Source organism: Gossypium arboreum, chromosome 5 (genome assembly GCF_025698485.1).
Source record: "Gossypium arboreum isolate Shixiya-1 chromosome 5, ASM2569848v2, whole genome shotgun sequence".
In the NCBI taxonomy this organism is placed as follows: Eukaryota; Viridiplantae; Streptophyta; class Magnoliopsida; order Malvales; family Malvaceae; genus Gossypium; species Gossypium arboreum.
Window position 1 is genome coordinate 10,262,374 of NC_069074.1, and position 71,241 is coordinate 10,333,614.

Consider the following 71,241-nt stretch of genomic DNA (forward strand, 5'->3'; position numbering starts at 1 on the left):
AAAGTTCAACTGGTACCGACTAGACCAAACAGTAACCTACCTCTTTATAGATTTAATAAAATAAATAAATCGGTGATCTAATCAATTAGATTCAATAATTTTTGTTCGAACCGATTGAATGGTAAATTTAACATTAATTAAATAAAAATTAAAAATATCATAAAAACAAAAAAAAAAAACAGAAAAATTAATAGGCATAAATTCTAAAATTTGGTCAATAAATACGACTTAAAAAAACTACTCAAAATTATATTTTAAAATCAACTCATACCATTTTTAGCAATTTTTTTTTTTGTTCTTGATTTTTTATTGGTTCGAAACAAATCTCTATTTTTTGTTATATGTCATCGATTGAATCAATCAAACTCTTAATTCTCACTTTAATGGTTTAAACCGATTAGATTCTAACAACCTTTTATCATAAATCTAAAACAACAATACTTAATTATATTAATTCAAAAACACTCACAAATACCAAATAACACATATCAATTTGAAATTGATGATGATGAAGCAATTTATGCCCTATCAATTAGGGGTTCTAGTCCCAAATACACTATAGCATAATATGCCTTGAACATCGACAATAAGCTAAAAAAAGAAAAGAAAAAAAAAGTAGATTTCAAGTAGTATTGTCACATAAAGCAAGAAATATTGCCTCCTTAATTAATCAAAAGTAGCTAATAACCATCATTAACATTTTAACAAAGTATCAAAGAAACTTTAGTTAAGCAATTCTTCAACTAGGGCATTAATTCATGCATGGGGCTTTTCTAGTCACTCCTTCGAAGTTCCATTGAGAGCTACCCTCGATTGCAGTACTCCGAATCCCTTCGCATCCGCCTTTTTCATAATTCTCAACCTCTTGCACGATTCAATAAACATCCTGTAAATAATCAATTGATTATTAGTTATGGTATCAAAATATGCACTCCTCTGTTCATACCCTACCCATAGTCCTTTGGAAATTTTAAGTTAAACCTAGCATTAGATCTGAGGAATTCGTGGTAGGCAACTTTAATCTTTTCTCACTAATAATTACAGGGCTTGACCGGGTTTATTATTTGAGAATCGTGGTCAAACCGACATCATCATATGGATTTCGGTGTATTATCGATCCAAACTTGTGGAACCCCATTAGTAAGGTATAAAGTCGCAAATTGATGGAAATCAATAAAAAGAAAGTAAAAATTTAACTACAGGTAGATGAAACAAGGATGTGATGGTAGAGGAGCATATTCCACCCGGGGACAATTGAAAATAAAGTTTGGGAATTCTAATCCATCAAATTTCAAGGGAACATTAGCATTTAAATTCATGACTAATTGATTTTTTGAGATAATAAATGACTGGGAAAATATAATGGTAGTTGAAAGAATAGACTTACTCCCAAGGAACGTCCCCCGCTAACATCCAGTCTCCATCTTTGTCCTCGTATATGGGAACGAACTCACAGCTCTCTGCATCCCTTAACGCCTCTCCTGTTATATTATTTATATCCAAATAGTATTAGCCTTTCTTTTGTCCCTTTTGATAACACAAAGAAATGGTTTCATATTTGCATATAAAATAATAAAAAAGATGTGATAAATTCTGAGGCAGTAGGAAATGTATGGAAACACTCACCAAACAGCTTCTCCAAAGCCTTAACAAGATCAGAGTAACCTTTGTGCAGTGCAAGATCGATTTTGCGAAGAAAAGGAGCTCCATCCATGCTGACTTTGACGTAAAATTTTGATGTTTTAGACCCATCTTTATCGCCGAAACTGTTCTTTTTCCTATACGAACATACCGGCGGCCACCCCACCACTTGACTCTTGCTTTGCAACTCCGGCGGCCCATTGCTCTTCTCATTTTCCTCCTCCTCTGAAATCTCTGAGAACACTCTTTTCTTCTCATTTTTTTCAGTCCCGCCTCCAGGTAGACCCAACCTCAGCTCTGTGATTTCCAACCCCAGTCCTTCCTTAGCCATTTTTGTTTTTGTTTTCCTCCACCAATGCTTTGCACTTGTTCCTTTTCAGCTGTGGTTTTAAAGATGATATATAGGTTTTTATTAGCAAATTAGAAATGGGAAATGAAAGACTAGTTTTTATACAAAGGTAGGGGAGAAAGAGAGGAGAATAGTGGGAGCAATTACAGGTCAACTTAATTTGGCGTAGTGGTCGGTCACATGAGAGGCAAAAGTGGGGGACTTTACCGGCACCATAAGTTGGACATGGGGACATCATCCTCAATGCTGTCTAATTTCAGGGGTGTTATTCGATTTGGTGGGAATTGATCCTGGCCATCTGATTTAGTGAATTTGGAACAAGTCCATGTGATATCATATCATGCATGCCCCCATGATTTTTTTTTTCTTTTTTGCAATAAATTATGGAAAGACCGCCCAAAAACAGCAGCATGATATAGGGGGCAAATATGTTCTTAGCAAACATGTATGTATACTTTAGTTACCCATGTATTGTAATGCTGCGCATCATTCATAGCCGGCAATGCCATCCTTCATTTAGAAATCCGATCGGTATACTGTACACTTTTTTTTTAAAGCTTTAAAATTAAGTAAACAACTACATGTCCTTTGTAAAAAAGAAAACATGATCATTTAAAAAGGCATGCATTTGTCTAAGATAATAAACTTTTACGACTTAATTAGTTTTAGTTGATAAAATTTAATTAAATCTTAAAATTTTAATTATGTGTATATTATCTTTTTGACCATTTATGAAATAAAACGTGCTAGGCTACATTGAATTCACATCTTTAATACTTTCCTATAATATTAGAAGGATCCGATCGATATTGTACAATTAAGACATATTTTTAACCTATATGACTTGCAGACTTATCCAATACGGATTTTCATCTTATATTATGTGTAATACATTCATCATTTATACATAATAAAAAAATTATGATGCTACTTTTTAGAATAAAAATATCCATATTTGTTTGTAAAAAAGTAATGAGTTGGTATCATTTTATTCACTAGCATGGTGTGGACATAGACATTTTTGTGAATAAATCACTCTTCTGTTTCAAATTTAGAATTCATATATTAGGATTAAGTGCATATATACACACATATAAATTAGTAAATTTTAGATGATTATATATGTTAAAAAGTAAAACATGATTCTCAAATTTTAAAAAATTCATAGCTATTTCAAATTTAATACAAACCATGAATATAAATTAATGAAAGGTTGGTATTTGAAATATTAATAGTGGACCGTTTTAATTACATCAAGTAAAATTTAAAAATTATTATGTGTGTCACTATTTTTATATATTTAAATTTATTATTATTATATCCTATCATCACATATCATTTTTTGTTTGTAGAGTTTTTAAATTCTATTAATGATCTATAAAATAATTTTTATCTATAAATTATTTTTAAAATTAAAATCTAATTTGATAATGAGTTATTGGTTGAAATAATAAGGTTAAAACTAAGGATTTTGAGCACACAAGCTCAAGTTTCACTTGTGCAAATCATGCGTGGGTGATTTGAATTGAGTTATTTTACTTCAACACTAATTTTTTTTTATAACATGAAATTTAAATTATGGACAATTGAATTGAATAGAAATAAAAAAAATGTAGGAGTGAATAGAAAATTTTCAATTAAAGTTGGGATTAGGGATAAATTTTGGGTTAGTGATTGAAAATGGGATTTACAATTTCTTTTAGTAAAAATGATTATAAATGATATGTAAAAATAATAAGATAACATTAAATTAAATGATTAAAATTTGATATATAATAACATAGTGTAACAGTTTCATAGAATCCTTCTAGGATCACATACTAATTAATTTGTTTTCATTTTTTGCATACAAACACAAAACATTGTTCCAAGCTTTTGATCCTTGATATCAAATACAAGATTATGCAGCAGATTTGAAGTACTAACAACACAAACAATGGGCTATCATCAAGATTTGCTCTAATGAATTATGAGAAACATGTATGATTGCTTATCTTTGATGCTATTGGGGGGTGCATAAATGATTAGTCAAATATTGTTGATACTTAAGGACATGGTCGATATGTTTTGAAAAGAAAACAAAAGAAAGAGAGTTTAAATAATATTGCACACCATTGTATTTAACATGGACTAGGATACCGATGGAGCATGCATGCATGGCCATGATCATCATGAAGAAATATATAGCTTGTGTATATGCTGTCATCATTAACATCGGATATCGACAAATGACAACATAGTTGAATTTGATCGGTTGAAACTCTAGAATTACATGCATAAGAAAACGATGTAATTTTCATCAATTTATTTTAAAAATGAAAAATGAAAAATTATTTTGGTTCCCCCAAAAAAAACAATTTGTAATTTGAGCCCGAGTTAAGGAGAAGAGAAGAAATGGAGGAGGCAAGTAGGACCTGACGCGAAGTTTCTGGTAAGGGAACTTCCGGCAGAGTCAACTCCATTTTATGAATTTTAGGGTCCTATTGCCCATTACCGCGTCAAGATTGTTGTCTAGGTTACCAGTTATCTGCCAGCAAAGGTAATCTAGCTGGAAAGTGCTTCTACAATTTTCAAACTTGAACAATTTCTTTCTCTTGTGAAATTGATTTCAATAAAAAACACGTAATATATACCTTTTTCCCCTTTTTTTTTGTAATTAACTATTATTTCCTTTAGAAAGTGGAAATTAAGAAAAATTACAGAAATTTCCTGTAAGGACAAATAGCAAGGAACAAGATCACTACCAACTTACGAAACTAAAAATTTTAATCTAGTCCATAATTTTTTTGTTGAGCAAAATGTTTAGAGATTCCAGAGACAAAAAGAAGGAATCTGTAAGGGGAAGTGCAACTTGGTAAACACAGGATCCATTTGATTCCTTACTGATATATATGAAGGATTTACAATATAGAAATGGTCCCTAAAGAACCTTATTTAAATTCGGGGTGCCTTGTAGATAGTATCACTATTATTGATACGTTTAACTTACAAACATAATCATGGAGGAATCTATTCTTAGCATCGCGTAACTGATCCTCTGAGTTTAGGAGAATTCTAACGAGAAACAAAATACTTCACTTCCAAGTTTAGATAATAGAAATCTGGGTACATATATTTCTTAATGTTGTTGGGAGGATACAAAATTAAAATAAAATTGAGTTGGTGCATGCACATGACATTTGCCGCCATACATGTGCACCAAACCACGCATCTTTCCATATTTGATTCATATCATAGGCTTAATCACTTTAAATAGACTTGAAACAACCGAGTTGGTTATTAAAAAAAAAAAAAGTGTCTTATTGTTAGGGTTACTATAACTGACGAACAAGACAGGGTCCTTCCATTGGGATCAGTGCAACTGAAACATACTGTTTTTTTTTTTTTCTGCACATGCTTCTCTCTCATGGAAAGTGCTAATCCTACTCTCTTAAAATGCACGTTATTGACGTTGAATACATTGAAGTTAATAATTTATTGTTATTATTTTTAGAAACATCATAGTTTAATTAGAGTAGGAAAAACATATAGTAAACAATGGGGTTTGAATTTCAGATTTACTGAATATATAAATTGGATTAAGCGAGCGTTATCATTTTAAGCTTTAAATTGTGCTTATTTATGCATAACATGTGTGTTGATCAGAGAATATTAAAATTGTTGATGATGGGATAGAATATTGAGGAATTTCGGACAAGCTGGACTGAGGTAACATCTGGCAGGACCTCAAGGTCCTTTTCACAAGGTGAGTCTCCAAACAATTTGAACAACTACCAAGATATATGTATTGATTCAATAATATATCCAATTGCACTCTCATGTCTCAGTGGAGGGAACCACTTAAATGAAGTTAACAGATATTAGGGCCAATGCTACATTCCTTTATCTTTTAACTGTACTTCTTTTGATAATATGAAAAATGTGAGGTAAATTCTTAACAATCCCCTTAATCCATATGTAAGGTTTGAAGGTACTTTTACCGCAATCTATGGAGAATGAAGGAATTTGTGTACACCGGATTTCGGGTTTCAAACTTACTGAACTCGGAATGACTTTTGTATTTTGCATATAAAGTATGCATCCTTGGTTTTAATGCTTTCCTTTCTAATTACTAATTTATACAAGTGATTTCTTTACCTTTCAAAAGGAAAAAAAAATAAAGAAGCATTCAGGAGTCTTCTCCAAATTAGATCTAATTTTATTCAATGGAATTGAGTGGTTAATATTGCTGCCACATAATATTGAATCGAGTGATGAGGATGCACTTATGGTTCAATGAATTATGAACATTATTAGAACAGGTTCATTTGCTGAAAAAACAGAAAATTTGGAAGTAATTTAAAGTTTGTGTTGCTTTGTGCTATTCAGAGTTACATGCATTGCATTTGCATGGTTGTCTATATAATTAATGGTATTTAGTGCTTTCCCTTTACATGATTATCAAATCTGGTTTCAAATTTTTTCCCTTGAAGTGATCGCCAGCTTTTCACTTTTAATGTCAAACATTTGCCAATAGCTTTTCACTGAGACTAAAGTTAAATTATTAATTATACTATACATTTCGGTATTTAATTTTCGTGCCTTATTTTATCTGATTGATTTTTAAAAGTAAAATTACACTTTACAATTATAATTTATATCACTATAACACTGCAATATCAAGTTAAACTAATACAATGAATGAACTAATAATTAGTAAGTATTGAGTGTAATGATTCGACACATTTAACTTTCAAAAAAGAAAAATAAGTTCAAACCTTAGAAATAATATTGTTGGGAGAGACAATCATAAACTTCGAATATGAATAATAATACGAACATGAATAATACCTAATAAATGGACTAATAATTAGAATATATTTAAACAAAGCTCCCACATCATGAATCTTTATCAATATCATAAGGCCTTGCTCTTTACCAAGTTTATCAATGCATCATTGTCAATTTCACTGATTTTCCGCTTTGGAAAACACTTTCTTCGCCCATTCCTTCTAACATGTCTAAAATATTAGTACAAGCTCTATTAACTTGGGTATTTGATAAGGAAAATTTTCATTTTATTAAAAATAAAAATTTCAATATTAAATATTTTAAATTTGTGTTGATATTCACTTTAACTTTTTTACTTAATATAATTTTTTTTAAAAATGTGTTCAATAAGATAAGTAGGTAGGTATCTACTTATCACCTAATGTTAAAAATATTAACTTTTTAAAATAAATTATCCTTTAAGAATGAATATTCAAAATATGATTTTAACCAAAATTATTCAAAAATATAAAATATTATATTAATAAGTTTAAAAATAACCAAACTTTTAAAAAATCAACATTTACTTTTATCAAACAATATAATTATATTCAAATACTTATATTTTACTAATTTACCAAATATTTTCTAACATAAATTCAGGATTTATAACATTTAATAATAAAAATTTAAAACTGAAATTTTCAGTTATCAAACAACTTCACAATAATTGAAATATGTTTGGAAGTTAAATTTGTAGTTTTCACCAAGGTTTTCATCGAAAAGCCAAAAAAACAAATTTCTCTGGGGATCGCAACAACAAGCCTAGCCTTAATTTAATACTAACTTTGACCTACATCTACGTGAGAAACCCAAACAAATCAAATCCGAATTTCTGAATATCCCGGATTTGGGTGATCAAACCTTTGATATTTTCGAACTGCTACTTTAGTAATTAATCAAAATGAATCATCGAAAATACTAATTTTAATAAGGTATATATATAGATAGATATTAACTAAAGTGATGATGATCGTTAAAAAAGATAATGAATCTTCAAAGTAATAACATTAATTACACCAAACCAGAACGAAGCCGTGGATATTTAGTTCGTTTAACAAAGATATGAACTGAGATATAAATAAATAGTGTTATGAGTAGGTTGCAACAGCAACATACAATATTCAGTAGGATAGTTTACAATGTCATGTAATTATACACTTCAGACATGATCACCTTGCAAATTCATCAAATTTATATTTTATGTTATATATACTATTATAAGTGAAATGTTTCTTGGCAACCGAGCATATGTTTCCTTAGGGTTGGACAAAGACAATGAGATTCATTGAAGGGGTCCTACAGAAAAGGGCACATGTGATTAGAGATGTGACCCACAGAGCACTGTATCAGTCTCCTGTCTTTAAAGACTAATCATGGTTAGGGGTTTAGTTAGACAATGTAACCCACATCATATATTAAAGATTTTATGTCTTAGCCCTACTACTGCTAAATGGTAGGCTGCGATGGGATCACCAAACCAATCTCTTCCCGTCGTTCAAGAGGCCCATCCTTTACCACATTCCTCGTCGCGTGCTTCATTTCTAACCATTGATCACTATACGTGTGGACTTGAAACACAACTACTACTTTCACACGTTGTAAATATTTTTGGTAATTAATTTTGGAGACTGAATGGTTAATTTGTTTTAAATTAACATATTATATGTAGAATGATTATAGTATTTGAAAATAATATGAATATATGGATTATTAAGTAAGTGAATAATTTAATTTTTTGTAAAATGAAAATTGGAATTGTGAATGAGTCCATATTATTTCATTATATCGAATATTATCAAATTTTAATAAAAATCAAATTTAGTACATCCCCCCAAGAAAAAAAGTTTCCCCTTTGAGATGATTGAGAGGAGAGGTGAGCAAGTTGTAAGTTAGAAGAAGAAAGGAGATAGAGGAATTGTTAGGATGCCGTTCAGCTAAGTTCTAAGGGTCGCAAGTGAAAAGTGATGGTAATTAGACAATAGAAAAAGGAAGCTCTTTTCAAATAAGCTAAGAAAGAACTAAAGAATCTACGCAAAACTTCTATCTCATTTCTTTCGGTTTACAAGTTGAGTAAAATGTATGATGCATTGGATAACAACGGAGAGAATTAACTAAAATTTATTAGTTTTATTATGTTCGGCTTTTAGAATAAAAATGTCAACAAAGTCGGAGGAAAGAGAATACTTATTTGAACACCACAAAGAAGGTACAAGATATTTTGCCATTGAAAAAGATATATGGAAACCTCGGAATCTTTGGGTCTTTCCTACCCTTTATTTCTAATGATAAATCTTGATTTAATTATGGCGGATAGCATTTATGGAATGTCTAAGATAATTTTAGAGTAATGAAAAGGTATTATAGTTTAGCAAATTATGATTAAGAGTCCAAATTTGTAGGCTGGTGAGGCAGAAATATGTTTGGCCCACATCGCTAATATGATCCATTTGTAATAATATCGACTGTTTCCTTTCTCCACCAAATCAACATTCAAGATATTCTGGGGGTGAAATACTTCAAACCACTGGTTTAGATCCAATACGAGTGGCTCTTCGACCGACACGCTTTTGGTTTTGCTCATAGATTCTCGATATAGACCTGAATTTTTGTAATTTTCTTTACAGTTGTTTGAAAGCTGGGCGGATCAAGTGTTCATGAAATGACTGATTTTATCAGTCTCTAGTAATGGGTTCGGCCCATTTCTCCCTCTAGTTTTTATGTTTGTGCTGTACCTTCAATTTATTTTATTTTTGCTTTATCATAAACGACCCAACTTGAATTTGGGATTTGCAGGTATGTTTAGTAGAAAAATTCATCTTTTGCATGGGCTTTTTTTTTTTTTTTATTATGAATATCCAATCCATTTTTTATTCCCATGTATTCATTTTACTTCAAGTGTAATATTTTTCCATGGAGTTTACAGGTATAATGCTAACTAAAAGTATATCTAGATTAAGGCAAAAATATCTTATTATATGAAATTTGCTTTTAATAAGACATCAACTTGAGAGCTATAAGTCCTAAAGCTTCAACTTTTATCAATAATATCTTTTAGAGATGGTTCGTCAACTTAAACATAATATTAATATATTTTATATTTTTCAAATCCATCTTAATTTAAAATGGTTAACCTTAATTAATTTTAGACCCGCTCATATTTTTTTAAGTTTTTTTAAAATATTTATATTTTTTCATATACTAAAATTTTATGTATAACAACTTAATTAGTCACAAAATTTTTTCCATGATTCTGTTTTTGTTACCCAACTATGGAAATTTTTAATTTAATCATTAAACTAATTGGATTCTTTTTTTAGTCACTATGCTCTTTAAGTACGTATGAACCAACTAGATGACATGGTCGTTTATTTCTCAGATAAACTACTTCAATGGTCCCTTAATTATGAATGTATTTTTGTTTTGGTCACTCAAATATAAAAAAATTTTCGATTTAGTCACTAAAGTTTTTGAAATTAGATTTTTAATCACCATGCTGTTAAGTTGATAACGAAAGTTTGAAGCAGCATTTTCTTTTGTTGGCTTAATAATAAATTTCCATTCAATATTTTTATATTTTATCAATTTAGTCCTAAACATTCTTACTAATATTTAGGGCTAGAATTAGTTTTATAATTTTTTATTAGAGGCTAGTAAAATGAGTTTTTTTTTTCATCGGAGAGCATCGTTTTAACATGAAAAATTATATAAAAAAACTTTTCAACGAATTATGATCTTTCTTGCGCTGCAAACTAAGAACTTTTGAGACTTTCCATGTTGGAGTAGCACTATTTTAATGTAAAGTGTTAAAAAATTTTAGTAAGAATTTATGATGAAATTGGAAACCTTTGAGTTTTCTTACGCTAACCAATACTGGAAAAGAGCATAAAAGAATAGGAAGAGAGTAAAAAAGGATAATAATTAGGATTAAGTTTGACAATTTTTGTAAATGTTGAGGATTAAAATATTGATTTTTTAAGAATTAGAGCTAAATTGATAGAAGGTCCAAATATTAATGGCTAAATTTATTATTAGACAATAAAAAGGTCACATCAAACTTTTGTTATCAACTTAACGACATCGTGACTAATTTTTTTTCAAAAAATTTAGTGACTAAATTAAAAAAAACTTAATTGGGTGACAAAAAAAAAACTCTCATATCTAAGTGGCCATTCATGTAATTTATCTGAGAAATAAACATCCATGTCATCTAAGCTATTTTAGGCTTAATGACATAGTGAATAAAAAACAAATTCGAATAGTTTAGTGATAAAATTAAAAATTTTCATAATTAGGTTACCAAAATGGAATCATGGTAAAAATATAATGACTAATTAGGTTGTTTACATATTTTTTTATAATATGTGTACATTGTAATAATATATATTGTTATAAATTTAATTTTTATATGTTATATATTATATAATATAAAGAATATTAAAAAACCTGGACGAGTCGGACTTGAACTTTAAGTGCTTAAGCCTAAGCTCGAAACATATTTTGAATAAGATTAATTTTTGTAAATATTTTTATCCAAACTCTAAGTAAGTTGAGTATTGAACAAGCCTAACACTAACCACATGTTTAAAAGGCGTAAAGTGTAAAATTAAAATAAAAATGTACTTTCCATAAAAAATATATGTATACCATAGAATTGAAGCAAAATTCTTCAAAAACAAAAGGATAAACCACGTAATTTATTTATTGAAGAATTACACTCATATAACTTTTAATTATTTTAAAAGTTCTGACTCATTTTAATAAATTATTTAAGAAAACAAAGGATAAAAGGGTATGATAAAGCTAGAATATGGTTTTCATGCTGGTGATGCCCCTGCAGGAGTGGGAATTGTCCGCCAAACAGTCCTGGCCCTTAATATTTGATGTCCACTCTCCAGACGAAGGTCATGGTCTACTTCAATTCCTCTATTCTTTTCATTGTTCGGTATCACTCTCGATAATGATTGGATAACATCTTCTTTCAAGCACTCTTTCCGGTGCTCAAAATTTATTTTCCAAAGTTCATGCCTATCCCTAATTGAGTCTGGAGTGCTCTGACAATTATTACTTGTAATTCTTAATTAGTAAATCATGAAAACTGACATTATTTTATATCTATCAAAGCTACGTAGTAGTTGGTAATTAAAATAAAATAAAGTAAAATAAAACATCTGAGTTACCTCCAAAATCCAATCAAGGTACTTGGCATTGTTCACATGGTAATTGACATCTAAATCATTCCATCCAGGCTGCATGTAAAGAAAAAGACTTAAGCATATGAGTTGAGCCAACTGGTTCTGATTATATATGTACACATACCGTCAATCCAGTTTTGATGTGATCCATTGCCTCAATTTGGGGACAAGAATATCTGAACACTTCGACAATGGGTTCAACATCCACCCTAAGATAAGCTTTTATCTCGTCTTTCACTTCCTCCGGTAACTTGCATGTTTTTCTTGTGTTCTTATTCATCATCACAGCTAAGCTGCACATTCCCCGCAATGAACTAAATTATAATACCATATATATAAACACATCACAGGTGATTAAAGGGTAACATAACAAATTTTAACCATGAAGCTCGAACTTGAGTTTCGCCTGTGTTGATGTCATTGATAGTCCAATCAAAACGTACACCGGTCCTTCCGGATGCACAAGTCCAGTGGAGTATCTGAACAACCTCACCCCTTCAAAACCACAAACACTCTTTGATTCATTTTTCCACATGGTAACTCAATCATGTACAGTAATAAAAAACTGATTTGTAAATTAATAATGTTTTATTGACAAGTTTTAACTAACCAACAAGGATATCGATCCACCTCGATATGCATGCCGCGAAAGACCCATACCAAGTCCATTTTACGCATTCCCGGTGTTATACCGAAACATGTATCGATTGTCAGACCTAATTTCTTGGCATAGTTCAGCGATGCTTCCTATTATATATACCAACAAATAATCAGATACAATCAATTTGATTTTATAGATCCGCTGATGTAAACAAAATATGATGATTTGAACGTAAACCTGTAAATAATTCATTATAGCCTTTGTTGACATTTTATATTCAGAGTCGATCTCGAATGATCTTACACTAACATCCTGCTGGAAAACCAGTCCACCTTTTACCAACCTTCCTGCCACTGCCAAAGGTTGCAACAAACGTAAGACTCTTATCTTTCATCATGTTAAGAAGAAGAAGTTGTCGTACCGGATAGTGAAGTGATCTCCTCATTTTCCATTTCTTTTATCACTGAAGGTACTCGAATCTCACCATTAAGGGCTGGTTGAGCGTGCAAATTGATCTTCAAACTACAGTTAATAACACTAAACCTAACTGTCTTTTGGATCGCATTTGAAGTTATGTTGACTCGTTGCAAGGAAACCTTGGATTTATTCCATGTTGAAGCAGAGGGTGGCATGAAGAATCTAGAAGTTGCCATTATATATTTAGATGGAAAACAGTGGTCTTTGATGAATATTGGAGGAGGCAAATGTGACCAAACCTTTGAGTTTGAAGGACAACTATACATCACATATATATATATATATAATGGCAACTATACATCAAACCTTTGGATTATATATATATAATATATAAAAAAGGAAACAAGCAACTTGCAATATTAAAATGAAATAATGTAGAACAATAAAGTTAAATACTACTCTACTTCAGTGATTACAAGATCTATAGAATATCGTTATATTAATTTTCTAACTTTGATATTGATTTTTATAATTATTTAAACTTGAATTCAATAAATTAATATTATCAATTTAAATATTATTTATATTTTAAATTATTTTATGGAAAGCACGTACATACCTCTAAAAAATATTGCTTTTAATATTATAAATTTGAATTTAAATGTAATGATTAAAAAATTATTCAAAGTAATTCTATTCAAACAAATAAAATATATTACACTTATAGTCAATTTTAATTATAAAAATAGTTTTTATTTGTCATCTAATATACACACAAAAATATTTTGAATGTCACACAAATGAGTAGAAATATATTCACACATGTAAATACTTTAATATTTTCGTAATTTTTTTAATTTAACAAAAATCCAACTTCTTTTACCTTGATTTTTAAATAATTGCCATAATTTGACCTAAATTAAAACTTAAGTTTTCAATTTTGTATAAATATGAAATTATAACTAATTTTTATAGTGGAGGCATATTTTAAATACAAAACGAGATTAAAAAAATTAAGCATCAAAATATAAAAATAAATGTAGTTCACGACATAAATCAGTTTTATATATTAGCTTTAATATTGGAGCATTAACATTTGGTATTGTTTATATATATTTAAAGTAATTTCAGTAGCAACATGGAGGTTGTAGACTCTATTATGAAGCTATTTTAGTTGGATTGTAGCATTGGGAAGAATTTATGATAGTAATTAAAACATAAAATGGCCTTATAATTAAATGTAAAACGCTCTTAGTACTATATATTGGCTAGCCGAAGAGATAAGATGAGATAAATAACCTGCCTTCCCTACATTGATCTGCCCCTAAATCATTCTCACGCAAATTTTAAATTTCCGATTCATATAGGAAACCAGTGATACGGCTGCTGTATTAACTAAAACAGGTGTGGACCGTTTTAATTAATGTGTTACGTAATTTCTCCGCATGCTTATAGATTAGACTAAAATTAATTTTCTTTTATCTGTTATCTATGTATTAATTAAATTATATTTAGTTATTTTTAAATTTTATAATTTTGATTTTTGTTATGATTACGGAATTAAAATAAAGTAATATATAATTTTAATTTTAAACGTGAGTTTAGATAATATAAATATAAATAAATAATGTTCTTATGATTAAACGTGAGTTTTATTACACAGTCGTATTATTTTTGAATCTAAAATTTCAAATGCAAACTCTATTAAGGATTTTTTAAAAAATCCAAGGGAGCTCCATTCGTGAAGAAATAAACTTTGTGCCTAATTTTTCTTCCCCATCGTTACTAGCAAGATATATATATATATAGAACCAAAACCAAACCCTTTTCTCCTAGTTTTACCAAACTTAAACCAAACCCTTTTCTCCTAGTTTTACCAAACTTCTACGAGTACATATTAAATTTAGTGGTAAATAATACAAATATAGAAAATGCTACTCTATATTTTACATTTTAATTTAAACAAAAAAGTAAAATAGTTTGTGTAAAAAAATATGCTAGAAATTCAATCACATTGAGGCCACGTTTTTAAAGCACAAAGGTGCATTTGAACATTTGTAAGTTTGCATAAATATTGCTCTTTATTCACATGGTTTACTATTTATAAGTAAATACATACAGATAGACCCTTTGAGGTGGTTATGTGAGATTTGACTTTTGCCTGTACTAGGATTTTAGTAATACAGCATACAGAATTGAGGTCTTGACAGGTATGTTGTATTTGCTTGGCAAAATATGCAGACAATGATGAGCTGAGGGAGCTGCCAAGCGGAGTGTGTAAATAAGTGGGTGAAATTCAATGCCTCTTGTCCCTTATGTAAAAGTGATGTTGGTGGGAGCAGCACTGCATCACCATTAGCTTGGGAAAGCGATGGACGAGAAACCAGTTGAAGATGGCATAATGTCTGGACGTGTCTCATTTTTTGCTGCTTGTTTTTTATAGCATAGCTGGGTCTCTATTTTTTTTTTCTTGCCACGTAATTATTTAAATCGGTCATCCCTTTACCAGGAAAATTTCGACTAAATTTGAAACAGGCGTTAATAGTCAGATCAAATTCTAAGTTAATATGTATGCTATGTTTTTTAATCCTCAATCAATCCTGTTAATGTACACACTTCAACATTTTGATGTTTCAAAAAATACCAACCTCAACTTTGCATCTAGCTCCAACTTTTACTGTTTTGACATCAATACAAGTCCGTTAAATAAATAAAAAGATAAACAAGGGCGGGGGAAATATTACCATCTGAAAGCTAATTATACTTTTTACCGACTCTCCAGCATTTCGCATGATGAATCATAATAATTAAGAATGAACTTAATTTAATTGCAATTCAAAATTTAATGATAAAATCACGCAGCAACCACAAGGGCAACAAAACTAGTAATTTAATGATCAGCGCCACAAATTTCGACTCCATTGGCAAAATTTTCCACGTTTATGTATTAACAAATACTACATTTATGATGCGACTGACTGACTGACCAAGTTATGAAATGGGCAAAGTACAACATGCTTCAAACATTCGCCTCTCTTCTACGCTCACCTCAATATTCCTTTACCAAACAAAACTTTCTATAGCGCCTCAAAGTTTGTGGCAAACCATGGAGCCCAGCTCTAAGGATCGCTCAACCAAATGGTGAGCAATTTTAAAGCGATACTATTTTTTTATATATATTATACATATACTCAACCCTAGAATCATTAATGAAAAAAAAAATTATACACATTTGCAAAAGGAATGCATTTCATTATCAATAAAGGCAAAGAGAAATCTGATCTCACAGGATAGCCGTGGCTTTGCATAACTTTCTAAGATACTCTCCTCTTTCCACGCCTGCCAAGGGCAATCATCCTTTGGTCTGCCATTCCATGGACATTTGAGTTCGAGCTCTGATGTCAGTTGATGCAAACAAGCGAAGGATCACCTTCAACTTCAAATTTTAAGGTTTTTAAATGCTTCTAGCTTTCCATTTGATGTAAAGGCGTTTCCACTTTGAATGATATCAGGACCGTTTGCACCCCCATTCAAGGGAGTTTCAGTATCCAGATTGTTCAAGAAGTTGTTCACAGCAGAGCTACGACTACCTTCAAAGTAGATAGAGTACGGGAAGTACTCTGCACATCTCACTTTCCATCCTGCGGTATAAGACCATTATCAGACCAAAGGCGTTAATTCCTTCGGCTTGAGCAATCTTTACCATAGACAATTAGCCTTTCCAGAAGAGTAGAAAGCATTATCAATAGCAACAGACATGCATATTTCCACTATTTGCAGGATAAAATTTCCCGCATATACTCAAAAAAGGTTTTGGAACTCCAGCAATAGCTGAGTGCTATATACAGACCAAAACATAAGACAGCAAATGAGAACAAAATTTAAATAACGAAAGTCTTAAGCACAAATATATCCCTTCAAATTGTCTACAGGTTACAGAATTTTACTTCAATCATCTAAAAAGACACCTACCAACTAAAGCAGCCATTTCTCAAGTAATTTGGTCACCATAACAAGAATTGAATAATCAGTGATAAATAGGAGTAAAAACTGATCATGAAGTCCAACTTTCTTTAAGATGCAAACAATATCACAACATCCACATTTTGAAGATTAAAGACCGTGTACTAACAAAAACCATAAAGCCATCAGAGCTCATAAGATTTACAGAAAATCATCGATTGATGTTGAAACCATAATTTTCTCTATATTTTTTTAAAGAATCCTAATATAGTGTAGTTCTTTGGGTAGCTAATCTACAACATTTGATAACAGAATGATGATATTTAATATCATCGAAATTCTTACTAAAACATCTATAAAAGTAATTCATTTCCTAAGAAGGTAATGGAGTTAAATTCAAAATTTTTTAGTCAGCATAAATTTATGTGAACTGTAACTTACTCAAAGCAGCATCTGTATCAATAAGAACATTGTCTAAGAGTTTATGGACTGCAATACAGTCCTTGAGTTTCCACTCCATTACCGATCCAAGTGCTCCATTCCTGGATAATAGAAACAGAAAGGGGCAATTAACCTTGAGAGAAAGTTGAGATGCATGGAATACATATCACACAGTAGAAACTTATTACGTTGGCACAACTTTATTGGATGAATCTTCAATTATCTTAACAGCCTCAAGTTTCCTGGTGGGGTCCAAGGTATATAACATTTCTGCGACTGCTGCTCTATGCATCAAGGAATCTGAAGAACAGAAAAGTGAAACATTATATGACTATACCACCTACCTCAAGAAGCCCAAAATGCATTAAGTTAAATAAGCTCAGAAATACCTTCATGATTACCAAGGAAAATTTTGTTTGCCTCATTAAGAGTTTTCTCCTGCAATTGACTGGAGAAAGAGAAAAAAAAAAGGGAATTAACGCATCAGGGATCAAAAAAATAATAACAGTAATACAAAAAACTCCCACTTGGAGGAATAACTATCACAAAGCCATTTCTAGAAAAACCTGATGGAGGGACGCTCAGCTTCCAAGACACTCCACACAAGTTTTTCTGCATCAGACACCGGAGCGGACATTGAGCTCACTTTATGGAAAAATTTGATCTGCATTACATAAAATTCAAATGAACCATATAAAGATTAGATGACTTTGTATCTATGTACAAAAAAAGAAGGTACTTGTACTTCTGCAAGATGGTGCATAATATAGCATGACAGATTTTACATACCAAGCAGCAATGTGAATCCGGATTATCAGCATCCAACCTTAGCAGTTGCTTTACAGCCTTTCGGAAAAAGGAACAAAAACAATACAAACATATCATTATGAGATCATGAAATAATAGAAGTACAAGTGAGCAAAACCATTGTTCTTCAATTCAAAGATATGTCTACACATTCTTTGAGACTCTGTTTGGGAAGATGACTCTGAGAGAGTCTACTAGGACTATGAGAATGGAATGCCCCATACCATGTACAAATTAGTCAAAATTCAACATAAGAAGATGAATTTCAATTTCACACATTCTATGGGTACTTCAAATTCACCATTAAATAAGATTCAACAGATCCATGAATTTTAAAACAATCAAGAGTCAATTTTCAAGTGTTTTATCACATAATTTACACTAAATCCAAAATCCAAAATCCCTTCTTTTAAATTCAAGTTACAAACACAAGATAAGGCAAAGATGTTTGGTTTTAATGATGCAGTTTCATTACTCCAACCAAGTATCAAGGCAGCAAGTGAAAATGAGACGAGGGGGCTTCCTAACAGAGTAAACTGATCCAAATTCTTAATCCACTTGGTTACATTTAAAAATCAGTTCTAGTTGCTCACAGACAAAGAGAAGAAACACAATCATGTTCAATGCAAATATAAATACCTGAAAGGCAAGCAAAATCTTCTGCTTTCTCATATTTACTTCAAAAGAAAGCAAGTGTGTCTCCAAAGAATCAGGTGAGTTCTTCTGAAGCAACTTCAAGTACTTTGTTGCTTCCGACAAGGGATCATCAGTCTATAAAATATATAACATTAAACAGAGACCTAGCTTAATAGGCATTAGAGACACATTTTTACAGCAAAAGAGGACTTCAATCAGGAATCTAATGCATAATATAAAGAAGAGAGACAAAGCTAGATAACCTTCAATAATTTTTCTCCATAAGGATCTGGATCTACAGGTTTAATGTGTCGTCTCCCAGACTTAGACGTTCCGCTAGCACTTGATCCTTCATTTTTCTCCTCTGCCTCCTAAAATAAAGCACAGCCTTAGATTAAATCATCAAAGAAATGTTATCCAAGAATCATCAAATAAAGCTGATATACTTTCTTAGCTCGTTCTGCCTTCCTCTGCTTTTTCATTTTCTTTTTTTGAGTAGCCTTTGAAGTGTTGTCCTCTACTTCAGCTGGTGAGTTCAAAGGAGAATCGTACAACTTTAGGTAGCATCTGCACTTCAAAAATAAGTTAGGAGTTGAAGCACTCATCAATTTTGAGCAAAGGTTTTCTGAAAAAAGAGACACCGCATAGGAGCCAGACAATGATTCAATCACAATAACTATTAACCCAATTTATGGTCTATCACAGTATCATCCACTCCCATTCCACCATACAATCATTAACAATCAATGCAGAAGTGCTAAATTAACAAATAATTTTTGCTACAGTAAAGTACAACTCTCTATCCTTAACCCAACAGAAATCCCGGAACCATCTTCCTCTCATTAAACCAGCCACAATCTCAAATTGCAACTTGCCCACAAAAATAATTGCTTATAATAATATCATCATAAAGGAACAAAAATTACCTTCAAGAAAATTTTCATACAGCAAGGTTCAGACAATGCATTGCTGCAAATTTCAACTAACACATAATGAATGCACCTGAAATCTATGCAATCATCCCCCCATTCCCCAGAAGGCTAAAGCAAAAAGAGGCAAAGACTGACGGTGATGGAGTCTGAATTTTAGAAAAAGGAGATAAAAAATAAAATTGAAGAAGGTTTTAAGCTTGCAAGAGGAAAACCATAAAAAGCAGGAAAAAGTTCATAAAAGGATGAAGGTATACAAAGTTCAAACAACAAGATCAACAAGACGCAGGAACCGGCAACTGGAAGATCATTGAATCAACTTCTCATCAATAATGGTAGCTACATTCTTACCATTTGGTGTTGAAAAACTATTTTGGTCTTATATTTAGGAAAGATTATCACAAATGTAGAAGACAAGGCCACCAAAAATCAAACGCAGCTTTGCTACCACAGGTGCACTTCATTACAACCTCACTTACAATCTTTATGTGCAAGAAGAAAAAATGCAATCAAAATGATCAATAATTCAGGGCGGTTTTCAAATCAAAATTCAAACCCAATGTAGGAAAAAAGAAAAGATCAAGCCCGGATAAACCTTAATTGATTAAAAAAAGTAAGGAATCAATCACTCAAGATCGATCTTCATTCTTCTTTGATTCAAAGTGAGGAATCAGAGAAAACAAGATGCATAGAAGCGATAACATTGTCACAGATAGTCAAACAGAATAAGTCTACTATGAATCCCTGAAAAGCTAGCAGATCAAACAAAATGCTTCACCTGATGGCACCAGCTGCTGCTTTGTGAAAATAAGCATGGGAATGCAACCGATCTTGAAATCTTAGCATATCAACATATGCACGCAGTGTCATTTTCCGTAAACAATAAGAATGGAAATCAAATTGATCTTCAGTAATATCAGCATAGTGCTTCTCCACAGCTAAAAATTTCTTAAGGGCCCGTCCAAGATCACCTTGTCGAAAGTAGCTTTCACCAGAAGCAAGTTCATACCTTCAAAACATGAACAACACTCAGTAGATGTATTCAGATTATAATAAGAGACAGCAACACGCCCAAGGCAATAAACAAAAACAAACCACATGCACTGCATGTCATGAAGGTTGTTGTGCTGGTCTCCATCTTTTGTGAACAATACAGCAATTTTTTCTGCCAAAGCCACCTATAAGAGTACAAAAAGCTTGCTGAGTGTACAATAATAGCGATAGAGATAAATATCAAATACAAAAAAAAAAAAAAAGATGGGGGGCAGCTTCAGAACCTGATCAGCCTGCAACATACGCTTGACAGATTCACTGTTTATGTAGCGGTCTGCAAGATCCATACACCTAGCTTCATCTGCCAATGAAGCCGCAGCTACCAAATCACCAGCATGTTTCAATATCCGGCTCTGTGATCAAAGCAGAAGCAACTAATATACACCTACAGCCAGCTTCAAGAAAATTCCAAGAACTTTTCTAGAAGACAGTAAAAGAAAAAGGCTCATAAAGAAGTTATAGCCATGTGGCCAAAACCCTATAAGCAATAAAACCCCCAAAATCCGAAGAAAAGAGGTCATATACTTGGCTCATGCCCATTAAGATTTATTTTCCTCAAGAAAAACTTGTTTCCATTCTATAAAAATATGTACAGCAACTTCGCACAATTTAGTGCACAATAAATAGACAATCAAGGTCAGCATCATGGCAAGTGACAAGTCTAACAAGCAAGTAATAAGTCCAAGGAAATATCTTGAAGAGTTCTCAAGCAATGATATGCCTCATGAAATGTGAGCCACATCAGGCAAAACAAAGTCAAATACAGGAATACTAGAAATTTTTTTAAATGATTCACCTGAAAAAAAATTAAAAACAGGCAGAAGAAGAATACAAAAATTTTAAGGTTGATGACAAGAACAAACCTTGACAGAGTATAAATCAATTACGGTTGGAGTGTGCTGTATAGCCTCATCAATTTTTGAAAGAGCAATGTCATACTGTCCTCTTCTGTCATAATGCTGCATCAATAACTCTTAAGTTATTCAAAGGAAAACGCAAAAGAAAGCACCAGATATTTATTGCAAAGAAACTGACCATGGCCCATGGAGTGAGGAAAGCAGATGGTTACCTACCTGAGCCAAAAAGAACAAAATCCATAAAAGTGTTGAAGGGGGCTCCTTCTCAGTCCTGACATCAATATGAAACACGAGATCAAATGACTCAGCATAATACCAAATGTGTGCTTGTGTACAAGCAAACAAACAAAAAACATATAGGACTTCACACACAACCATGTAAAATAACCATTATGTACTCATTTAACAGATAACAAATAAGCAACTGAGAGAGGATTTGACTAAACAATAGGCTGTAATAGATAAATAGCACTGGACCAAACCCAATATCTAAACATTTTAAAACTCTTAAGACTTGCTACAATATCACACAACCACCTGAAAGTATATATTAACTCTAACGGTAGCAAATCCAAGTATTTATTTGCTTGAAAGACGTATTATACTATTACTCATGGGCTGAAAGCATATAATACCTATCAGGGTATCTCCCGTCCCCACTAATTGAATGCTCCAGCTCAAGAATAAGTTGCTCCAATATGTCTGCCTGTAGAAGTGTCAAAAAAGCAGGAAACATTAGTCTTAATATCATGTACCCTACTAGTTGGCAAGTAGTGTAGGCTAATATTTAAAATCTTAATTTTAATTTTTAAATGCAAGGAGACTTACCTTGCCGGGTTGATCATACAAAGGAGAAAGATCTGAGAATAAAGAAGGAACACCCTGAGAGAATAGAGAAAATATATCATTATTTCACCCAATAAGGTATAAACAGCAGTAAAACTCATCTGCATACATACCTTTGTTAGAAGGGGCTTAATATAATTAGTTGCAGCTGCACAGAACTTGTCTCCTTGCAAAAAATCAAGTGGTATCCTCTAAAAAACAGAGTTTGAATATATAAGTACTGTAAAATTCATCAAACATCATAAAGAAAATAGGCATTGCATAATGTCACAGCAACAAATAGAATTGTCATGCATTAATACATAACAAATTTGAGTTTACAGGAAGAAACCATTCAATTACATCCTCACTGAGAAAGCCAAATTCTAAAAGCTCTAAAATTTGACAATTTATTTTATCCATGCAGTAAGGAGGCCATGTCAACTCATGGTCGTGTACCCACCCTTAAAAGCGCAGCTTAACTAAAAGAAGAAAACAAAGATAGTCCTTACTAAAAAGAATTAAATCTTGAATTTGTGATGCTGCCATGTCACCTTCTAAGGGTTGACAGTGGCATTTTAACCATCTAGAGTTCATACTGTTGTCACATCAAGACATCAATTTACTCACACCGCAAAAAATAAAACCATCTTTTTTAATATTATTTCAGCATATCACAAGTCAATGAATGGACTCAATCTTTGGTAGAAGCACATCACTGGATTCTTCTCATCACATTATTTCTTAGGTTTAACCCATAAATTGGTACCTAAACTATAACATTTTTCCCATTTTGATACCTAAACTTTTTTTTTTGGACACAAGTGATATATAAACTACTACTTTTTTTTTTCTCATGTTGGTAACTCTATTAGTCCAACCATTAGTCAAACCGTTAAGTCTATTTTTAAAAAAGGCTTAATCCAAAAATTAGCACCTAAACTATACCATTTTTCCCAATTTGGTACTAAACTTTTTTTTTGGTTACAAATGATACCTAAGCTATTTTTCTATTACCCATTTTATAACCATTATATCCATTAAAAAAATTCTAACCAATATTAGACAGCCACTTCATATATACTTTAAAAAATATTTTTTTTAATTCTGCTATTTTATTTTTTTCTTTTACATTATTTTTTCTTTATTCTTCTTTTATAATGTCTAAATGCCAGTAATGCTCGAAATTTGCTCTCCCGAGATCGAGATGCTGGTGATTAATTCTGTTTTCGAACTTCACCGCCTGCTTACCCAACCTAACGGATCAAAAAAGTTCTTTCATCGATCAAAACCAGTGTTTTCAATACCGGCTAGGGTACCGGTTCACAAATAAAGGTTGAAAGGTTGAACCAATTAACCCATAAACCGATACAGACCAGTTGAACCAAGCTAAAACAAATTGGTTGAACTGGTTCTCTCTAATTTTTAATTGTATATTTTTATTTTTTATGAATTTTTTAATAATTTATTTAATCAAACCGAGAACGGATGGCCCAACCAGTTTAACCACCAGTCTGATTCTAAGACCTTGATCAAAACCATGAAGCCTAAAATGCTGACACTTGTAAAAGAAGCCCAAGATGGGAGGAAGAAGAAAGAAAAAAATTATAGAGTGAAAAGTAACAATATATATACATATATATAGAGAGAGAGAGAGAATAATATTTTTTGCCTTTTCTTAGCCACATGATCATTTTTAATTGGTTATCTTTTTTTTTAAATAGACTTAAAGGGTTTGAATAACAGGTAAACTAACAGAGGTGCCGACTTGAGAAAAAAATTGTTTAGGTACCAAAACGGGGAAAGGAGCATAGTTGAGGTACCAATTTGTAGGTTAAGCCATTTTTTAAATAGACTTAACGGTTTGACTAATGGAGGTGCCAACTTGAGAAAAAAAAATAGTTTAGGTACACAACTTGTGACCAAAAGAAAAGTTTAGGTACCAATACGGGAAAAAGAGTATAGTTTAAGTATCAATTTGTGAGTTAAGCCAATTCCTTATTATAAGTCATAAAAAAAAAAAAATCCATAAACAATAAAAGAAAAGACAGCCACCTTAACAGCAGATGACCAGGTGAACTGTTCTGCAAGCAATTTGTATAATGCATCCAACCGATCAATTTTATCAGAGGAATACTTGCCATTTTCAGAATATAGACCAAAACATTTCTGCAAGCCTTCATAATATCTGGAAAATGCACATGCACAAAATATAAAAATTGAAAGTTTGGCTCCCCAATAATCAGAACTAAAAGCAACAAATTACACCAGAATATAGGCAAATATAAATATTGTAGGACTGCAATGAGGAATCTTCAAGCATGAAGAAGCGCTGGACAAGTAAAAAATCTAGTTGATATTATTTATTTGCAATGAGTGATTCATTAATAAGTTTGATTAGGTCTTTTAAATAAGATACCAAAGGCATAAGATTCACCTGTAATTGTCGGGATTCATGGCAAGTAAAGCCTTGTAATGATTGGCACCTTCTTCTAGGCGTCCAAGCTTCACCAAGAGAGAAACCTCTTGTTCTTTGGAAGTCAATTTATCAACCTAGAAGAATAGAATCAGTTAAATTTCTTAAGTCCAACAATTAGGAACTTGATAAAAATTTAAAACTTGATAAAAATTTAAACATTTAAACACCCTGGTGTTATATATGTTCGCACTTACTATTTTTGACTCTTTCTTGTGCAATTCCTCAAGTGCTCTCTCAAGAAACCCGCATTCCTCTAGCAAAGAGATCTGGAGAAAAATACCATACCCATATAAACATCAAAGAATCTTCTGGGACACCACAACTAGTAATATATGGCATCTATTAGACAAAATATATGTAATTAGTATGTTACTATGCAAATATATATTGATTAAGCTATTTCTAGGATCTCGTTGCTGTAGTCAAAAAATAAATATTTCGTAATATTATGTAAAAGAGAGGTAGACTTGTTTATAATGTGTTTGCAACAAAAATCCAGAATGGTTCTGTAAAACATTTAATTAAGGATCAAGAAAGACAGGTTCAGAGGCAGTTCTTACAGGCACCACAGATTTGATTCCCTGTAAAAGGCACAACTCTTCTTTGAACAAGCCATGTTTCTCCCTAACGTGAATGATATGCCTAAACAGCAAAGAATTAAAAACCCTATGGATGCCAATACCACCATGGGCCACAGGTTGGTCCTCTATCTCAGACTAAAGTGAACTTGAAGATGATTTAATTTATTCTCTAAACGAGAAGAATCATGAAAAGCCACACATCAAATGTAAAAAGGCTAGGTTTGCTAATTAGCTACAACATTTACATAAGAATATTAGATTTTGGCAGAAATACAAGCGGAAGGCCTAATGGCATGCAAAAATTATCACGCTGTTTAGAAATAAGGTAAAAAGACATTAATATCTTGAATTTTTGAATATTTATCATTGTTTTATTTGGTTTATGAATAATTTCACTAATTGTGTTAGTGTTTGTCTGGTTAGCTAGAGACACCAAACTCAATCACTCACGCTTATATATTAGCATAAATTCTAAAAATAGGAATATATGTATAACGAAGTGAACTTGTGAGAAATGCCAGGCACACGCATATGCATGCAAGAACTAAAAAGTATTACATCAGCAATACCTTGTATAAAAGCATTTCACCATGCTCACATCTTTCATTATCAGGTGGATAATCATCTTCTAATGTCCCTTCATATGCTTCTAAAATTTCAACTGCTTTTGCAACACTGATATAAAAATGGCATTTAGCATAAATAACTAAAGGATAAAGATATGAATCCATAAATTTTCCTTCACATGGAATCACTAAGCCGATGCAAAGTAAAGAAAAACCACGCCAACTGATGTGCCAAAGCAATAACTTCAGTACATTCCATTAAAGCATGAAACACAGAATCATTTTACACCAACAAGTAAAAGCCAAAAGAAATTATAGCATCATCACTATTTCCATACAGAACCATAGCAAAAACAGCAGAACTCTGCAGTTAACTAGGCATGAAGGCATTGTTAAAATGCTAATTTGCAACAAAATTTCATAAATGTAGATGTCAACAGCTTCATTGTAGAGTAGTTGAGTATAAATTTATCCAGCCACCTACCTGTATATTAGTAACACCTTCAATACAATTTACACCCACCATATATTGTGCTAAGAGAACTTAGATATCTTCAACAGAAATTTGTATTTTTAACCTTTTATGAACTCTGATTGGATGCTTAGTTGCAATCATGCAAACTAAATGAACCACATTTCAAATGGTATATCCAGGCTAGCATATATCTGATCATGTAATTAGAAACAAAGAATTTGGATTTTTAAGCATTTAAATTAAAGAATGACTTTTAACTAATTAACAAATGTTTCAATCTTCAATCAAACAGGCCTTTCAATTCTGAACTTCAAATACAGCATAAAAATAACAGCATTCCAAAGCATGTTTCACAAAATAGAAGTCAACAAATTTGATGAAAAGTAAGCATAAGAATGGGTCAAAATATAGTTAAATAAAGAAGAACAAATACTTTGAGCATAAATGGTTGGCTACAGCAAAGCCAATCCAGTTCATGCGATGATTTGGTTTCAAAGTCAAAAGTTGTTGTCTTGTCTCAACAAATCCTGTCAAATCTCGCATTTGTGCCTGTGATAAAAAAGATGAAACAAAAGCATAAAGATTTCTGAAACAACTTGGAATGAGGAATATGAGGAACATCTTAGATCAAATACTGAGCCTAGAAGCACGAATCACAGAGAATGAAGATAAATCAGCTTACCTGCAAGAGTGACAAGTCCCGTAGTATTTCAATGTTGTCTGGATCTATTCTCAAAGCATTGCGATAGCATTTAATAGCCTCCCTGTATTCCCTATCTGACCGGTAAAGGAGACCATAAACATGCCAGCAAACATGACTTTTAACATCATTCTACATTAAGTCAAACATGAAAACAATGTTAAGAAAAGATGACCCAGCTTCGACATTACATGGATTAAAAGAAAAGAAACAAGACTACCTTTAAACCTAGTCGGACAAGTTCATATGCTTCAGATTTACGATCCATGCAATTTAAGGTCAACCCCTTCATCGACAAAGTTTCTGAAAACAAGTAAGAAGCCAATAAATTAGTACACAAATACAATAACATACAATTACTAGAAAGTATAAAATACTAAATTGAAACTTTTTATTTCTAAAAGACAGGAATGCAAGCGGGAAACTACTCATCTATACCAATACCACACATCAATGAATACTCACAAAAACCAACCAAGATGAAGAAACTATTAAAATATTGTACATTGTAAGACCTCATAGGTAAATAAAAAGCAGTTATACTCATGGTAATGCAATATTTCTAACCGGACATCATGGAATAGTCAGTTATACTGCTTTCCAAAATGTCATTGACAGCAGTCACAAAACGTAATTGGAATCCACAGAAACAATCACGTCAAGTTCATAGGCATTTTTATAAAGATTGTCCAAACCAAACATAGAAACCAACACAAACTGCCCTTTTTTTATATCATTCTGTTTGTTTTAGAGTTCTGGCATCTTTACAAAGGTACACTTAGAAAGACCATGAAATGAGCAATATGTGCCTCTCAGTCAAAGGAGTGCATCAAGTTAAACTACCTCCATGATCAGGAAACTTTTTCAGTATTGCATCTGCAGCCTTCAGTCCTTTCTTGTACTGTTTAGTTTCATATGATTTCTGCAATGGAAAAACAAACAAGAGCTTTAGCAATAGCACATGGATGCCCATATCAATAATACAAAAGTTCATCTATGAGAATTAGCTAGAGTACAGTAACAGATAAAAACTAATTACAGAAAAATCAGTCTAAAAGAAGAGAGAAAAAGAAAAAGGAGTAAAACACACCAGTCAAAATTCTACTTTTCACTAAATATTTTTTTTCTTAAAAATCGGGAAAGGGGAGAACTTCCAGCGATGTGCAGAAAATCTTCAGATGTTGCTACTGCCGACAAGTTCTTACAATATGTAAATACTAAAATTTAATCTATGAGAATTAGCTAGAGTACAGTAATAGATAAAAACTAATTACATAAAAATCAGTCTAAAAGAAGAGAAAAAGAAAAAGGAGTAAAACACACCAGTCAAAATTCTACTTTTCACTAAATATTTTTTTCTTAAATATGGGGGAAGGGGAGGACTTCCAGCGATGTGTAGAAAATCTTCAGATGTTGCTACTGCCGACAAGTTCTTCCAATATGTAAATACTAAAACTTAATCGTGAAGTATACAATTACATAAAACCAGGCTCGGTCAGTTTATCAAATCTAATGAAGTAGATTGCTTTGCAAATATCACTGTAAAAGTCTTAAAAGTAATGTGTGTCAAAGACAAAACAATCACATTCAGTTAGGAATCAACAAAGGTCAAGTCTAAAAAAATTTAACAACAGGCAAGAAAATTTACTCAAATAGCAAGTCATTAAATTGTCATTTATCTAACTTTCTCTATGATGATACAAATAAATTATTACCAAAGGAAAGCGCAAAGTGTACCCATCCTTTAAAAAAATCAAACCAAACCAAAATTCAACTTTCCTAACAGTTGCTAAACAGAAAAAAAAAATGAAATGAACTTAATATATACACAAAAATTCCCCGAACACAAAAAACTGATTGACGAGCAAGCATATCGACTCCAAATTCCCATGTCTCATTCGATATCCACCATTCTTCTGTGCAACTAAACAGAGCAGCATCCAGCTAGGGTTTTGCAAGCAATGAAGTAAAAGAGATAAAAGAAGAGCGATCGTAGAATTACAAAAAAAAAAATTACATATAAAAAGCAATTCGAGTATAAATACCAGGTAGAAATACCTGGATACCAATTGAAATATATACATATATGAGAGAGAGAGAAATCGAAGCCTTACGACGATAAGTTTGAAGAGGTTAGCTTCTTTCGGAGGCAACGAAGCTCCCATTGATTTCTCTGTGGAAGAAAATCACAAACTTCTAAAAGAGAAATTAGGGTTCAAAGAAAATTGAAAAGATTCAAAAAGAAAAAACAAGGTGAGAGTTCGTGTCTGCAAGAGAGACAGAGTGGTGGCGCTTATCGGCGTCTTCAACCCTACTGTAAACAACACGAAGGTATAGAAATTGTAGAATTTCCTCTTTCATGGGGCCTATTTTGTAATTTCCTGATATATTCTTTTAAGGATCAAAACATAGTTAAATGTTAACTAGAAACTCGGGTAAGCACGTGGAATTCTAACATATAATAAATAATTAAATATATCATTTGAAATTAATTAATAATAACAAATGAAATGTGTATGAAATTAAAATGAAAAAAATTAAAGGTTGAATAAATATTTGATTGAGTGATAAATTTGAGGTTTTAATTAATTTAATTGGTGTGTTTAAATTCTATTATATACATATTTTTAATAGTTTTTGTTAAAATAAAATATTAGTACTCTCAAATAATACAAGTTATTTTAATTACGGTAGGATACTTTTGTAATTTTTCTAATCAAGTTGATGCTCGTTGAATTGTGACATTAACTCAATCGAGACTTAAATAATAGTAAGTATGGATATACAATTGATGAAAATAATAAATTATGGATATTAAAATAATAATGTCTAAAAAGATCATTAAAATAATAATAGTAGTAATTTAATAAAATGGTATATTAGTTATTAATAGTATAGATACATAAATTTAGTGAGAGAAAGTTTAAAAGTTTTTTAAAATTTTACTTAAGATTTATTATTAATGTAGTGGTAAAAAATTATTTATAAATTTATTAAACACTAGTTTAATCTTAGATATGTTAATTTTAGTTATTTTATCTAAAAACTATATAAAAGTATAACAAAACAAAAGATCATCAAAATAATAATCGTAGTCGTTTATGATTTTATTAATAATATAGATATATCTAAAACAAATAAAAATAAGGGTTTGTTCTATTTGCTAATTTAAATTTTTTTCTCAATTTAGTCAATTTAATTAAGATAATTATTCGAATTAATTACCGTCATTAAAATTTTGTTAATTCATTAAAATGTTGCCGCACTAGCCAATTGAATAATGACACATGTCACTCTTTTTTTACTTTTGACCAATGCTTAAGGACCTATCTGTAATTATTCCATTTTTTTCTTTGTCATCTCTTTGAAACTTGTCCTTATCCACCATCGTGGAAACTAGTTGGTGGTAGTGATGGCGGCACTGGTGAGGATCCTCCACAAAGCGTCAATACCCACCCTTCAGGAAGGAAGCGTCGCCGTCGAGTGACAACGAGAGAACGTCGATGGCGCTTGCACCTGTTTCCCTCATAGACAATTAAAAAACCCATTCCATTGACACAATTCTTTTGTTTTTTTCTATTTTTCAAATGCAAAGCTTTGATTTTTCTGATGCTTACTGATAACTAATATTTTTAATTTGTTTGGGTATATCTTAATTTTATTGTCATTGCAATTGTTTTGCGGCAATTATTGACTTGAAATTTGTTGATGTTGGAAGGGAAAGAAGTATTTTATTCTTCTCAGAACAATAGCTCCTAGTCTGGTAATCTTCTCTACATTAGAAACTTTACAATATGCTTTTCTTTATCATCTTACCTAGAGCATTAATGATACCAAATTATGATTCCACAAGTAACAACTCCCATATTGGTCAAATGATACCTTATATGATAAACTTGGGTATTATTTTGCACTGGTTTCCCCTAGAGAGCAACTCAAAAAATGAGGTCTCTCGCTTCTCTATATGTTTCAAATTGTATACATAATTACAGAGGTTGCAACACATGGATGGACCATCATCATTAACACATGGATAAATCATTCTCAGTTGTTGAAATTGATCATTCACAATAGTTTTTTTTATGGAAGCATATAGCTATTTAAACCTCACTCAAATTTTTGCAAGAGAAAGTTTCCATCAATGAAGCGCTCAACGAGTATTGGGAGACGATATTTTGGCCGTTTAAAACGCGCCAGCAAAAACGGGGGCGACGTCCTCTCATTGTCACTTGGTGGTGACACTTCCTTGCTCACGAATAAGTATTGGCGCTTTTTGGAGGGTCTTCGCCGATGTCGCCATCATTGCCACCAACTAGTTTCCTGGTGAGTAAGAAGGACCAAGTTTCAGAGAAAAAAAAAAAGACTTCGGAATAATTTAAAATAAGTGTTTAAGCTTTAGTCAAAAGTAAATAAAAAATTGTCACGTGTCACCGTTAAATTGGCTAATGTGTCATGTTAACAATTCGTTAGTGAATTAATAGATTTCTTAATAACGGTGACTATTTCAAATAAACATCTTAATTTAACTAAATTGTAAAAATAAAATTGAGTGATCAAAACATGAAAAACCCTATTTTAAAGTGACATTGGATGTAATTTACCCCAAAAATAAATACTTCAATGTTTTTTTCTAAATATATTTCATTTTTTTACTTTAACTTTAATGTCTCAACTAACAAACAAATTTTGATCAAAATCCCATGGAAGACTTTATATTAGAAGTTAGATTATATTTTATCTTCTCTACTAAAAAAATGGATAAAATAGCGCAAGTTACAATGTAACGGTCAGATTATTCTATCAAACACGTCAGTTTTTAACAGTTGAAATAGATGAAATATTTAATTAAAAATGGTTATTTTGCTCTTTGATCTAACACATAGGAATTAATTTGTCCATTTTTTAATAAATGGGATAAAATACAATATGACTCTTAATACAACGGTCTCCATAGTACTTTTACCAATAGTTTTTCCTATTCAATTATTAACTATGCAAAAAAGAAAAAAAATCTTACAAATATAGAAGGCCCTTAACGAAAAAAAATCAATTAAGTTATTCTGTTAATAATTTCCCTCTTCAACCATATCGACCAGATGGACCAATCAAATGACGATTAACCTTTCACTTTTCTAATAAAAAATTACCATAAAATATAATAAAAATATTAAATTTTATATAAACTTACAAAAATATGTATAAAATCATAACAACTTATAAATATTATAAACCCTATAAAAATTTTAATAAATTACAAAAATAATAAAAAATTCATCAAAATTTATAAATATTATAAAACTTATAAATATAAAAAAATCATACTTCTTCATTTTAAAATTAAATCCTTGAAATGAAAATAAACATGTGACATCAAGCCGACCATTATATAACATGAATAGTTGTCATATCGTTAGGGTCATCTTCATATTAAATCAAATATTTTGACCTTCTACATGTAAAAACATCAATTCTACGACACTTTCATTTTTATTGATAATTTATTAATTTTGTTTTTTTATGTCTAATATTTAACTACAATATAAAAGTTCGAACCTTAGAAATTATTTACTAAATATTATATGTTGTAAAATGATTTTGCTACAACTAAATATTATAAAACAAAACTTCATTAATTCAGCTACTAATTTTTAAAGATGCTTGATTCAAAGGATTTTTAAATTGAGGAATATAAGGTGCATATTGTTTTGTATCTTCTTTATTATTTTACAAATAATTTTGTATTTAGTATTTAAATTAATATTTGTAATTTAAGTTTTCTTATATAATCATGTTTTTCATCTATTTACTACAAGACTAAATTCATTTGGACTGATAGTAATATAAATTCTAAACCCTAAGTTCTACCTCATTATTCATAAACTTTAAATCATAAAATTTAAATACTAAATCATAGAATACGAAACATCAAATACTTAATTAAAATTTAAATATTAACTTTACAGCTTAAAAAATATAATGATTAAATAATATTAACGTTTAATTCTTGTACTTAATAATTTTTTTATCTTGGTTCTGAACTTTTTAACCTACACTGATTTTGAAATTTGACAATTTTTACAAAATGATCGTTAATCTTGAATTTTATTATTTTATGATCACTTGATACTTTGAGATTTTTCACATCATCACTTGAATTTTCTTTTATTTAAAAATGCTATAATTTATTTAGATTTTAAATTTTTTGTACTTTTAATTTTTGTATAAATTATTTTTAAATTTTTACATGATGACAAGGTATAATCTTAAAATATTGCACCATCACTCTTCATCAAAATCCTGATTTAAGAACCAATTTGAAAAAAATGTAAAATTTACAAACCAAATGTTGCTTTATCCCTATTAAATATTATAGGTTAAAGCTTCCATTTGGCACCTAAATTATACAAGTTTAAACCGTATCATCCCTTTCTCCTCCCACAATATTGTAATAAATAAAAATATTAAATACTAAATACTAAATTACAACAAATATCAAGATGAATTTTCCTAAAAGTACGTAGGACTTGAGGAAAACAAATTAAAAAATTAAAATTTTACTTTCATTTGTATTTATGTTATAATTAAGTTATTTTGAATCATTTCATTTGCTAAAAATAATGTAATTTTGTATAAATATATCAAATCCATAAAGTTAAATTTAAATTGAATTGGTTGGATTAAAAATATTATTGTTTAAATTTAAATGGAACCGCACTATTATGATTTAAAAAGTAAAATAATAATTAAAATAATGTAAATTTTTGAATAATGTAAATTAAAAATAGATTATTATTAGATCAATTTTTGAGAATATTATTAGACTAATTTAATGTAGCATATTACAACTCATAGAAATTGATCTATCATATTTTCTCTAGGGCTTAAATCTCAAAATTATATATGAATTTTAATTTAATGTGCAACTATATATATGAATTTTAATTTGATGCAATTATACATGTGAAACTCTAATTGTGGTTCAAATATATACTTGAAACTATAATTTTGATTTAATTATGCACATTTAAAGAATAAATACATTAGTTTATTTTTATATTAGATAAATATAATTAATTATCTATGAAATATATAAATATAAAATAATGTTATATCAATAATTGTGTTAATAATTTACAAGAAATGGATCAAAACAAAATTTTATGTATAAAATTGTACAAAAACAAAATTTTATGTATAAAATTGTACAAAATCAAAGTTCATGTATACAATTACACACAATCATACTTTCATCTATGAATTTGAGATTTATCCCTTAATTTTAGTCCAAACTTTGGCAAAAAAACAAGTTAGTCTAAATCAAATGCTCATAATTTTGATAAAAGTATGATGCGGTAGTTGCTCACCTTATTCATTACCTATAAGGTTGGAGGTTCGATCATTGCTTAAGGAAATTGAGCAAACTTTATGGTCAATTATTTACCTCCTTTCTTTTCAAAGAGTACCCGCAATGAAAAAATTAATTACTGCTACTGGCAATGGATATCCTAGTTCCAACAAAAAATAAATTTAATGACATAACCATCACTCTTCCTACGAGGATGTGACTTGTTTTTAAGAGAGTTCTCTTACTAGTATGTATGTAAAAATCGATAATCAAAATATAATTATACATTAAAAATAACATACAATAAATTAAAATGAATGATTTAACATTAATAATAACACATGCAATATATGTGAGTGAAAACTTATGTGTAAAAATATTAAAATGTAGAAAAAATAAATAAAGTACTAATTCAACTGAACTAATGTTCGATTGACTCGTAACACCTAAATAAAAATTTAAACAATAATATAAGAAAAGAATGGTAGAACTAAATAAACTATTAACATCAAAATTACTCATTTATGTATAATTTAAACAAGTAAAATTCTATGGGATAAATGACAAATAATATTCGATTAATCAACTATAATTTTTTTCGATCAAACCATGTCGTGATTTTGATCTTCCGAAGAGAATTTGATAAATTTTCAATTTATTATAGTACCACAACACATGTTAAGTAGATCTCCAACAAGCTATGTATATGATATGCATACAAGTATGTATATTCCGACCAAAATATAAATATATTTTTAAAGGAGTTTACTATTGGAGAGATTACAAAGTTGAAAATTGTTTCTATGTGCTTTTAAAGTCTTTAAACTGAATTAAAAGGCAATAATATCACATCTCCTGACAGAAAAAAGAAATAGCTAAAGAAATTGTACGACAAATGACAGGGGGTTGCTGATGACTGATAGAAAAGTTCCTAAGAAATGAAAATAAATAAAAGAATGAGAGTGGTGGACCTAAAATAGACACAATAGGATGCTATCGGCTTCTCATACACCTGGTCAGAACCTCTACAAATCTCTTGTACATGTGCTTCTTTAGATAATTTCTCTCTACCTTCTTTCTTCCTTCCATCCCCATTTGTTTCCTTGCAGATGGATTTTTGAGCAAAAACCGGAGATTTTCAGCAAGAACTTGGGTCCCCGGGTGACCCATAGGGTGCAAAAGCCCTGTCACATTGTGATCAACTATCTCTTTTGTGCCTCCAGCATCAGTCCCTAACACCTGTGCCCAGTTCATATATACACGTATATAGAAGTAAAGAAAATCAATTGTCAATATAACAAGAAAACCGAGCATCTATCTTTTTATGCAATAAACCCAAATTTTGAATCACCTTGAACTTTAAGTGATAATTATCTAGCTTCCATGACCAAAAAAGTTTCTAAATATACATTATTTACCTTTGCCAATTATTTATTCAAGTCAATGTTACTTACAAGTAAAAAAGTTTATTTAATCTCGATATGGAAAATATCATTTATGAGATACCTTCGTATAATTGTCTAGAGTTAGCTTAGTTCATATTCATGTGGTCAAACTGATATAACACATTCTAAATACTCCATACGCATTCCATTAAGCTTGGAAATACATGCACAGATAAAATTTGCATGATGTATGGACACATGAAACTCAACAAATATCATACGTTGGACTTTCCAAAGCGCAGTTATAAGGAAGAATAGGATGAAAGCAATTAGAATGGAACTTCACGTACTAGGACATGCAACCACTAGAATCATTGAATCTGTGATTAATACGTAGCAGGGAAGTAATAGGGAAGAAGTTATCACTCACTAGTACAACCTTAATATAATATCCAACAAAAGCTGTCACATGCAGGCATAAACAAATGATTTCTTACCGGAAGACCAAATGCCATTGCTTCAACAGTCACTCTCCCAAATGTTTCTCCTAGTCCCTGTAAACAGAATGTAGACATCATTACATGTTTCCCTTTAATCGAAAAGAAACCTAAAATTTGATAAATAAGTGTTAACTAGGTTGAATGTAATTAGAATGTGAATTGAGATTCATAATTAACCAGAGTTATAGGTTTTAATCTTGCCAATATCCTATATGTTGTTTCCATAAAGAAAATCAATCTGTTGAAATCACATAGATTTCTCATCTCCGTAACAAAAACATGAAACAATGACAACCAGAAATAATATAAGAAACTTAAGTGCTACATGGAATCCAAGACCAGTAATGTTTTGATAAGGCATGACCCACCAAACAACCATAATATGTGCTTCTAGCACCAGATGATGAAATTCCCTCGTTAAGTTTATTTCAACTCCTCATGCAAAAATGTTTAAACCAGGTCAACATATGCTTGGTAAGGTGTTCCTTATCGAAGTTCTAGTAAGTTGACTATCAGTCATTGAAACCATTAGCATCAGATAGAGACCTTTTTTGCTTGAAAATACTTGGAAAGAAGTCCACATTAAGCACTGCCCAAATGGTTCAAGAGTTTTTTTTGTCGGTCCAAATGGTTCAAGAGTTTAAAAAGAGAACACCAAAAGGAAGTTTGAAAATAATATCATAAAGTTTTAACACAAAGAAAAATATCACACTTCCATTTAGATGTGAGAGAGATTTTGGGTCTAGTTTCTAGTTTTAAATCATTCAGGACTGTAATCAAGTAACTAATCACCACCATAAAAAATGAGTCAAAGTACTGCCATAGGCCTATCATAATGTTGAAGTCTACACCAAAGGCTATGAGAAGATCGAAAAGTTCCTGAAAAATCCAAATCATAATGTTGGTGACAACTCACTGCTCAAAAGCAGAAGAGATTTCACACCAGTAGTTCTGTGTACACTTTCAAGGCTTTTGAAATTTTTGAATGTACAAGAAATTGGACCTTGTAATTTTATCTGTGAACTTTGGTACGAGGGAAAGAGAGGATTGAGTCTAAACTTATAACCTGCTAACAATAAGACAAAATACTGCTACTTTTATGGCCATATCTCTTTTCTGCAATTTCGTGTGTTGTATTAATCAACAGCATAGCAGTAGCAATACAACTTTCTTTTTTCCTTCATTCAAAAAGTTTGCCATACAGTTGCACATGGAAACAACACGATATCAAAACAATTTATATGCACTATGAGCACAAACTCTACCACTAACTGTAAAATGGGATAATTTCAGCAATGTATTGATCAGATGAGGCAAAAAATGAATCTATGGAAGAGTAAATAAGTGCTAATTTTCTGCTTCAATCATATGGAAGAATACTAGAAAAGACATTAATTATATGGAAGATATAGTTAATCAGATGAAAGGATTGATTATATGCAAAATATTCCATCTGAAATGTAAGAAAACTAAAAAGGATCAGCAATAAAATGTAGAAGAAATAAGAGCACATCTATGCTACTTTAATCAAAAACCATAGATGATCTGTCACCTGGGAGTTCATGACGTAAACATCTGCTGCTGAATATAGAGAAGCAACATGTGTAGTTGTAGGAGTCCAGAGTACAGACTCTGACAACTTTGCATGCTGAGACAAAAATCTAAGAATTTCTTTAACATAAGATATCTTATTGCTCTTAGACCCAACAGAACCAATAAGAACTTTAAGAGCTTGTTCTTCTGTTCCTTGGCTATCAAACAGCATCTTCCTTCTGTGACTGTTTCTGGTCCGCAAATCTCTAGAAGATAAATCACCATTGCTCGACTTCAAAACCAAACCTCTTAAATGATGCTTTACACCCAAGGTGGAATGATCTTGCCTGATATCTAATGATTTTTTAACTTCAGAACCAGTTTGCAAAGGATACTGATCAATGAAGAGGTGTGCTGCCTCAAGAAGGAAGAGCTGGCCCTTTCCAGCATTTATGCTACTTAGGGACATCACAAGCATATCATTATCTTTCAAACCCATCTCTTTTCTTACTGCATCACGCAACAACTGCCTTTTTTCTAGCATCTTTTCTGGGCTGGAAGATGGAGTATTTAAAGAACAAGGAATGCCAGCTACAAAAGCCAGCTCATCACTAACAGCAAGTGGAACAAGAGCAGGCTGAGATCTCAGCTTAATATTTTCTTCTTGACACCAGGTAAGCCACTGTTTACTCTGCAATTCAGATAAGAAAATAAGCATTTTCACCCGGTGTAGAACAAGCTTTGACCGATCAAAGTATTCTCTCCTATTTTCCATGATCCACCAAGCAATTTGACTTCCTCCAGCAGGAAAATGTGCAATATATTGATCTGAAACCAACACATCACATTTAAGCAAAGCACGATGACTCAAAACTCGAGATGCTGCAACCTTACATCAGATCACGGTTGCTCTTCATATCTGCATAAGCAATAACTTAAGAAAAAAAATCTCCTATAAATTTCTCACCTATCCATGATGCACAGACTGCTGACCCTGCAATCACAAGGTCTGCCTTCATGGCAGTTTTGAAGCTAAGGTCTGCTCTGTCTTCAAGCACTTTGATCCTTCTCCTTGCAAGCTCGGACGTAAGTCCTCCTTTCTTACTCAGAACAACAGCAGATACAGTGGCTCCACAGCTCAAGAGCTCTGTTGCCAACTCCATCATTGAAATCGGAGCCCCAGTCATTGAGAGTTCATGAAATACCAACACTAATCTTCTGGACCAAACAAGGCGTGCAAAATGCCCCTTCCTATCACATGTTCCAGACCGCTTTTCAGGACTCCACTCCAGAACTCTGTCCTCCACTGATCCAAATGGACCAACAAGCAATCTGTAAGTAGAATTTGTATGTAGAATTTCCTGTTCTTGATCCTCGGAGTCACTAATTTCATTGTTCATTTTTGCCTTCGGTTTACCACGCATCTTGTGCAAACTACGCCTTGCTCTTTTACTCCTTTTCTTCCTTGATGAGACTTCATTCCCTTTCTTGGCCAAAATCACATCAAGCTTTCTATCACTAGACACCTGAGTTTTATTAGTTCCATTATTCACTGCTACGAAACTGTCATCAGCAAGCAAATCTCGTCGTGCATTCTTTTCAGCATCCAAAAGTTTATTTCTTGGATCACCAGTGAAGCCCAAAAATTCCTCCTTTTTATGACCATGAGCCCACCTGGATTGTACATAAAATCCAAGGTAAGCCCAAAGAGTAATCAAAAGCAACCAATAAACTAATCGATTGCTCCTAAACCATTGAATGCCACCAGCTCCACTTCTTGCTTCTCTTCTTGGAGTTCGGCTTGAATGCAGTCGCCGAAATGTAGGAGAACTCTTTGGAGTAGATCTTCCAGAAAGACTGGACTTAAAGCTCCCTAGCCTTAGTGACGGTGGTACCTTGCTGACACTTTCCTCCATTAGCTGAGGGATATAGCTACTTCTGACAACCTAAATCAACATTCTTCTTATCTTAGTGAATACCAAAAACAAAGAGCAATTAACGATCTGTGTCTGTTCTTCTAGCTCCACAATGCTTACAATTACCGTATTCTACAGGTTTCTGAACTCCAAACCTACATTAACGAAGAAAATAAAAATTTGATGTTCTTTGAGTAACAGATTCATATCTAATGCAAAAATTAAAGAAATAGAAGTAGAAAATATATGCAGAGACACACACACACAAAGTTGGCATAGGTGAAGAAAAGATAAAGATTAAATTTATAAAAGGTCTCTGTCCGTTCCTGTAGCTCCAAAATGCTCACAAGTATCTTATACAGGTTTCTAAACTCCAAACCTACATCAATGAACAAAATTCAGGTCTGATGTTCTTCGAACAACAGCTTCAACATCTAAAGCAAGAAAAGTAAAAGATAAAAGAATATAAATTCGTGGAAGTTACCAATGTTAAAAATAAAAAGTATATGAAACGATCATCGGATAAAGAACCAAGTTAAATATTTTAAAAAATATCGTAATGTTCTAAAAAAGCCTGAACTTTACTTACACTTTCCTAGAAATCAATCAAAATTTGCACTAAGAACTAAATCAAAGGATAAAAATCAAATACCTCTGTTTGTAACTCAGTATCTAAAACATCAAGGCAATAAATATCAAGAAACTGATCAAGAAGCAATTCACATTCTTCAAAGTTCATGGAACAATAAAACATCCTAAAAGAAAAATCGATTAATCTATTTCCTACCAAACAATGTGTAGAGAGAAATTATTTCCAACTTTCTATTTGCACTCATTGAGTAACAGTTTCTTAGGACCAATCAGAATATTGCAAATGAAAAGCTAGATTCAATAACTCTTAATAAGCGCAGATCCTTTTCCCCTCATTCCATTTACTTTCTCAGCAGCCAAACATATTTTAAGAAAAAAAAGTAAAAGAAAAGGTCTTCAATTTCATTACATACCACATTCTCTTTTCTTATATTTTCTCGACAACCAATGCATCTTTGCGTTTCTAACTTAGCAGTCGACAACCAAAGCTAGAATCAAACTTTTAACAGTTACAGGAACTTAGAGCAGTAAAAGCAGAGCACTGAAACTTGAGATCACATATATTAAAGAAATATATCTATCTAAAAAGTAAACGTAAAAAAGCAAATAGAGTTTAACTTACACTAAAAGAGTAGAATGAAAATGAAGTTATCACTACATTATGTCATATCTGATCTCCATTATTGATTGATCTAACTTCGAAGCTTACATTAAGCAATAAAGTTGCAAAGAACGGGAGAAACAGAGTTCAAAAAAGTAAAAAAAAATTTAAATAAATATTGCGTACCGAGAAATATGGGAGGTTTAAGAGAGAGAGAGAACCGTCTGGAGGTTTTTTCTTAAAACGGATCGCACGTGCTATAGAACACGAGCGAAAGGGGATCTTAGAACAAAATATTTGAAGGATGGGAAGGGAGTTTGTATAAATAACAGTACGATAAATTTGTAAAGCTCAGTTGTTTTGCGGATCGTTCGATCTCTCCACGAGATGACGTATATATAAATCGGATGGTGGTAAAAGTTATGATGGGCAACTGTTGGAAGAAGCCGTAGAATAGTTGTAGTTTGTGTGAATAATTGCACAATGAGCTGTCGGTGGATTAAATTAATAATTAAGGCCGTTAGGTTTATTTAAGAAGATTTGCAAATGCTTTGATTGATGAAGGCTCACCAAACTCTGGGTCCCACTAGCATCATTTATCCATTTAAAAAATAAAATAATAAAGAAAGAGAAAGATGACATTAAGTATAATGTAAAATCATTTTTCAATTCAATGGATAAAAATATCAAAAAAAGCAAAACTAGCTGTTCAACTATATTACCTCAGGCACAACTTCTTTTACTAATTTCTGCCTACCACGTACCAAAACATTCTTAAACTCCAGTTCTTAAGGATTTGATTTCAACAATCTCTTCCACTATCTCCAAATATAACCTCCGTTGTATTAAGGTAAAAAAGAAATAAAGAAAAAAAGATCTTCCAACTTCAAAATGATTTGCACTGATAAAATTAAAGGAATCCACTGAACAAGAGCAGAATCAAACTGTGCAATGTATCAGCCTTCAAAATCTCAAACATTGATCACGTACTCTCAAAACCAGGCAAGCGTGCTCACCAAAGAGAAATAATAACACCATCTGTGCAAATAAAAAAGAAGGAAATAATAACAATAAAACTAAGGTTCATCAAGCAAACAGCAGCTGCACAATCATTCTTGTTCATACTTCTTATAAAGAAGCCCGCCTAAAACCTCTCAGAAGCTTCATTAGAAAACCGAGCCACAAGAAAAACCTGCCAGAAATTATAATATAGCAGTTTTAGGAAATTTTACAGTGGAAGTCAGACTGAGAGAAAAAGAAGATTATTTTTCTCTAATATCTATATCCATACCGCACATTTAAACAAAGCGAATGCCACCTGTCAAGCCACACTACCATACTTGAACTGACTGCAGCATGAGCAGGCGTTTGTCATATATAACTGCCAGAACAAAATTGGAAGCACGAGAAAGAGACTTAAGTTACAGAATGAAAGAAAAATGATACCTCCAATTAGTGGGAGGGAATAAGTACTGCGCATAATGAACGGATCGGAACTCATTTAAGCACAAATGCCAGAAAAAAAAAATTCAACACAGATGAAATACCAACAGGGCCATGTAAAATCAATGCCACAGTCTCTGAAATGTTACCAACATTAAAACTGCACAGATGATGCCTAATCCTTATGTGCCACAGTGACAAAAGAAATCTTCATCTCTTACTGGAAGGGGGGGGAGGGGGAAGTGCAGACATGTTAATTACGTAGTTACTTATTTTTGTTTCTATTTTTATCTTTTGAACATCAAATATTAAGGGCTAATGAGTAATAACTTACTTCTAAAGAACATAAGATTTTAGATCCCAATCAGAATAAGCAAAACATTTAACTAGGGATGAAACAATGATTTACCTACACTATCCTGGAACAAGTTGCAGCCCAAAGTGGTCCAGGTCAAAAGCTGGGGAACACAAAGGGCCTGAAAGGAAGGCCTGCACCACCAAGTAATTCACAATAAGAAATTCCAACCATCCACAAAGGCAATGAAAACTTTTGAAAAATTTTAACCTTCATCAATTTTATTTGGACGGGCTCCATCTTCAATAAGCGAATCACTTGCTAAAGCTCATTTCTGAATATCTGCATGGATATTAATAACAAAACAATTCGAGAGGCTTAACAGAAGCAGAGTGAAGAAAAAAAATTCCAACCCTCCAGAGAAAAGAAGTTAAGATTTTCAACTTGCCTGCGAGGCTGTTTATTTGGGTTATTTTGTCGTTGCCCAAATTCATCACTAAGCTCTGCACAGGAAAAACTTTATTTAACTACCAAAGTTCAGAAGTCCACCAATAACAGCAAGATCATTGCTTACCAGTTCTCTGGGAAGGCTTCCATTCGTTATTTGGCTTGTTAGAAGTATTTTCTTTACTGCAAAGGGTAATTAAATGTTAATAAACAATCAGCAAGCAGTGATAATGAGCAACTGTTTAACTAGTAAATAGCATAGAACAAAACCAGTAACAATGTATGTAATCTCATATTTCATGTAGTTTTTGCCACCCTCCTCTCTCTCTCTCTCTCACACACACACACCTGCAGGTGTAATGTAAATTGCAGAACATCTATCTTTAAGAGTGCACAAAGAGTGCACAGCTTTGACCATCAAACAATCTACAGATGAAAACATTGCAAAACAAAGAGAGGCAGCAACGCACTATCAAAAATAAATTAACAAGAACTTCAAAACTAATAAGTACAGTTTTAAAACATCCTTCAATAATTATTTTCTGTTTTAAAGTAATCTATGTGAAAAGCAAATAGTTCTATCTTCTATATAAACCAATTATACAATCATCTTCCAAAAGGTCTCACATGTCGCAGCAAATATAGTGATTGGGATTCTACAAAAATGAAGACACAGCCATGTTTGTTTGCATAAACAGAAGAATGCATATAGCTAAAACACACAGCTGAACTTAATCATGTTTTAATGCTGATTAAAGGGTTTCTTGCAAAAACATTCCAACCAGATCTTAACGTTCAAATCTGACAACAAAGAGGCAAAATATTGCATGCTTCCAGTTTCCAAGATAATTGGAAGTTAATATTTCCCTCCCCCGTTTGGGAAGAAGGAAATCAATGGGAACCAATGCTATTAAAAACAAGCAGGTTGAGTCATGCCACAAACCTTGAGGATCCAGTTGAAGATATCTGTCCCGATGGACGAGCATGATAAGACCCATCAACTGCAATATAAGGTGGACAATATGTTGCCCCTAGAGCCCCAGCAGCACCTGTCAATACTGGCAGCCTAAACAAGAACATGAAACTCATTAATCTTTTTGGCTTCAACATATAAATTAATCAGAATAAAATAATAAGGATAAGCGATCAATTGAGGCATTTAGCATTGCAATGATAGCCAATTAAATGCCCAAGCTCTAAGCAATCCTAAACCTTTCACTACTGTCAAAATCTATAGCAAATGAGATTAGCCACAAAAGGATTATCTGGAAACGAATGGGGAGCCTTAAAAGATGGCTCATAACCGAGCTTATTTTGCATTATTAAAAGGTGACTTCTCTCAAAGGAAAATAAATTTGGCAGTTAATGAACTAACCAAGATGACCCTCATTTCTCACCGGAAAGCAGACGTAGTTCTTTTTTCATTTTTGGTGTGTGGGGGGTGTTCTACAGGGAAAAGAATTACTGTACCATGTCATTTCAGAATTTCCCCTTCCAAGTTGCGGCTGGGCAACATATCCAGGGAATGCCATGCCAACAGCAGGAACACCAAGGCTACCAGGGTGCTGACCCCCAAATTGCATAACTGCATGTCGATCATTCAGGGGATAAAAGCATCAAAAAATTGAGCTTAGAAAAAGCTAAATACCAGGAATTAGGAAAGAACAGAAATATTGAAGAGAAGATATAAAATAATAGAACTGAATATAAGCAACCCAGTAAACAAAAGCTATTCCTTAATAGTATTTCAAAGACAAATAAACTCAAACAAGCTCCAATCTCTAGCCAACTCTGGAAAGAAAAGAGCATATCCCAATTAAAACCAACTCCTTGCCAGGAATCAAAACTCCATCTGATGTCTTATCCATACTCAGATGAAAACTAGATCCATACAAAATTGGGCCCAGTATTTACAATGCACGGTTCCAGGCAAGCTGATTTCCCCTTCTACATTTTACTTTTTCTGGTACATGCTGCTATCTAGATAAACTATTAAAGAACTAAACACATAAAAAGCTTTACCAGGCAAAAAGGCAGGAAAGTTTTGATCACCATGGTTAACAGCAATACTCCCAGTAGCTCCCATAATCTGAGCTCCACCATATAGAAAAGAACCCTTTCCAGCTCCTTGAGCACTGCTTTTTCCCTTGCTCACCAATGCACCCTTGGATTTACTTGTTTCTGACGATTCAACCTCTCCAGATTCATAGGAACTGACTGACATAGCTGTTTTTGGAGGAGAGGAAGCTTGAGACCCAATACCAGGATGCTGGCCCAACTGCTGAGCAGCTGCTTGTACGGAAGAGATAGCCCTGCCATGAACAGGATTTCCCTGAACAGAATTCACCTGCGTTGGTGGAGAAACTCTGTTTAATTGGTTATGATGTGGAGCAGGATGATAGGCCTTCGGTCCTGGAATAGCTACACCTCTACCCTGTACCCTGGACTGAGAGGGTTGACCAGTATTACCCAATGAAGGTCCTGAAGGTAGCATCTGCATGTTGGTTAAAGGCTTCACAGAAGTTGACGTGCTGGAATCATCTATATAAAGCTTTGCCATGCTGAGAGAATCGAGTACATTCTTCCCTTGTAATGAATCGGATTGTGACACAGAAAAATTCTCATCCGTAACAGAAAGGTGAAACTTCCTGCTTAGGTTTCCAGCTAGCACGTCCTTCTTCTGAGCTAAAGTAATGTCTTTGCTGGAAGACCCTGAAGGATAAAAGGGTGGAGAAGCAGAACTCAAGCTTGATTCAACAATATGTTTCCTAGCAGAAGCTGATGCAGTGTCTGCATTTGTTTGTGGAGCTCTACTTGAATTGGTTTGTGAAGTTCTCTCAAGAGGCTTCCCGGAACTAAAAGATTTAAACTAATTCAATGTCATGCAGGCTTAATCATGGTAGGAAGAGATAGAAAATTCAACAAAACAAATGTGCATATGAATACTCACGATTTGTTTAGTGTTGGAGTTGCCTGACTGCTCTTTCTCATACTAGGTTCATACCTCCTAGGTCCTCTCCCTCTTAATGCCTTAGAAGCATGGGTCTGATTATTACTTTTCCCCAATGCTTTGGTCCTACTTCCCCTAGGATAACCACTATCTGGATCCGTATTTTTACTCCGAGCTCGATATCTACCTCTAGAAGATCTTCCCTGAATGTGAAAGAAAAAAATAATCTCAGTGGGAAAAAGGAAAGGATCAAATGATATTAGGAAAGGAAATGAACACTTATCCTGCAAGTTGAATATGTACAAAACCCTTACGTCTTCATAATGCTTTTCTTGCAATGTCATCTCCTCAAATTTGTCATGTCCCCATTTCCTATCATCTTTAGATTCCCACAATTTTCTTCCACCATGTGTTCGCCTAAAATGGACATATCAAGTTGATACACGACTTAGAAACATTTGTAAAAGCTTTAACGGAAAAGGCAGAGCAAGGACATGGCAATGCAAGCCTAAGAGTATAAAGAAAAAAACCTAAGTACAATAGTGACTATCGAACCGCAAAAAGATCAAATTAAGACCAGAAATCAAGCAATGGAAACAAAGAAGTAATTCGGTTCAACAGTTGGATTATACTGCTAATCTTCACAAAATATGCACAAGCTATAAATAACGTACGTCTTTGCATACATATCAATGAAAAATGTGGATATAAATAAAGATTTGGACCATAGTTATTAAAATTGCATGTAGTTGTAATGGCATTGCCAGTATAAGAAAGAGTATGTTGACAATTGAAAGTTACTTTTTATAAGTTAGTCATGTTATTAGTTAAGATGGCAATTTAGACCCAGAAAAGCTAAAGAAAAAGAATGGAGACCTATGACGACCGCCAACATTGTCTCGGAATCTATCATCGTGCATATAAAACGCCCCAGCAGTCGGCACAGCAAATGGCTCATTTTCCTTCTTTTCTTCTTCATTTTCCTCTCCTACATGATTATTATTAATGTCCACTCCGTCATCCACATTCCTACTCTCATCAACCACCGGTGCGTCTTTTACATCTTCTCCAGTTTTCTCCACATTCACTTGCAACTCTCCTTTCCTTGCTTCCTCCATCTCCTCTTCATCAATTTCTTCCTCCTCTTCATCATATACTTCTTCTTCTACTACTTCGTCTCCTTCCAAGTCTGATTCTTCTTCTTCGTCATCATCATAATCTGCAGCACCGCCCTGACCATCGGATTCATCGGACCGAATCGCAGCCTTCCGATCCATCCTCCCCTCAGTGTTATTAACCTCTTCCCTTTCACCTTCCTCATCGTCACTCGCCGCCTCTCTCCTCCGCATCCCCAGCGAACGCTTCACCTCCTCTGGATCACTCTCGTACTCCACCTCTTCCTCCCCCGTCGTAGCCATCACGTTATTGCGGACCGAAACCAACTCGACTAAACTTCAAAAAGGAAAAGAGAAGATGAAGCAAACTTTGTAATGAAGCAAAGACCAAATTCAAAACTGATCGCCTAAAAGCCGAAGAGAAATCAATAACCCAAAGAGCCTTGAATTACAAGGGAAAAAAATAGATTTCTTATTTATTTTCAAAGAGTAGGATCTAGGAGGAAGCGTTATTTAGGAAAACCCTAGACTTTTACAGGATTTTCTTTTTTTTTTTTTTTGGAGGGGGCGTAAAACTAAAATTGAACGGTGAAAAGAGAGGACTTTCTACCTTGTTTTGTTATGAAGCTCTTTTTTTTTCTTTTTTTTTTGGTTAAAGAGGATTACTTGCGTGGGATAGGGTTATTTTAGGAAATTAAAGTAAGTAACTCGCAAGTAAGATTGGGATTTGGGAGAGACAAGAAGACTTTCGGAAACTTTATCCTATTTTCTATAAAAGTAAATGTTAGTAGTTTTATTTTCTTTCTTATAAGGAAAGGGATCGAGTATTCCAACATTAATAAGTTACCAAAATAAAACTGCTGAAGTATAAAAATATTAATATAATAATAAATAAAATATTAATTAATTTTTAATCTCAACGTTTATGTAGCAAACATTAAATTACGAAATGTAAACAGTTTAATAAAAAATATTAAAATAAACGACAATAGAAAATTTTATTAAATAAAAGGTTGAATAACACCTTATTAATTTTATCATATATCAAAGGTACACACGAAATGTAAAACAAAATTTCGAGTTAAGGTTATTGCACTTTGTGATAGCAGAAGAATGCAAGTAGTTTTCAAGAAATAATATGAAAACTTGGAAAAGGAAAACAGTTGATGGATATAAAAAGAAATTTGATTAAACGAGGAAGTTTTTACTAACCGAAATTAAGGTTCTAATTCTTAATCTCAACGTTTATGTAGTAAACATTAAATTGCGAAATGTAAACAACTTAATAAAAATATTGAAATAAACGACAATAAAAATTTTATTAAATAAAAGGTTGAATAACATCTTATTAATTCTATCATATATCAAAGGGACACACGAAATATAGAATAAAATTTCGAGTTAAGGTTATTGTACTTTGTGATAGCAGGGGAATTCAAGTAGTTTTCAAGAAATAATATGAAAAATTAGAAAAGAAAAACAGTTAATAGATATAAGAAAAAATTTGATTAAATGAGGAAGTTTTTACTTACCGGAATTAAGGTTGGCGCGGCATAGATTGAGCACAATTATCACTACAACTAACTGTAGACCTCAAACTACGAATGCTAAAAAAGATAGGAACATTGCTAATGGAGGCAAGGGGAATTTCAGGAGGTAATAAAGGGGTTGTCCGAGCCCTAGGACTATGAGTTGCCGCTGGCAATGAGGTCGGTGGGCCCGAAAGAATGGCGATGGAAAACAATGTCGAGGCTCTGCTAGCAGCTCGAGGAATTAGTTTTGGTAATTCATCTTTCGTCTCCGCATGTTAGCTTTCAAAATTCATCCAATGAAGCTGTCTTCCACTGTACTAGTGGATGTTGCAAACTTCGTGCTGAATTCTTATTGTCCAACAGCTATAAACATACACATACACACGGACACATGTATATGTGTGTATTCTCTACATTTAGTTAATGTTAAGAATTATACCATTATTTTCTCTATATAGTAGTCTTTTTCTTTTTCTGACACACTCGAAAAACAATAAGAACTACTGGTCCTTATTCCACTAGAAGTAAAATTAGTTACTAAAAATTACATGATAATATTATTCGGTCACTAAAGTTTTTGAGCCTAAATTAATTCTAAATTGAAGCGGAGATGTATTATTGTTTCTTTCTTATACCAAGCAAGAAAATAAATATAAGAGAATTATATATACATTTTATTTCATTCTCTTAATACATTTTCCATTTATTATAGTTGATATTTCTGAGTTAGCTTACTATTATATATTATAATAATCTCAAATATTTAATTGCAAAGCCGAAGAATTGGTAACATATATTTCATGAGATGAGAAATTGAAAATATTGAAAGTTCAGGTTATCCTATGAGAAATGGAAAATTTTTACGATATTAACAGCTTAGAGGTTGAGACATAAAAATTCCACATATTCATCCTAGGCCAAGGGCACGGGTTTACTAACAGTCAGCTTGGTAGATCATGGAATTGCTTAGTTCCAGGATTGGCACCAAAAAGAAAACCTGAGGAATAAGCATAACCAAGTATAATATTTCCTCCAACAAAGGTAAGGACTGCTTGCAAATGGCAAGTTCAGGACAAACCAGATAGATCTAATGGGGATACCTTTTTCAGCATTCTGAAGCTTTAGGAGAATTTTCTGGTGTCTTCGCAACAACAGCTGCATGAAGCTCTTAGACCATGGAAGCATCCTTCAACTTCAATGCAAATGCAGACAGCTCCTCATCCTCTTCTACATATTTAGGTAAACACTTGCATTTAGAATCAATCTGTAATATCCTCTAGCTCCCTCTGTGACAGCACTGGCTCTTTCTGTCCCAATTACGAGGACATTCACCTCAACTTTCTCCCTTCCTATCCCCATATATCAATTCACAGCTAAGAATACGACTCTCATTCTCTTTTCCCATCTCAACCGGGACGTCTTGTCGTAGATACAATTGAAGTCCCCAATGTGTTTTAGACGGAACAGCTTCAGTTCACTTTTTTTATTTAAATTATCATTCTCTGGACGTCCTGTCGTAGATATAATTGAAGTCCCCAATGTGTTTTAGACGGAACAGCTTCAGTTCACTTTTTTATTTAAATTATCATTCTTTTAAGAGAAATTCCAGAAATCGTATTTGAAAATTTAATATTCAAAACATCTGAAACCCGAATGTGGTAACGTTCATTTATCAACTTCTGACATCTTGTATAAAATAGGAAATTTCAGGTTTAATTTGAAACCATTAAAATGACATACAAGACAGCTGTGCTATAAGACCAGCACAGGAGGACGAAGAGCAAGAATAATAGTGATTGTGATTGAACAGTATGCGTTTTATGTAGAAATACGTTTACAGTACAAGTTCCATATGAAGACTAAAAAAAGAGAATCCCCAAAAAAACCAACCAGAAGAGTCGAGGCCTCAAGAGGGGACCAAAAAATAGTGCCTAAAAACAACATAAAATGCACTGAATTGGGGAATCGTCAATAAATTCTCAAATTATTTCTACACTCACTATGGCACAAGAATTTTCTTATTTTAGGACCAAATGCCTCAGAAAGAATATGCTAAAACTTAAGCAACTAAAGTCATAATTTGAAAGCTAACCAAATAACTTGTATATGTTCCATCCCAAAATTCAATGTGCTTGAGGGATCCAAATCATCGGGAATGCAAAGACAATCAGCCCTTATACTTCACATCTTTCCAACTTCTAGTTTGAAATCTGCTGATCAAATAAGAAGTTAATACCGTAATAATGATAAAGGGGAACCCCACTTTGAAAATAATTACTTATGGTCTAATTCTATTCCGGAATAATTAGAAATAAATTGTAACTGGTAAATCTTGACCGATAACTCCTACCCTATTGAAGCACTCCATTTACTTTTATTTGGAAGGGAACAAATGCTATAATAGAGATACAAGAAGCTGGAGAGGTTCACCGTAAAGGTGAAGATGTTTATTGCCCTAACCAAAATAAGTCATGGGTCAAATGAATTCTGTGTTTCTAATTGGTACGGTTAAAAATGCATTTTCGAGAAATAATAGTAGTGATGGTGGTAGTAGTAGTATTAGTAGTAAAGTTTCTCACATTAAGTACATGATGAATGGAGCTCAAACTGAATGTCTTCATGAAACCTAGTGATCTGGTGTAAGCACTGCCAACATGAAGGAAAATGGTAAAAAGTAAGAATTTAAGGGATGACAGAACAAAAGAACTGCCAAAAACACCACGTCAAAAAGAATATAACAAAATTTAAGGCTCTCATTAATGATCTACAGTTATTCAGAATACCAAAATAATAATACTTTGATATTAGAATGCAAAAAATTGATTGGACAAACACAAAATAGATAAGAATAGTTACAGGGAAGGATGGATCAGGGCCAATAGATGAGCCTCATATTAGTCAATATCAATAGGTACCATATTAACTTGATCTTGCCCAGTTTGGCGCACAAAGTTGTCAATACAAAAAAGAAAGGAGATACTTGCAACCAGCAGAGAACATCTATCAAATTCCAAATAACGAGAAAGATGAAAACAATTCGGGAGAACTGTTTAGAAGTCAGTTAGTGGTAGAGTGTTAGTTACTGGTCCAATAAACGAATCACAAAAAATGAGTCAGAGAAGTCCAAAAAAGAAAGGGGGTAGAGATGGCATGTTAGAAACAATTAATCACCAGAGACAAAATTTCGATTTTCACACTGCCCCAACCAATTGCTTTTAGGCTGACGGGGTTCCTTCAGTATTCGTACCCCACTCTTCTTCTGGCTCGTTACCATTAACGAGTACTGCACCATCGTTAGAATCAGCATCTACAACAACAGGCTCCTCTTGGCTACCATCTTCTCCATTCTGCTCCTCTGAATTCAGACCATGCCCATGTGGTTCTCCAGCCTGTGATGCCCACCAAATAAAGGACAGACAATAAAATCAAACCAGACCCCTGAACCACTCAAGCAGTTCCTATTTTTTAAAATGTCGCCGACTTAAAAGAAAAAACAGATACAAATGGATTCTATACCTCATAATCAAGTACACCATTCACAAGAGGCTCCTCATCATTCATAAGAGGCTCCTCATCATCAATTTGCATGTTTCTGAAAGCCTCCACAAGTGTCATCTTCGATCTATCAGCATGGTTCAAATAATCCACTGCAAGGGGGTAAACACCCCTAAAAACCAATTGAAAGTAAATAGCATATCTATGTGAGATAAAAACCGGATGTGTCAACCATGAGGCTTTGCAACCAACACAAAATGATTAAAAGATTACAGCGCAACCAAAAATGACCACACAGCTGGATTCTGAAATGATTTATCCATAAAAGCGGTAATATTATCGAACAAAAAGGAATAATACAAAATTTCCTAGAAAACAGTAACAAATAACAATAAAAGAAAAAGGAATAATTTTTTATACCTTGTTTCTGCCACTTTAGATTCAACAGAAAGAGCAAGTTCCCAATCCTCAAACAAGTTTGGATACTCTCTAGGATCAGCCAAAGATTCAGCAGCTTTTGGATTAACCTGCAGATAATGTAAAAATAACTTTCATTTTACAGTTTATACTGTTAAACAAAACAAGTAATAAAATGTCAGGGCAGGTAGTTTTGAGTATGACTACAAGAAACATGGAAGCCCAATAGATTCATGTTGCAAGGATACAAAGAAATTACATGTTATTGCCCTTAGGGTGCAAATAAAAAGACTCCAAATGCTCCACCCCCCATTGGTTTAGTAGAAAAAACAGATTCCCACTTACGATTGCAGCAGTACATTACTTGTACATTATTTAAAAAAAAAAAAGAAAAAGAAAGGATAAGAGTAATTTTCTTAGCCTTCAGATGCAAAAGCTCTATAAGCAGAATTTCATACCAATCTTTTCCAGAAAAGTACCAAGATGCTATGTAATAGAATTAACCATTATCTTGAACATAAAGGAAAGAAGCCAAGCTATACTAGTTTACTTTGGGACAACAAGGGGTAAATAGATATTTCGCCAATGGTATTCAGGGCAATGTTGAGACATGCTTGACTCATGGATGATAAGTATAGAAAGGAAAAGCAGAGGAAGAGGAATGCTTCATAATTTTTATTATAGACATGCAACTTCTTGAATCTTGTAAAAACTATACAGAAAATCAAAAAGAGGAATTAAAACAAACAGAAGGTTATGTACGATATAGCTAAGCCTGTAATCAAGAATAAAGCATTGAAAAAAAACAGAGAAACATATAAGGGCAACTAACCTTGTTGAGGTCTCTTCTCCAGATTGCTACTATCTCTGAAACCTTGCTTGGAAGATAAGATCGCGCCATCAGAGCAGCCTCAGGTATCCGATTACTGTAAACGGAATACTTCAATATCCATAAATATAATGACATGAATGGCAGTCTACGATTTCTGGTACTTGATATACGGAATTACCTTTCCACCAAAAGCTGAAGGCAATCCTCTAATTTACCCAACATGAATAAACAAAGAAAAGCAACATTGTTTTTCCCTTGCTCTTTGGAAAGAGATGCAAGTCTTGATATTCCTTCAGCATCTCCTAATGAGGAATAAAGCAGCAATAAACCACTCAGGTCCATTGCATGCTTCATGCATTGTTCAGCCATTTCTAGCTGAAATGACAAGTTTAGTATAATTAACAAGAATAAAAGATTTAAAAACAGGCAGGGAAGCAATTATCTGAGACTAACAATTCATATGACATGCACATAGCTTAATTAAAACAAACAACTACCGCACATGATAAAATTCAAAATCCGCATTGAAAAATTTCAGTGTACAGCATCCAGCATTAAAAAGACACTAAGAAAACATGACAAGGTTTTTCTCGTACATTTCAATTACAGTTAATAAACTACAGAGACAAATTGATAAATTATTTACAGAAAGGTAAAGCTGTCTATTCCTACATCCTTAAGAGAGATTTCATTCAAGAGGAAGATAAAACATTGGATATTTTCACATTGTGACTTGCTAGAACATCATGAGACAAATATAAAAAGCAAGAAAAAACCTACTAAGATAGGTGATGGGAAAATCAAGATTTAAAAATCAAAACAGAGAGAAATGACACTGAAACAAATTAGAGAATATACAACACCTTTCCAGTGGACATAGCCAATTCTCCTAATTGCTTCCATTTGGACTCACTCTGAACTTCCGTGGCTATTTCCTTTAAAAAAAATGAGTACAAGAGTGAGGATAAAAAAAATTATATTACTCAAAAATTCAAGAAAAGAACAGATCTATGAAGTTGTAATACAAACACAAAATTAATTTAACAAATTCCTTACCCTGGCAATCTCTAATTTACCAAGCTGAATGGCAAGCTCAAATCTGTAATCAGGGTCTGTAGCAACTTCTAGAGCATCATCTATCATACCTCGTGATTCTAGGAAACGAGCCACACTACCATTGAGAACAAACCGTTAACTAAATCCAAGAAATATTTCAACACAACTTAGAAACAAAGAAACTGAACATGATAAAATTTTAAAATATAACGCTTTCAGGAAGATAAAAGGACCAGCCTTCTAGTCGGCTACTTATGGATACAGATTAGATCTGGAATTCTAAGTTTCTCAACACACAGATATGGCCGAGGTATTACCATAAATGGAAACGAATCCAATCACAAGGGGCATGAATGACTAACACAAACCAAAAATTCAAATTATGTGGGAATGAAGGAAAAGAAAAGGAAAGGAGAAGAAATAAATTCTAAACCCCCAACCAAATTTTGGGCAGTGGCTACTAAGGAAATCTTTTGAGAACAGACAACAACAAACCTATTAAGGTGCTCTTTAGGAATTGAAGGCAAAATCTCATTGGCCCTTTCCAAGTCTCCACGCATCACAAGTGTCTTGTACTCAATAAGGCTGAGAAGTAACGTGTATCCCATTACACTGTAACATATGACACGGATGAGGGCAAACAGATGTTAATAATGTATTTTCAAAACAAAATTTAACGCGCAATTTAGATGTAAAAATTAGCCATGACTTGCTGACTTACTTAAACTCTTTGTCTATCAGATACACCCGACTTTGACTAGCAAGATATCCCAACAAGTACATAGGACGGTCCAAATGAAACATTGTGGTGACCTAAAACCATTTATTGTCAAAATGAAATCATCCGAAATTGAAAAAACCAAAGCATTTAAACCTATGGAACACTTCCAAGGCAAGGATAAGCAGAACACAAATACCTCTCCACCAACACAGTAATTAAGTCTCCATGAAGAGTTGTTGTAAATGAAACAGTCCCCAACCCATATCCCAGTCCTAACACGTTCATTGGTTTCATGAAGAAGCTCAAATGCATCCTCAACTCCTTGTTCATCAACTGGTGTTCCACTATCTAAGTATGATTGAACTACATCCCGCTGCAACATTAAAATATTAAATTCAGTTCTGTATGTCCGCATGAAAGCATGCATGTATTTAACAGACAAAAGAAGAGTCCACAGTGCAAAATATTTTGCAGATCTAATAAGCAGATTATACAAGGTGACTTACATTGTACTTTAGGATATAGAACGATGTATCACTGGCAATTGCCACCAAGTCACCACTATCAGCCCAGTAAAGATTCTAACAATTTCAGTAACATAAACAAAAGTACATTTAGGATCCAGTGTAGCCAAGAAGAAGCAAATGCGATGCACAGAGCTATTTTAGCTTACTTTAACGGTAACATCAATCCGACGAATCAATCTGCATTCAGCCCAACTATAAAAACAAATAAAATCATTGGAGCACATTGCCAGTAAAGTGCCCCCAAAAATACGCTCAGCAGAGAAGGTTGGCCGGACACTCTTCTTTTCCTGAAAATGTTAAATCCCCATCAATACCACCACATTGTAAAAAGAATCTTGAACATTGTATTAGATAAAATTCCCTAACAATCATAAAGGAAACCACTAGAACATGAAAAGTTAATAATCAGAATTATAGAAACTTTCAGAATTTCTTGACAGTTTAAAAAACAAAAAATATCAGAAGAATTGAAATCCCTTCCCTACCCAAAATTTTATTCATACTCTTAAATCCATCTCTCCAGCCGCAATTGATATGTTGCGTATAACATACCTTTCAACAAGTGAAAACAAAATTTGCATGGACGCAACCTTTGTTATACTAAGGAATATACCATTTATAACAAGAAACCATATAAATGAAAAAATAGTAAAAACCTGGAAATTTTTGCTGAAAATTTTTATCTTTGATGAGCTTTCTCTGACAGCATACTCTCCATCAGATGACCAAACGAATTCCAATGCTGAACCAAATGACCTATTTCTCCATGCTAATGCTGTATATATGATGTACTCACCATCTCCACAGACAACAACAAACCTACCATTTGGGTTATGCTTTAAGCTCTGACAACAACAAGAAAGGAATGAGGGTAACTGATTGTGCAAGAATCCAACGAATCCAAACATAAACACATCTTACAAAAAGAATTAATCAACAAATTTTAGGAGCGAAACTTAATCTTATGCTCAAAACCATTTAAATAAGGCTAGAAAGCATCAACTCACTTGAGGATATAGATCACATGTCCCTAATTCCTTTACAGCCAAGGGCAACCTTTCTCCATCAGTAACCTAAAAAACAAAGCAAAAGGCATCTTAAGATGAAAATTCCTGTACTGAAAGTCGCACCATGAATGCAGAAAGAGAAATAATTTTACAATAAATACATTTACCTCAAAATCTGCTCCTACACTCTTAATATTCACAGTTTGAATTTCATTGTGCTTAGCCCAAATTATTTTCCCACTGTTATCCATACTTGCTACAGGAACTTCACGACCAATTTTCACCATAATAGTTCCTTCATCATACCCAATCACAATCCTGCAAGACAGAATTGTAGAGTACTCTTAGCCTTTTATGCATAGCAGATTAAGAAGTATCATCCAAACTAATCAACGCAAAAAGGAACATACAACTAAAGAACTCAGGTCAAGTAATCTAAATTAATTGTTTTTTCACCTTCAGTGGGCACATAGACATAATCTAAACTAATTAGAAGGCCCTATTCAAGCATTTAATGATCAAAAGAAAATTTTCTAGTATTTAAGTAGTAATAAACAACCCAAAAATATTAAACCTGTTGCATCATTTAACCAAAAGTAATTACCTTCGTGAACCTTTTATATATCCAATTGCCCAAACTCTCTCGAGACCATAATTCAATGTATTTTCAAGCCTGATCACAAATGATTTGGTTAGAAAAACAAAAACTTGAAGAATTCAAAGATATCACTGCATGCATAAAAGACTATTAAAATTAAAATATCCTAAGAAAACACTGAAGTGTCAAGCAAATGAGGAAGAAATATAAATGATAGTGCACTAAGGTGGCTCTAGACTGTGAATTCTACATCCATCTGAATGATGAGTAACAAAGAGGAAGCTGGATAAATATGCAGAAAGAGAACCAGATAAAATAAGCCCAGTCAAGGAACAAATGGGCACTAGAAATTGAGAGGGGTAATTTGGTTCTGTTCCTGCATAACAATTCAAGTTTCCTCTTCATTCCTTAACTTCCTATCTCAAGAATTACCTATATGTGGTAGCATGCCAGATTCGAACTGTCCCATCCTCAGAACCAGTAATAATAATTGGAAGTTCAGGATGGAAACAAACTGCAGAAACATTGTGTGTGTGGCCTTCCAATGTCTGAACGCAACTCTTGGTTTGGTAGTCCCATACCTGATCCATGGGATTTATTTGTGAACAGTTCCCTCAAAAATTATTTAAGATGAAAAAGATAGCTGAATACAAATAGTAGCTGCTTACCTTAGCAGTGTGATCATCAGACCCAGTGATCAGGTAGGGCTTATCACCACCTGTAAAGTAATCAACACAGTTTACACCTTTCTGATGGGCATCCAAAGTAAAATTTGGGTCGGGGGAGCCAAGGTTCCAAATCTAGAATTTCAAACAGAGCCAAGGCAGACTTAGCATGGCTATACCATATGAAGTAGAGATATAATGAAAGAGTTACAAATAGAAAGGCCCTTTATACCTTTATGGTACGGTCAAGAGATGCACTGGCAAAAGTGTTCGTATCTTTGGGATTAAAGGTCACTTGCATGACATAATGGGAATGTCCCTCAAATATCTGAGTACACACCCAACCCTTCTCCCAGTCCCAAAGCTTTATGAGCATATCATCAGATGATGACAACACATATGGAAGAGTAGGATGGACAGCGACACATCTAATGTAATCGGTATGTGCCTCAAATACTTTGACCTTATCCATGGTGTTGTAATTGTATACACGAATAAACATGTCATCAGCTCCAGCGACAACCCATTGCTTGCGTGCAACAAACTTTGCTGACCTAACTGCAAATGCAAGATGTTGAGTTTAGAGACTGATAATAATTCTACCACAAAGCACCTGGAAATGGAAAAACAGTATCATCAGACCAAGATAAGTCATCACAAAAACAGATAACATACCTGGCAACTCAGTGACCTCAAATGACTTAGCCATGGTCTGTGAAGCAAGTTAACACTAATCAATAAGCGAAAATCCAAACAGTACAAAAAGTTCAAAATAAGCCTAATACGATTTAAATAACATGTTAAGAACTCAAAAACTTATACCAATTAGATTCCATGAAATTACAAATAATTTCTGTCGCCTTATATTTGAATAAGCATGTCAAAGTGCAAATGAAACTGGTATTGTTCAATTTCTTTTTTTTTTTTTAATTTTACAGGTACTGGACTGGCCATATACATAGAGCTAAAAGGATCCATGTTCCTATGTTCATTAGATTTAAGCAAAGTATATGCTTAAAGCTTTGAAAATAGCACTCAAAAGAAGCTAGAATAATACATTAATCATAAAATAGAATCATGTCAGAGTTATACAGTGTAAAGATTTAGGGTTAAGGAGAAACAAATGGAGCGCAATTCAATTCATTTTAGAATATTACAGTAAACATGGGGTCAAATTCATGGCTCATAGGCATGAAAAAAAGATGGAAATATATCCACAAGATGAGCCAGACTAAGAATTAAGTGCCTCTTCATCCTTCAAATAGAGAAAAGCATTGGATCAAGCTGAATGGACAAAGATCAGCATGGACTAAGGTTAATTTAGGCTTAGTTTAGCATTGCTTCTCAAAAGTGCTTTTGGGTCAGAAAGCACTATTGAGCAAAAGCTAAAATTTTCTGCTTCTGCTTTTGGCTAAAAATGTGCTTTTGCAAAGCATTTTTTGTCCCAAAAGCACTTTTGAAAAGCTCAAAAGCATCTTGTTTAGCAATGCTTTCATCTCAAAAGTGCTTCTTAGAAGCAATGCTAAACTGGCCCTTAAACTAATTGAGCACCATGATATTCTTTTAAGGGAAAATAATCATCTGATAGGTCAACGCTAGTTTCTCACATAACAACCACCAAGGATTTAAAAACTGGACAGGACCAAACTGGTAAGACTCCAATAGCCAGTCTGACCAGTCTTTAATTATAATAACATTTAATGTTAAATAAGAAATAAATAAAGTAAATAATCAATAAAATATGCATTGAGTTAATAGTATGGTATTTACAAAAATAATAGAAAAATGTAAAACTGGTTTTACAGGTTGAATAGGTTTATTACTGGTTCAACCAATATCTGGTTCCATGCACCATACCGGACTAAGCCTCCAGTTCCCAATTGAACCAGTCAGTCCAATCCGGTTTTTTCATCCATGCACCCCACAGCACCCAAGGAAGTGCAGTATGACAGAAGGTGGAAACAATGCTTCAAAGAGTAACATAAAATCAAGCTCTGTGATGAACTTTTCAAGATTGCTTCTTTTACTAGAAAAATATATTATTGAAAAAAGTGATCCCCCAAAAAAAGCAAATGGGATAGTTATTTAACTAAATTTCAGATGCTAATCTAACATTAAATATATCCACTTATTCATCTATTTTCCTGCTCTACCATTTAACTAACATGGAACTGGGTAAAACTTCTAACTTTGACGGCTATTTTATATATATTACAAAATATAAAACTTGCGCACCTGTGACTGGTAGTTCCAGATGCAGACAGTTCCAGAATACAAACTTGCTAGAATCCTTCAATAACAATCACAATATATCATATTTCGCCTCCAAGCTTGAAGGTTAATATTCAAATAGATATGAAACAGAATGAAGGGCTGAAATTACCATGGTTCAGTAGGATGGAGATCTACGGATTTTACTCTCTCTGATCTTTGAGCAAGTTTCCTCTGATCAAAACATCACAATTAAGAATGTTACCATACAATTTACAGAACACTCGTACAAATGGAAAGAAGATCAAATCAGTATACAAAACTGAACTCAAATGAAACGAATAACACGTACCTTAATTTCAAGTCTAAGTGGCTGTCAAAGCACCAAAGCAAAAAACAAACAAAAAAACAATTAGCAGAAGGCCAAGCAAGAGATCTTAAATCAAACTCATCCACTAAGAGGTCAATTCTAAATCGCCGGATCCATATACAAACATTCAGAAAAGAAAACCGAAAAGGAAAATCACGCGCCAGATCTCAATTATATTCAAATCCCTAACTCTCCGGCTCAGCTGCATAATACTCAAAACGATAACAGAAAAAGAAATGGCGACTTTGCAAAGCAAGTAAAGCTAGAATTAAACATAATTCAAAAATCTTCGCACTTCAGATTCCATAAATTTAAAAAGAAAAATGATAAATGGCTGCAAATAGAAGGGGCGTCGAACCAGATCTAATGCCGAATCAAACAGATCAAGTAATTAAACTCACCATATTGAAAATAAGAATTAAACAAGAAGAAGCTCTAGATCGAGATCACGCTGTTGATAGAGAGAAATAAAGAGCTCCTCTGTGTGTCTACGTCAACAAAATATGAATGAGAGAGAGAAACAAAGAGAAGAAATGCTTTAGAGTTAAGGGATAGATTTACGGAAGTGCCACTCAGTCACTGCCGTGGTTGAGCTACGGTATATACTGTCTCAGAATAGAATGTGGATTCAACGGTTATCGATTGCTCTGGTGTGTTAAAACGGACGGTGATAGCCTTTTAGGATTAGAAAAGCTGTTGGGCCATTAACATGTTGGATTATCGATGGATTGGATAACTCTTTTGGGTTTCAAGATTTTTATATTATTAACTTTTCATAGGATAGGCCTTTCCATTAACAATTTTGGGGCTTAATTTGACATTGTTGCGGTTGGAAAGAAATGGATCCGGAAAATTATATTCAACAAGTTTCAATAAACTATAGTTGAAGATGTTTTTTTTAAGTGTAACAAGTGTGTAATCACACAAATAGATATGTTTATGGGTCAAATCAAATTGAGATAAAGTTTTAAAATATCTTTTAAGTTTAAGCTCGTTTTCGAGTTGGACTTTGTAAAAAAATTATTTTACCATTTAAAAATTAAAAAAATATTAAGAATTTTTTTTAGTTTGTTATTTTATATACTTTTATAATTATTTTTAATTTCAAAATATTTTTTTATTTTTTAAATTGATTTCAAGTAAAATCAACCCGGTCCAAAATGCAAAAATACTTGTCCAAGCCTAACTCAAGTCGGGCGAGCTATCTATCTCTTGGATAGGTTTAACCATAAGCATCAAACTATTACAAATGGACTATTTGAGTAATCATCAAGCAATACCTAATACAATCCAATTTAAACTTAACAAATTGGGACTACCTAAGCTAAAATTCTCATACATGATAGAACTTAGAGACATATGCATATAATTGCCAAGTGAGTCAAATCCTCATTGCAATTCAGGAGTTTTTAATGTTTGATATTCTAGTGAAAATTGTTATATCAAAAATAAAAAATCTAAAATCACATAATATTTAAAAGTAGCAATATCTATATATTATAATAAGACAGTATTTAATACATTAGCAGTGCAACTTTTAAATTCATAAATAAAATTATAAATTTATCACACATCTCATTTCTTACATACATATATATATATATAATACTATACATTATATATACTTGTCATCAACCTAATCCTATTTATGTAATTTTAAAATTTTACTCGAGTTAATATTTTGTCTTCATAATAATATAATAAAAACTAACTTAACTAATAAGTTAACAAAATAAATTTGCCAATAAATTTATTTAAATTTAATAAAGATATATAATTTTAAAAATAATTATATTTTTCAATTAAAGAAACTACTCCTTACAGAATTTTTAAAATAGATATGCATGTGTTTTGTCCCATATACTTATGCATACAACTTTTGTCCTATCATGAGTTTTGTTCCAATTTTTCTAGTTACTTCTATTTATTATGCTTCGTACTAATTTGATCTTTAGCTTTAATTGTTGAAACTTATATTAATACTTATAGTATATTTGTAAATATATTTTATTTATAATGTAAAAATTTTAAAAATAAGGTAAAAACATTTTAAGTCTTTCTCAAATTCGATATTATGTAAATTAGTTCCTTTCAAGAAATTGAAATAATTTAACTGTTATTATATGAAAGTGAGTAATTAAAGATAATTAAATGAAATTAATATTTTCGACAATAGTATATAATTTTGATCAATATAATAATAAATTAAGCCTTCTATATTCAATTAATTTAATCATGATTATAAAAAATTCTAAAACATCCATAAATTAAAAAAAGTTAAAAATTCAAAAGAATATTTAAAAACTTTAGTTTCAAATACATTTATAAAAATAGAGAGAATATATAAACATTGAATGTTAAATTTGTTATTATACCAATCAAATTATGTAAAATTGATAAAAAATTTAATACTAAGATTGATTGACTTTAGATATTCATTTTAAATTTGATAGAATTTAAATTATTGTAATTAAAAAATTACTCTTTATCAAAATTGTGCTTTACTTAAAAAGAATCGCATAGGTCCAGCTGTCTTCAGACATTGATGGACAAAAGCCAATACTCATTGGGCTTGGCGAGAAACATGGGCAGCATCCGATCGAGCCATGACCCATGAGAGATTGAAAGCTACTATCAACCTTTTTATTGCAATTGCTCCTTTTATCTCGTGCAAACAATTCCTATGACAATAGTGATAGGGGTAACCCGAGCCTAGAGGTGCTCATGGGTCGGGTCAGGTAGGGTTTGAGTCGGGCTCAATTAAAAATTTAGGTCTATTTATTGGGCTCAAGTTGGGCCCAAAAAATAGGTCTAAAATTTTAACCAAATCCGACCTAAATAAAAATACTAAAACCTGTGCTCAAATTTCATTCAGTATTAATTTTTATATTATTTTATATAATTTTAAATATATATAATTAATCAAAATACTAAAAATCAAAATAAATATTTTTCAATAAATTAAATATAAATTTTAAAAATATGAAGACTTAAATAGCACTAAGATAGATGCAACTTAACAAGTAAATACAACTAAAATATAACAAAATTAACAAATTCCTTTAATAACAAAATTAACAAATTCCTTTAAAATAATAACAAAATTAATAATAAAATAACTTTTATACAATATCCAAACAATAACAACAAAATAGTAACAACATAATAGTAATATGGTAGCAAAATAGGGAGAAAACAACAAGAAAATAACATTAAAAAAAAAAAAATTTGTCATTTAGTGAATTCGAACCTGGCCGGGCCGGGCCAAAAATACCTTACCGGAGGCCCGGCCTAATTTTTAAATGGGCTTTATTTTTTTCAAAGCCCATCTTTCGGGCCTATATTTTTGCCCAAACCCCTCATACTTCGAGCGGGCCTTCGGGCCTGGCCGGATAGCCCAACCCATGAGCAAATCTACCCGAGGCCACGTTTGAGATGGTAAACACTTTAATCATTAGATCAATACATAAAATTCTATTTAAGTTATATTTTTATTCTCATTTTGATACCTTAATTTTTTATTAATCACAGGTAGTATTTAAACTACCATTTTCAGGGGCGAAGCCAGAAATTTTTTTTAGGGGAGGCCGGATGAAATTTTAACTTTTTATAGTTTATATTTCTATAATTTGTAAAGGATTAAATTAAATTTTTATAATTTTAGGGGGGCCAATGTGTAATTTTACCTTTGCTAATTTAAAATTTTTAAAAAAATTCAAGGGCCTAAAATAAAATTTTCCATTTTAGGGGGGGCCGGGTCCCATGCCAGCCCCCCTGGCTACGTCCCTGACCATTTTTCCCTAAGTTGGCACTTTCAGTAGTTAAACTATTGAGTTTATTTTAGAAAAAAAAGATTCGATCCACAAATTGACACTTAAACTATATTTTTTTCCATTATGTCAAAGTGGTACCAAAATTATCTTCTTCTTTCTCAAGTTGGTACCTTGTAGTTTAATAGTTAATTAAATAGTTAAATCTATTAAAAAAGATAACAAATTAAAATTTAACACGTAAAAAGTCAAATATTATTTTCTCTTACATATATATAATCTTTTATTTTTTCTTTTTTCAGAACCAAACCGTTAGGTCACCAGTTCTCGATTTGATTAATTTGAATGACTCAATCAAATAAATTATTAAAAATTAATAAAATAAATGTATTTTTAAATAGAGAAAATCAATTTAACTGATTTATATCGGTTCAATCTCTATCTCCGAACCAATAGATTCTCAGTCCAATTAGTCTTACTAACCGATTCGGTCCAGTTCAAGCCACTAGTTTTGGTTGATGAGATCATATTTTAATCCTGTCAAATTAAGCAATCGACTATAAAATTCGAAACAACAAAAATAGGTTCTTTTAAAACTTATTTACTATGTGATTTTTAGTTATTTTATTTAAAATTTATATAAAAATATAAAAGTTTGATTATGTTTCCAACCCTTGTAATTTTTAATTTTCTTAAATTTAACCTCTTTATTTTTCTTGACCATCGACTTATATAATTAAAAAGAAAAAAAAAGGTTTAAAGTCAATTTGATAACATTATTAATGAATTTTCATTGAATTTGAACCTATGATATTTTAATATTCAATTAATTACTGAAAATTAAAATTTAATTTATAACACATAAAATAAATAAATAATGCTCTAAAATTTCAAGACTTTTAACTTTTAATCTAGTGATAATGACTTTCTCTTCTCTTTTCTTTTCTTTTCTTTTCTTTTTTTGTGAAAATTGTTTGTCCATCCAATTCGGTATGTACCATCGAACTCGAAATCTGTCAAGCCGACTAAGGATAAAAAAATAGTTAAAAAAAAAAACCTTCAAAAAGAATTGAAAAAAAAAGGGAACAATAAAAAAATGAAAAAGAAAAAGTGTAAAAAGGAACATTTTTAAATCTTAAAAAAAATTATCTCGTTAGTAATCGTGTTCGATAAATTACGCAATGGAATAGTAACAGTGCATTCCCCTCTTTATATTAAAAATTTTATCACATGTATATGCGTATAAAAATTACGGATTTAAAATATATATATGTATTTAAAATAATATAAAATAAATAATAAAATATATAATTTGAAACTAATTAATCATAATAACACATGTAATTATATATTACACCATAAATATATCAGTTAACAATACTGCATGCACTACAATTATTTATTATGACGTTGTTATCAATTGTAAATTAGTATCAAGTAAACTTGCAACACCAACTCAATTTAACAATATTATTAATATATACAATTGACGGAGATAATAAATTATGCATAGTAAAATAAAAAATGTATAAAATATATCAAAATAAAGCTTTGGTTAAGTGGTTAATTTAAGGTTTCATTAATTTAATTAGGTTGTGTTCACATCTCAGCATATGTATATTTTTATTAGTTTTTGTGAAAAATGCAAAGACTAAAATATTTTCGAATAGTATAACTTATTTTAACTATGAAATGACATTTTTGTAATTTCTTTAACCGAGTTGATGACCCGACTGAGGGTGATACCGACTCAATAAAACACTTAATAAATAGCATAAATAATATATGTTTTTATCTTATTTTTTAATCTTCAACAATAAACCTTAAAATAAAATTTCTTCCTCTCACACAACCACAACCATTGCTTCGCCATTGGTGCCACCTCCAACCTAAAAATGACATTGATCCACTCTTCATCTTAAAGTCCTAAACACGAATGTGTGCTTGGATTTTTCAAAAAGCTTTGAGAATACCCGAAAAGTGAGCCTTGAGCTTTCAATTCCTTTTTCTTCGATCTCTGACGCCGAAAGTTCGAATGGCCTTTAAGAATAGTGCTTCCTCATAGTCTTCTTTGCAACTCTATCATTTGGATTTACGAAGGGATAATTAAAACTCTTTTTTGTTCTCTTCTCTTCTGCTTTTAATTTTAATGTTATGGTTGTCTAAGATGCATGATATTACATATATGAGTATTAAGTGAAAATAACAACATGGTATTACATATGTAACAATATGTTGGCCTAGTAAAATTTTAGAAACAATGGAATTTAATGACCATTGTTTGATTATGATTGGAATTTAAAAAATTGAAAAGTATAAGGACTAAAAAGGTTAAAATATGCTATAAGTCCCTATATTCTTTGACCACTCGAAATTTAGTTCATCTACTTTTCAAATTTCAAATTTTAAGTACAATTATTAACATCGCTAAATTTTTTTGTTTAACTTGCTAGTGTTATCTTGAAATTTAAAAAAAAAACCTCACTTGATAATCATACAAAAAAATAACACAATGAATTCAAATTTAATATTTTAACAAAATTAACAATTAAACTTATATTTTTAAATTTAAAAAGTAAAATAACTACATTTAAAAACAAAGTAAGACACTAAATATTAATATAGAAAAATACAAAAACTAAGTATATTTTAATATATTAAAATGATAAAATTAGAATTTTGACTAAATTCTCAATGTGAACGAAAAAAATCACGTGGCTTTGACTTTCTCTCTATATTTTCATAAAGTAGTATTCTTAATTTCTTTCACTTCTCTTTCTCCCTACTCTTTGGAGTTATTTGATATTTTCTTTATAATTTGGGCTAATTTCTTATTTCACCACATTCATTGTCCGATTAAAATAAAATTAACTATTCAATTTTTTTTGCGTAATGTTTTTTTTTTTTGTCTAATGTTACATTTTTTTTCCTTTTTTTTTTCAATGAAAAGGCAAAAAATGGAAGGAATAAAATAAAATAAGCGGTTCGTGATGAGAGCAAGCATATATATAATCTGAAACATAATAATGACTAATTTGGATGAATCAAACACTGGGAAAAAAAATGGTAGACAGAACCGCTTTTCTGCTTCTTAATTGCGCGATTAGGTAAGGGGCATCATCGGTCATCATGTTTTATCCTGCACCTCTTTCTCAACCGGATCATTTGTTCAAATTAGGTTAACTCTCAATTACTTCAACATTAGTCCTTAAAATTTTTTTACACTCTGCCACCAACCCCTAACATTGTTTTTCTTAATTTCTTATGATTTTTGTTAACAATTTATAACGTTTAGGTTTAAATCAAAATCAATATTTTAGTGCCACCACCACCACAGGATGTCAATGTCTATATAGAAAACATGAAAGATTGTTTCGCATTTACAGATCGCCTTAGTTGACTTGGAATTGGATCGGGTGGTGACAAAAAGTAGGAAAAAAAAAAAAGAGCACATGGTAGTAAATAAGTCAATTAGGGTAATGATAATGGATCGGAAACTACGTCGTAAAAGTGGGTTTTACTAATTTGAATGGAAGCGAATATGCCAAAGAATAAACTTGCCCACTCAATAACCCCCTCCAAGTGTCCCCTATGATCTTTCCGTCTTCGTCCTGAGAAACTAGACTTGGGAGTACTGATTGGGACCCTAGTCAAGCACTACATTAATGTCAAATGATAGCCTTAAAGTTAAAATGCCAACACTAACAAAATCCTTAGCCTTATTTTGACTTGACAAACATATCCTGCCCCTGCATACGGATTTTCCCACTTTTTTGCTTCCTTCAGAACCTGGATTCATCTAGCATTATTGCTTCGCCTTGCAAGGACTGACATATATACGCCCACGGACTCCATCTCATTGTTAGTTAAAGTTTGTTTGTTTTTCAGGCACAACGTACGCTGCATGCAATCGAGATGTTTAAGTGCCGTTTTAGAGGTTAGATATGATCTGAAAGTTTAGAACAAGTTTTATTACGTTCAAATTAGATCAGCTATACATAATCATTTGATTTTAAGTTAGAGGACTAGTAAAAAAAAATGATAATTTCGGAAATTGCCATAAATGGGCATGGAGCAGAAGCAGTAAGCGTATGGGGATACGTTTGTGTGTACTTATCTGTCATATTTTCGATTCCTTACACTTTAGAGATATGTTTATGATTAAAACAAGTAAATTTGAAAGCGATTCTCAATTCCCACCAAAGACGCTTGTTCAGCCACGTATGTTTTCATCACTTTTCAGCCACCTAAATGCAATCGATACATTATCAATAATAGGTCTTCTAACAGCATCATGATGCCTTGGTTTCATGCACAGGTGCCCGCTGGGATTGACGGGCCTTTGTTAAATTGACTCCTCAGAAAAGAAAAGAAAAAAAGTGCATTGTCGATGCTGAACCAGAGCTTTATTAGGAGTGGGGGTTATTATTTAATGTGTAATTATCAAACATTAGGCTGCTATACTTTAAAATCTATTAATTGCCAGCTGAGTTTTAGGTATTTGAAACCAAGGGCAGATTCCCCATTTGATTGCGTGATTAGTCTTGCGTACTGTAGAGTCTACCAGTATTCGACACATTCATATACGAGTATAGGATAAAAAATTAAATGTACATGCTTTCCAAATAACATAATTGAATATGGTCGGAACAAAACTATAACTCCATTGTAAATGAGAGTTTAATTAGGGTTCTTATTTTTATTTCTCTCTCTTTTGAGTCTAGCTAAGGGCATGTTCTATGCAAAAGACAAGCATACCACTTCAACTTCTCATCTAAAAGTTGATAAAGAAAGAGGGAAAAAATTTAAAAAAAAAATTCTGCAACAGGATTGAAATTGTAGCATTTGAGCTGTTGAAATAATGGCCCTAGAAACTGGTGTAGAATTGCAATATTAAAAAAAAATCTTCAGTCAGATATTCCCAAAACTGGAGCCCCATTTAAGCCCAATCAAATCCTGCCAACGGTGCCACGGAATATTCTCGTTGGTGGCTTTTATCTGAAATGATAGAAAGAAAAGAAATGGTGGTAGTGAAAGATATTGTGCTTAATTCTGGTTCATCAATGGTGGGAACCTATATATATTGCTTAACTAAATGCATTGCCTTTTACAATCCATTTATCGGTAGCAATCAAAAGCCTTCTACTTCTCGCCGCATATAGGTGAACAAGGCCATATCCTGTTGTCCTCTCTATTTTGATTGCATATACCTTATTTAGATTCGAGTGTGAGTGTTGTATAAATATATATATATATATATTTCACCCATAAATATATTTAATTTTTAAAATTTTTTCCATGTATTTTAAAGTTTCTTAACAAATATATTCTCTTAGAAATTATATCGGATAAAAAATCGGAATAACGTAGAGGAGAAAATAAAGAAAATTCTTTTGCCTTGAAATATTAGTGGCTCATGTCAATGATATTATTTTGTGGGAAAACGAATCACTCTGATCGTTCAATAAGGGCGTAAACTTTTGACTGCCAGGGATTCTTGGCCTCTGATATTTCCACTGCTAACATCTCAATTCTGGGTCTAACTTTTTCCCCCCACTGCTTTATATATAGTAATATTTTCACAGTGGAAATAGAAAATATGATGATAAAAAGTATAAAACATATGGAGATTGAGAAATACCATGAGGAAAAATCCCTAACAAAAAAAAAAAAAAAAAGTCGTAAAGACTAGCCGGCCAGTGGCACGTGGCCTGCTATTGATCGTGATTCGTGAACTTGGACATTTCAAATTTTCAACCCTATGGGTTCTCCACCATAACTAAAATATACAAGCAAGTGACCAGTTGATACATAATGCAAGAAAATTGAATATACCTTTTTTTTTCTTTTTTATTGGAAGATTTCTTTTTATAAACTAAGAGGGTACTGTCTAATTATTTTGATTAATTACCGGTAAACCTATGATTATCGGTTTGAGCTACAAATCTAATTCAAATTAAATCAAAATTCTCATATATATTTTCAATTCAATCCAACTGTGTCCAATTTAATTTTAATTCATATGAAACAAATAATTATGAAAGTATAAATATACATATATATTCATTTTAAGTAATATTCTTAACGTGATATAATAGCAAATTCAAATGTCAATAACTATAATCTCTTTGTAATTCTGATATTAGAACCTCTCTTGTACTAAAATAATAGTTCTAAAACTGTTATATAGTTAAGAAGCATCCAACGATATGTATCAAAGATGTTATGCATACCGGAATGCTCTTATAAAAATTTAATTTTCAAATGCTGATAAGTTCTCTAAATATTAGATGCAATTCCATTTACTTTAAAGCTGAAATACAATATATTTTTAAAAATAAAAATATAGAAAATAAATAACATGCAGAGTATAATATATTTGCTAATGGTAGGCGTATTTAAATTTGGTTAAATTGGTCAAAAGAAAGGTGCTCTTTTTTTTAGTTCAAAATATTTATATATTTTTATTATTAGCTTGAAAGTATCTTTATCTCAAAATAATGAAAGTGACTTTATGTTAATATTTATCTTGAGACTTATCTTTATTGATCGTAAAACGGATATAGATGATATTTTATTTTAAAAAATTAAAATA

At 32.1% G+C, this 71,241-nt stretch overlaps 6 protein-coding genes across 15 annotated transcripts; all 6 read right to left on the reverse strand.

The window, feature by feature from the left end:
- Positions 1–413: 413 nt before the first annotated feature.
- Positions 414–2,196, reverse strand: LOC108452198 (auxin-induced protein AUX22-like). The gene is made up of 3 exons (XM_017749965.2): positions 1,627–2,196; positions 1,388–1,481; positions 414–886 (listed from the first exon to the last, which is right to left on the reverse strand). Exons 1-3 carry the CDS (start codon positions 1,970–1,972, stop codon positions 778–780), a joined length of 549 nt encoding a protein of 182 aa, XP_017605454.1. The 5' UTR covers positions 1,973–2,196; the 3' UTR covers positions 414–777.
- Positions 2,197–11,464: 9,268 nt separating this feature from the next.
- On the reverse strand, positions 11,465–13,363 carry LOC108451200 (acyl-[acyl-carrier-protein] hydrolase FATB2, chloroplastic-like). Of its 2 annotated transcripts, none has more exons than XM_053029014.1 (7): positions 13,080–13,363; positions 12,833–12,948; positions 12,605–12,741; positions 12,376–12,489; positions 12,119–12,287; positions 11,980–12,048; positions 11,465–11,853 (listed from the first exon to the last, which is right to left on the reverse strand). In XM_053029014.1, the coding sequence occupies exons 1-7, from the start codon at positions 13,336–13,338 to the stop codon at positions 11,617–11,619; spliced, it is 1,101 nt and encodes a 366-aa protein (XP_052884974.1). In that variant the 5' UTR covers positions 13,339–13,363; the 3' UTR covers positions 11,465–11,616. The 2 variants fall into 2 exon arrangements, with proteins under 2 accessions (XP_052884974.1, XP_052884973.1); XM_053029013.1 differs by having other exon boundaries at positions 13,017–13,363.
- A 2,538-nt stretch (positions 13,364–15,901) lies between these two features.
- Positions 15,902–29,764, reverse strand: LOC108453264 (N-terminal acetyltransferase A complex auxiliary subunit NAA15-like). Of its 2 annotated transcripts, none has more exons than XM_053027433.1 (26): positions 29,439–29,764; positions 28,168–28,246; positions 27,545–27,627; positions 27,307–27,456; positions 27,058–27,173; positions 26,153–26,258; positions 25,197–25,268; positions 24,961–25,076; positions 24,579–24,711; positions 22,658–22,735; positions 22,527–22,580; positions 22,334–22,404; positions 21,915–21,969; positions 21,705–21,800; positions 21,066–21,194; positions 20,884–20,966; positions 20,567–20,797; positions 19,306–19,426; positions 19,123–19,227; positions 18,863–18,994; positions 18,206–18,262; positions 17,983–18,080; positions 17,806–17,864; positions 17,605–17,716; positions 17,417–17,517; positions 15,902–16,653 (listed from the first exon to the last, which is right to left on the reverse strand). In XM_053027433.1, the coding sequence occupies exons 1-26, from the start codon at positions 29,487–29,489 to the stop codon at positions 16,451–16,453; spliced, it is 2,691 nt and encodes an 896-aa protein (XP_052883393.1). In that variant the 5' UTR covers positions 29,490–29,764; the 3' UTR covers positions 15,902–16,450. The 2 variants fall into 2 exon arrangements, with proteins under 2 accessions (XP_052883393.1, XP_017606760.1); XM_017751271.2 differs by having other exon boundaries at positions 19,123–19,230.
- A 5,633-nt stretch (positions 29,765–35,397) lies between these two features.
- Positions 35,398–41,370, reverse strand: LOC108452970 (uncharacterized). 4 transcript variants are annotated; one of them, XM_017750805.2, is made up of 6 exons: positions 41,217–41,370; positions 40,266–40,382; positions 39,055–40,158; positions 38,107–38,915; positions 36,552–36,608; positions 35,398–35,908 (listed from the first exon to the last, which is right to left on the reverse strand). In XM_017750805.2, exons 3-6 carry the CDS (start codon positions 40,001–40,003, stop codon positions 35,663–35,665), a joined length of 2,061 nt encoding a protein of 686 aa, XP_017606294.1. In that variant the 5' UTR covers positions 40,004–40,158; positions 40,266–40,382; positions 41,217–41,370; the 3' UTR covers positions 35,398–35,662. The 4 variants fall into 4 exon arrangements, with proteins under 4 accessions (XP_017606294.1, XP_052885130.1, XP_017606293.1 ...); XM_053029170.1 differs by lacking the exon at positions 41,217–41,370 and adding an exon at positions 41,008–41,208; XM_017750804.2 differs by lacking the exon at positions 40,266–40,382.
- Positions 41,371–42,071: 701 nt separating this feature from the next.
- Positions 42,072–48,240, reverse strand: LOC108452971 (protein MLN51 homolog). The gene is made up of 12 exons (XM_017750808.2): positions 47,207–48,240; positions 46,645–46,747; positions 46,331–46,533; positions 45,403–46,235; positions 44,851–44,965; positions 44,324–44,446; positions 43,508–43,563; positions 43,382–43,436; positions 43,204–43,275; positions 43,048–43,127; positions 42,487–42,576; positions 42,072–42,387 (listed from the first exon to the last, which is right to left on the reverse strand). The coding sequence occupies exons 1-9, from the start codon at positions 47,746–47,748 to the stop codon at positions 43,248–43,250; spliced, it is 2,058 nt and encodes a 685-aa protein (XP_017606297.1). The 5' UTR covers positions 47,749–48,240; the 3' UTR covers positions 42,072–42,387; positions 42,487–42,576; positions 43,048–43,127; positions 43,204–43,247.
- A 2,533-nt stretch (positions 48,241–50,773) lies between these two features.
- On the reverse strand, positions 50,774–61,522 carry LOC108452847 (coatomer subunit beta'-2-like). 5 transcript variants are annotated; one of them, XR_001866463.2, is made up of 26 exons: positions 61,278–61,522; positions 60,859–60,879; positions 60,679–60,740; positions 60,531–60,585; positions 58,971–59,007; positions 58,528–58,853; positions 58,299–58,430; positions 58,063–58,211; positions 57,637–57,705; positions 57,200–57,350; positions 57,033–57,098; positions 56,682–56,870; positions 56,172–56,312; positions 56,005–56,079; positions 55,695–55,871; positions 55,499–55,590; positions 55,273–55,389; positions 54,778–54,892; positions 54,585–54,656; positions 53,900–54,096; positions 53,722–53,815; positions 52,893–52,999; positions 52,494–52,644; positions 52,149–52,366; positions 51,557–51,623; positions 50,774–51,187 (listed from the first exon to the last, which is right to left on the reverse strand). XR_001866463.2 is itself a non-coding variant. In XM_017750624.2 (26 exons), exons 1-25 carry the CDS (start codon positions 61,278–61,280, stop codon positions 51,604–51,606), a joined length of 2,760 nt encoding a protein of 919 aa, XP_017606113.1. In that variant the 5' UTR covers positions 61,281–61,522; the 3' UTR covers positions 50,774–51,187; positions 51,557–51,603. The 5 variants fall into 5 exon arrangements, 2 of the variants coding, with proteins under 2 accessions (XP_017606113.1, XP_052883981.1); XR_001866464.2 differs by having other exon boundaries at positions 51,834–52,366; XR_008283010.1 differs by having other exon boundaries at positions 50,774–51,190; positions 51,834–52,366.
- Between the last annotated feature and the right edge of the window lie 9,719 nt (positions 61,523–71,241).

Excerpts from the sequence above, each read along its gene's own strand:
- LOC108452970 (XM_017750804.2), bottom strand. The coding sequence starts at position 40,003 with ATGGAGGAAAGTGTCAGCAAGGTACCACCGTCACTAAGGCTAGGGAGC. Across the intron at positions 38,916-39,054 it reads AGTCTGTGCATCATGGATAG|ATCAATATATTGCACATTTT; the intron begins GTGAGAAATTTA and ends TGTTGGTTTCAG. Across the intron at positions 35,909-36,551 it reads CAATGGCATTTGGTCTTCCG|GTGTTAGGGACTGATGCTGG; the intron begins GTAAGAAATCAT and ends AACTGGGCACAG.
- LOC108452198 (XM_017749965.2), bottom strand. The coding sequence starts at position 1,972 with ATGGCTAAGGAAGGACTGGGGTTGGAAATCACAGAGCTGAGGTTGGGT. Across the intron at positions 1,482-1,626 it reads GGCTTTGGAGAAGCTGTTTG|GAGAGGCGTTAAGGGATGCA; the intron begins GTGAGTGTTTCC and ends ATAATATAACAG. Across the intron at positions 887-1,387 it reads GCGGGGGACGTTCCTTGGGA|GATGTTTATTGAATCGTGCA; the intron begins GTAAGTCTATTC and ends GATTATTTACAG.
- LOC108452847 (XM_017750624.2), bottom strand. Across the intron at positions 58,212-58,298 it reads CTGATGATCACACTGCTAAG|GTATGGGACTACCAAACCAA; the intron begins GTAAGCAGCTAC and ends CCCATGGATCAG. Across the intron at positions 56,871-57,032 it reads CATGTGATCTATATCCTCAA|AGCTTAAAGCATAACCCAAA; the intron begins GTGAGTTGATGC and ends TGTTGTTGTCAG.
- LOC108451200 (XM_053029013.1), bottom strand. The coding sequence starts at position 13,338 with ATGTATAGTTGTCCTTCAAACTCAAAGGTTTGGTCACATTTGCCTCCT. Across the intron at positions 12,742-12,832 it reads CTATAATGAATTATTTACAG|GAAGCATCGCTGAACTATGC; the intron begins GTTTACGTTCAA and ends TATATATAATAG. Across the intron at positions 11,854-11,979 it reads ACCTTGATTGGATTTTGGAG|AGCACTCCAGACTCAATTAG; the intron begins GTAACTCAGATG and ends AATAATTGTCAG.
- LOC108453264 (XM_017751271.2), bottom strand. The coding sequence starts at position 29,489 with ATGGGAGCTTCGTTGCCTCCGAAAGAAGCTAACCTCTTCAAACTTATC. Across the intron at positions 27,174-27,306 it reads GGGACTTGTCACTCTTGCAG|GCACAAATGCGAGATTTGAC; the intron begins GTAAGCTGATTT and ends TTTTTATCACAG. Across the intron at positions 18,081-18,205 it reads CGGATTCACATTGCTGCTTG|ATCAAATTTTTCCATAAAGT; the intron begins GTATGTAAAATC and ends TATGTAATGCAG.
- LOC108452971 (XM_017750808.2), bottom strand. The coding sequence starts at position 47,748 with ATGGCTACGACGGGGGAGGAAGAGGTGGAGTACGAGAGTGATCCAGAG. Across the intron at positions 46,748-47,206 it reads AATGTTGGCGGTCGTCATAG|GCGAACACATGGTGGAAGAA; the intron begins GTCTCCATTCTT and ends TGTCCATTTTAG. Across the intron at positions 46,534-46,644 it reads AAGAAAAGCATTATGAAGAC|GGAAGATCTTCTAGAGGTAG; the intron begins GTAAGGGTTTTG and ends TTTCACATTCAG.